Source organism: Chanodichthys erythropterus, chromosome 13 (genome assembly GCF_024489055.1).
Source record: "Chanodichthys erythropterus isolate Z2021 chromosome 13, ASM2448905v1, whole genome shotgun sequence".
NCBI lineage: Eukaryota > Metazoa > Chordata > Actinopteri > Cypriniformes > Xenocyprididae > Chanodichthys > Chanodichthys erythropterus.
The window spans coordinates 38,615,427-38,687,515 of NC_090233.1; the positions used below are offsets into that span (position 1 = coordinate 38,615,427).

The following is a 72,089-nucleotide window of genomic DNA, read 5'->3' on the forward strand; positions in this document are numbered from 1 at the left end:
ACAAATTATATTTTTCCAATAAATCTATCAAAATTCCACTTTTTTTATTTTTTGTTTTTGACAGTTTTTGAGTATTGTCTCAAATAATTCTTAAATACTGTAAAATCTACATTTGTGAATAAAAAAATGTTTTGCTAACAAAAGTAAGGTATTAATCAAAAAAACTTTTTTACCATCTTCTTCATAGTTTCCATATTTAATATCTATAAAGGACAGGTTCAAATCAACCACATTTCCCTCTTTTAACCATAATTGCACTTTTTCTCAGAAGACACTAGAATATTTGCAAGCAAAAATAAATAAATAAATAAATAAATAAATAAATAAATAACCTGCTCTGTATTAGCTGGAGAAGAATTACAAAATGTACATAATATTATTTAAAGGTTAAATCTAACCCTTAGAAACTCTCCAGAGGGATAAATATTATATAAGATTTTAAAGTGAGTTTCTTTAATTTTGGGATGAACTGGAAATTTTAAATAGGAGGTTCTAATATGTTTAAGCATTTGTTTGTCAAAGAAAATATCCAAATAATTCCTTGCAGACCTGTAAGGGAACATGATATTGTTGAATATTTGTCTAATATAAACGTTTGTACATTTCTTATTTTTAAACTCAGTTTGCCCAAGGTATAGTGATGGTAAAATTGGTGTAAATTGACTATATGATAAATAACCCTTCATAATGGCTGAAATTACTGTGAAAAATTGTTTTGGATGGCATGCGAAACAATGTTTAATAGTAAAAGCATTGTAGTCCAGCACCATAAACATTATTAAACTAATCAGTAAGTCTACAGCTCTGGAAAATCGTCATTTTTATGCGCTTTGTTTACGCGAGAGTATGTCATTAAGCCGCGACCACATCTTTGACCAATCAAAAGTCAGGATTGACCTCCGCGTTTGTACTGTGGAATGAAGGATCTGGCTCTGGCGCGTAGCTAGAAAACGATTACTACATTAATGCAGATTAAAAATAGTATTGTCGTGAGGATCCAGTGTGGTTATTTATCGAGCTTTCAACAAACCCCAGGCAGCGAAAGGCTCTGCTGGCAAGAGGAATGTCTGGGCTAGTTTGCTAATGGCAATGCTATAGTAGCTCGTCAGGCTCGTCTTTAGTTTCTCATTTCTGCCTGATTAGAAATACCGGCGCAGCGAGACTCTAAAGGATGAGCGTTTCATTTTATAAAGAATTAAAAGATTACAACAACAACAACAACAACTGATAAATAGGTTTCTTCTTCGTTTGGTTGTACAGCAGGAGAATTCGCAATGAACTCAAAGCGCAACAACGGTGAAAACGGGGCGGGCAGAATCAACCCAGTGTCGGTCCCAACAGCAACAAACAGCTCATCAGCGAGTGCTTCTCACCGTAAACAAACTATAATCAACTCATCCCATAAGGGAGAGAAAGATGAGTGCATGCAAAACACAGTCCGGGACAAAAACCTCTCCATCTCCACACTCAGAACTCGCCTCGGACCGACCATCCGCTCCACTCTGTCCGCGGCAGTGGACACCCTTCTGGGCGAGATCGTGACGGTGCTGTCCGAAACCCAGAGGGAGCTGTTCACCAAAGAGCAAGAGAACGAGAAGCTGAAGGTTCGGCTCGAAGTCTCGGAGAGAGAGCTCAAGACGTTACAGGAGTGTCTGTGTAGCGCTCAGAAATTAATCGACCAACTTCAGGGTCCCTTTGGAAACGCGTCCATGCCGGGACATCACGTCTACGCCACCTCTGGACAATTAAACTCGAGCCGCTTGACACATCGGAGTGCGCCCGAGCCGGATCCGCGCTGCTTTACTGGAGCTGAACCCGAATTGAGTGGCGCTCTGGGGGATGCCATACACGGCTTTGACTCCAGGGAAGAGTTCAAGAGCTGCCACCTCTCCATTCAGGCGGATGGGACGGTGACGAACAGTTTTTATGACCCTATATCCGTCCATTCGTCTAACATTTGTTCAGACATGAACCGACCTGGTAAGACAACAATCACGTTTACACAATCTGGTACTGCTGCTCTTATGAATTGTTGATGTGCCAAAACCGTCAACACAGAATCATACTGGCGTTAGATAGTGTGGCAACAGCACAGTAAAGGGATGCACAATATATTGGTACCATATCTGACTACATTGGATATTTAACATTTTTCTCTGTTTTCGCATTTAAAATACCAAACAGTAATATATTTTCTGAGTCGCCTGTCAATTGTGTCATACCCGCGTTAACCCTTAGTTTCCGGTTTTATTGTGTAGAAACCATGGATACACTAAAGACGATTTAATATTTACATGTTTTAATAGACAAGGGAACATCTGTTTGGATATATTTATAGACAGAAAACTAATTATTGTTATATAGCTCAACACATTTAGTCTTATTGTTTAAATCTAATTTTCTTGATTTTTTTGCGAGTACCATGTTTTACCATGCCTCAGAGAAAAACACTATTTTGTGAAGCAGCTAACATAGCATAATCAGATGCAGCTTTACTTTTAGTAACAGTAATACAGAATTTTCTCCATCACACAATACGTAAAATTAATTGCATGCCATTTATCAACTCAAGCCATCCAGCATTTATTATATTCTACTACCAATCTAGCTTACTGCAGTGTGTAACAAGTGCCTCAGAGCAGAGTTATAACATCATTTTCAACACACGCAAATGTATCTAATATGATAAACAGAGCTGTGTTACCTCATACTCGTGACCGGAAAAGACATAATAAAAGGCATAGATGTAATGTGTCATAATAACAGTTCTGCTGCTCGTGAAGTGCATGTTGCACAGTCGCTCCAGCTCCTCGTTCAGCTCCCACAACACTCGCTCCTGCTCTGCTTCATACTACAGTAACATTAATAATCACATCCATGAACATGATTTCTTCCCGAGCCCTATCCCGCTTCTTTTGCACTGGCTGTGAGGTGAAGACCACATGTCCCACGATTCCGCTCTCAAACTTTGCGTCATCAAGCTACGCCTTTGTTTTGAATAGGCCTCTAGCGACCTCTAGCAGACAGGAAATATTACATATTCCACCTTTAAGTAGAAATATGTGTGAAAATTAGAAGAAAAAAAAAAGTCTATGTATCACACACATCTGCTATTCTTAACTGAACAATTTAGAAATAACATCTTTTGGTTGACTCAGTTTAACAGTTTCATAATTGGTAGTTTATGAATATAAATACCTATAATGAAGGGAAACTGCCTGGTGTTTAGCATTTTAATACTTTTGTCTATGTAATATATAATATTCTTATAAAGCACAGTGAGAAAACTTTGAAATGTTAAAGTTTGACTTCCAATTCTCATATCATAGACCTTTCGTACCGGTGTTTAAATGTGTGATCTGTGTCACAGGTGAGATGGTGGATGACAGCAGAAGACTCTCACACCCCAGACCCCCAAACCCTCCCTCACACACTACCTTCTCTATTAAAGAAGAGCAGGTTCCTGCCTCTGGACAGGTGTGTGTGCGGGGAAGAGAGGCGCCCACAGAAGCCGAGCACTCGGCTCAGAGCGTGTGTGATCTGGCATACGTCCACGTGGTCGAGGAGGAAGGAGGGTCCCGTTCACACCATCTCCCCTCCAAACCTACACCACCGCCCCCCTCCAGGCCTCACAATGGACCCTCCTCCAGTAGTTCACCTACGCAGGGGACCTCTGGACTTAGATCGGCCCAGAGAGATACTCCTGGTTTGGGAATGACTCCCAGGAGGAGCCCAGGGGTGGGCGGCTCATCTCCAGAAGAGCCTATGCGGCGCTCTATCTCGGAGTTGATGGGGGAGGCACCTGGAGAACGACCTCACTTGTGTTTGGAGTGCGGCAAGACCTTCCGTCTGATCTCTAGCCTGAAAAAGCACCTGAGGATCCATACAGGAGAGAAACCGTACCCGTGCACCGTGTGCGGCCGCCGTTTCCGTGAGTCTGGGGCTCTTAAGACTCACCTCCGCATCCACACGGGTGAGAAACCGTATTCCTGCTCTGATTGCGGAACGCAGTTTCGCCATCTCGATGGTCTGCGGAAGCACCGCCGTACACACACCGGTGAAAAACCGTATGTGTGCAGCGTCTGCGGGAAACGCCTCAGTCGCCTGCAGCACCTGAAGCACCACCAGCGCATACATACAGGAGAACGGCCTTGTTGCTGCCCACTCTGCCACAGAGGCTTTAAGGATCCGGCCAGCCTGAGGAAACACCTCCGCGCCCATCAGGGGGAGCCTGGAGCGGATGAAGCAATGGGCATGGCCGGTTTGGGAGAGGGGGATGGAGGATCCATGGATGATGAGGATATGAGATTCGGGATGTGGGGGGAAGAAGAAGGAAATGAAGGCGAGCCTGTGGTGGACTGTGTGTAGTCAAGCAAACGGATAAGCAAAAAAATGAACATTTTGGTGAATTTAACCTCTTACTTTTTTTCTTTTTCTTTTTTTTTAAGAGGACAATTTTTTCCCTAATTTTTTAAGACCGAAATGTGATGTTGACTCTACGATCGAGGTTACATCTTGTCCTGGATTAAAAAAACACTGTCCGTGGCAACATTTTCTTCTTTGATTGACTTTAAAACCTATGTTATGTAACGTTAACATGATGACTCTTCCCAAATATCCACAAGTACATATTATATCCGATGATGTCACAGAGATGTCACATCATCATATAGACCAGGACAAAACCACTGCAGGTCTTGCAGGCTTTTCCTTCTGTGTTTTAGTGTTGGGGCTGTTGACGCTCCAGTGGGACTAACAGGGTATCGTATGATCTGTTACTCGCAGTTATGGGTGTTGTCATTGGTGTAATAATCATTTTAATGCCCTCTTCAGAGAAAGAGCTATTGCGTAGATGTTCTAAGATGAACACATTAAAGCCTTAACTGTGGTTTTATTGCACACGCTCACACTCCCATGCACATCAAAAGGAGTAGTATTGTTTTAAATGAAGGTAACTTTTTTTCCTTTTTATCATTTGGTGTTTGCAGGCTGCAGAAAATGCATTCAGATTACCTTGATGGTTTGTTCGGTTGTTCGAGTGTTTGGAGGATGTTGTGTTCTGGGTGAAGAGTATCTCACAGGGTGCTGATTCAAATCAGAAATGTGACTGCCAGGGTTAATTCAGCTGACTCATCTGTAAAATTTGTATTCTGCAGATCCACAGAAAACACAGAAATCAAGGAAACTTTAAAAGTGGTGCCCTCTAATGGATGTAAGAGGGAAAGACTGTTACTGCCAAATAGTTTTTTGGTTGGTTCTCCTTTAAAGATGGAGACGCTGTTTCTATCATGGCCATGGCACCAATCTGTGTGGTTTTGTGAATGCTTATTTTTTTCACCATTTTTCACTATATAACTATTTTCACCTTATTTTTTTTTATATCTCATAAAATGCCATTTTGTACATTCAACATATATATTCTGTATATAGAACTGAAATAGGTTTAGTCTTAAAAATTTCAAGCCAGAAACTGGAGCTTAAAAAGATCCATGACAAGTGTTTTAATAACTTTGGACTATTTAAACTGCTCACTTTGTTATAATATTGCATTTGTTCCTGTGCCCATATGTGATGTTGAATTTAGAGATGTTGTTGCAGATATTTGAAGATTGTGGTCCGTCTGTAGTTGGTTCAACAAAATGATTGTAGTCAACACCCCAAAAAACATCAGTGTAAAAACACTCAACAGCATCTTACTTAGTAAATATGCAGAACCGAATGTTTGATATCATGTAAAGATTGAACATTCTGATTATTTTTTTTTTTTTAGCTAGTATTAAACCAGCATTTTGGGCTGGTCTGCAACACATTATATGTTAATATTATAATACAAATTGAGGGACAGCAACATTTCAGTTAAGTGGGGGGGGGGTGGGGGATTCAAAGTAGTTGTTCGTAATGTTTAGTTTCATTATGGTACAAGTATGATCAATGTAAACATTCATTCTCCAGCATTACACTTAATTGTAAGATATCTGAATACAGGCCAGTTTTGATAAGAAAACATTAAAATCGCCTGAGAATTCCTTTGCTATAACAAAACACTTGCATATCCTTCAATATGTATTTCTAATCATTATACTCGTTTATAAAAAAAAGGGCAGTCATCTCCTTAATATCTATAACATTCAAGTTCACTCATATTCAGAATGATGTATCAACAGTATTATAATCATTGACAATTAAAACTTTCAAATGTATCTATTACTGAATCTGAATTTAAAATGTTCATGCAAGATTCTTTTGGCTTAGATGGGGACTGAATTTATCAATGAACATATAGTAGCTTGAGAGCCTTCCAAGTGTAATTCAGGCAGCAATGTGTGTGTGTATATATGTATGTATATATGTATGTGTGTGAGAAGAGAACACACAGGGCTCATGAACTTGGTTAAATAAACAGGACAGTGTTATAGGTGGGGCTATTCGTGAGGGAGTTCAGGACTAAGACGAAATTAGACTTTTCCTCTCTCTGTCTGTATTCTTATATAGTCTTTGTTTATAGTTGTGTGAATAGTCTTTCTTTTCTTTGTGTTGACTCTGGTTATGCTGGGGTGAGACAGTCTTGACTCACACGATACAACAACAGGGGAAACTAAATACATGTATTTTGAATTTGAATAATCTGTTGGAAAAATGAAAACATCTAATTCTCAACAGGGCAACATCAATTATAATTTTTTTCGACTAAAGAAGTAAATGGCTACCATCAACTGATTACCAACATTCTTTAAAATATCTTAATCAGAAGAAAGAAACTCGTACAGCTTTGGAACAACTTGAGGATGAGTAAACAATGACAGAATGTTTATTCCTTTAATAGAAAAGTATTTTTGAAGAAAAACAAAAACAAAAAAAAATGTGTTACATTACTTTTGCGGTACTTTTTCTCACCTGAGCTGGGCTTGCTTGTTTGATTTTTTTGATTGTTTTTTTTTTTTAATAACAAAAAAGTTCTATTTTTGGCAAATATAAAGGCCCTTTCACACCAAAAGTGAAATAATTAAACGCAAGGCTAAAGGAAATGCATATTTACGCCTGTACAGTAGAGGGCGCAGCTTAAACAAACCTTTCATGCCATTCTGGATTAAAGATGAATAGGATACAGGAGAAGGAAGTTCAACACTCTTATTTCTAAATCTAATCTAAAGTAATTTTTGAGATTGCATTTCACTGTTTTACTGACTGTTTTTGTGCAAGTGAGATGAGTAAATACATGTTTACATGTAGTCTAGAACTACAATTAGCATCATGTTCACACAGCGCACAAAACACCTCTGCACTTTATTTCTCTCAACGGGGACAGGAGTTCACTTTCAAATAAAATTTTCCTGATAATTTACCATGTCATCCAAGATGTTCATGTCTTTCTTTCTTCAGTCGAAAAGAAAGTAAGGTTTTTGATGAAAACATTTCAGGATTATTCTCCATTATAGTGGACTTCAATTGCCTCCAAACAGTTGAAGGTCAAAATTACAGTTTCAGTGCAGCTTCAAAGGGCTGATACCAGACGAGGAATAAGGGTCTTATCTAGCAAAACGATTGCCCATTTTCGAAAAAAATACAACTGTATATGCTTTATATAAACAAATGATCGCCTTCCATGTGGTTCCACCAAAACCGCACTTTCGTATTCTTCAAAGAGCTTACACTGTATGTCCTACACCTTCCCTATTCTACTTACGGAACAAATGGAACTGACGCTGCGTTTTTCCGTAAGTAGGGAAGGCATAGGACATACAGCGTAAACTTTTTGAAGAATACGAAAGTGCGGTTTTGGCTGAACCACTTGGAAGGCGATCATTTGTAACCCTAAAGACCTTTAACTTGGACATTTTGTTGTAAATTGAAAAAGTAATGTTACTTTACTAGTTACTTGAAAAAGTAATCTAAAAGTAATCCCCCCCCAAGAGTTCCCCATCAATCAATTCAACCCCCAAAGGATTCCATTGTAAAATGCCACTGTGCTCTTTTGTCCCAGACGATGAGACATCGGTCAGCCAAAGTCTGACCCACATTAGTTGATGTTTGGCCAGAGCTCTCCTCCCTTCTTGATTCTGAAGTGACTCATGTATCCACTCAGGCGTGATTATAGTCTCTGTGACGTAAGTCAAGACCACTCTGCTCTTTGAGCCCACACCCTGCCTCCAGACCACATAGTCCCTGCTTTCCATGCTGTGGTAAGCAGGTTTTAATGTCACATTGAGGGTAATGTTTGTTGGCTTGAACACTCATCCCAGTGCTCTGTGTCACCAGACTGCTTATTTTGATGTGCAGAAAAGTTTTTTCATTTACAGAACTGCATGAAGGGTTAGTTCGCCCAAAAAAATGAAATTTCTGTCATTAATTACACACCCTCATGTCGTTCCACATCCGTAAGACCTTTGTTCATCTTCAGAACACAAATTAAGATATTTTTGATGAAATCCAAGAGGTAGGCCTATATGACTCGTCCATAGACAGAGAATACCTTTTGTGTGCTAAAACCCCCCCCCCAAAATGGATTTAAGCGTACGCACACTCTAAGATCAAATCTGTGCGTATGCACGCTTTATAAATGAGGGCCTAATAGTGAATTTTGATGATTTAGAATTAATTTAATATATTGTTAAAAGTGAATTTGTGCATATTGTTTTTTTTTTACTGAATTTTGTTTATATTTTAATCTAAAGGCACATAGCAAATATTTAACCCTGTTAGCTACAGTGAGACTAAAGTGAAGTGAACTGAGTCCTCTTTGAAAGAACCAAATGAGATCTCAGACCTCTTTGTGTTCATACTGTTGCTTTTTAGATCTAATCCAGTTCATTCACTTACATTGTATGTGCCTTATACTGTAACCATATTTATTATTAATTTAAACATCCATAATCTTGTACTATATCACACATCCACCTGTACAAATCACGTTCATTTTGAATTGTTTTCCTTGAATGATCAGCATAGAAATATTCATAATTCTACTTCGCTGAAAAAATACATAAATGTGTTACACAGATCTGCACAATGTCACTGATTGCATAGTACATTTTAAATATTGTAAATGATCATTTCATGTTTTTAAAATGTAAAATTTATGTTATTGTCTATTGATGTAATTTTGCTTTTTTTCAATTTTAAATAGTAGGCTACTGTCAGTGACTGCATTTGGATTATTAAAAAACATCCTGGAGCAATTTGTGTTCATAATGCATGTTTTAGTGAACCGTACTCAGACCATCTCGCAAGACGGTCTCGGTTTGATTTACTTTAAAAGGGTTTGAGATCACCTGGGGCAAAAATCCAGCGAACCATGCTCAGACTCCTGAGAAAGTGTGAAAACACCCTAAGCCTGGACTGAAATTCAATTAAATAGCAGTATAATATTTAGCGACTTTATAAGGAGTGTTGCTTTTGAAATTCATCATGTCTGTCTGTGTGTTCGAAAAACGGAGACTGGCATAGAGCGCAACAGCTGACTTTTTCTGGTCATGCGACAGCTCTCTGTGCACGTGTGTATTTTAGCATAAAAATTCCTGTGTTTAAGCAACTGCGCATGTCTGTTATGGGTTTTGGTGCTGCATGCCTCTGTGTAGCCAAAAATGTAAGATCTGCCTGTGAACTCTCTCCATGTGTATGTGTGTGAGAGAGTGAGGAGCTCTCATGCAGTCATTTCCTCAGTGACTGAAAGCAAACATTCTTACTTTTCTTAGAGGAAGTGACTCAACTCACTTTCTCTAACTTCGCCTCTCCATCATCCTACTCTAACATTTTTTCTTTTCCACCGGCTTATCTTTCTTTAATTCTCCCTCTCTCCCTTCTTGTTTACACATGTCCTCTATAAAATCACAGTTTGCTTGGAAAATTACACCAACCTTCTTCTGTTGAACACAAAAGAAGATATTTTGAAAAATGTCTGTAACCAAACAGTTGATGGACCCCCATTGACTTCCATATTTTCATACTATGGAAGTCAACAGGGACCATCAACTGTTTGGTTACATTCATTCTTCAAGATTTCTTCTTTTGTGTTCAACAGAAGAAAGAAATTCATACAGGTTTGAAACAACTTGGGGGTGAGTAAATGATGACAGAATGTTTGTTTTTGGTGAACTATCCCTTTAAAAGAATACCATGGCACTACTATGGTACTGCTTAAGAGAAAATGGTTTGCTGGTTTAGGCCAGTTTAGCTTGACTGTTTGTTAGGCTGTCCAAGCTAAATGCGCAAAATCCCTCTAAAAAACAGTTAATAGATTTGTCTAGGCAAGTTGGAAGACCAGCTAAGACCAGTAAACCCAGCATGTGATTTTTTAGGACGTAAAAAAAAACATTTCAAGGTTTGGAAGATGTGGTAAATTGCGTTCTTACTCCGCTCAGGTAGTAAACACTGGAAATAAGTCTGGGACATACAAAAGGTTTGACCCAGGGCACCACAGCTGTCCTTGCCACTGTTGTTTTTGTATTTACTGACCGGGACCGCAGCGGAAGATCGAGCCCATGAAGCACCGTCATCGAGCGCTTGAAGAGTGCGAAATAAAGGAAAAAGAAGGTGACGAAGAAAAGCACCGACAACAAAACCACTTTGAGTCCCGCTCTTGTACTGCTCTGGCCCTGCGCCAGCTCGGCTGCCCGTGGATTGGCTCTTGCTTTGCCTCTCCTCCTCCTAAACTTTCCCAAACTGCGATACGCACACACACACGCCATCCACGCAGCGACTGAAAGTAAGGAGGACTAGGCTTTAAGGAATGAGGAGTTTTTCACCTTATTCCACTGCCAGGCTGTCATTTAAAACATGTAAGAATTTTAAAAAAGCTTTTAAAAATGTCCCAAATGGCCTCGATGCGGATAATCTGTATTTTTTATCCACCGAACCGGATGTAATTTTTCAAGTTTCTCACTTTTAACCGGACAGGAAGGCATCAGGAAAACTTTCTGCGCGAGGACTTTCATAGCCAGCGCTGCCTGGGAAAAGAGCGCGTGCGTACATTTTCCAAACTGGGCTCCAGCAAAACGTCTTCTGTGGTCGTGCCCGGAGGGACTGCCTGGTCCGCTCAGGCTTTACGTGGATATTCTGGTGCGTGGTAGCGTGAATGCCCTGTGTTGGCATTGAGGGATGCCAGCATGCCCTCGCTGATTCTCTCCCATCTGCTCCTCATCTGGCTCGCGCTCCAGCGGCTGGCTCTGTGCGCCGAGCGCGCGTCCACTCGCGAGCGCTTCAAAGTGGTCATCGCGCCACTCATCTGCAAACGGACATGCCTGAAGGGCCAGTGTCAGGACACCTGCGAACAAGGCAACAATACTACGCTTATCGGTGAAAACGGACAGTCGGCGGACACACTGACCGGGCCTGGCTTCAGAGTCGGTAAGACAATTCAAACGGTTTTTATTTGGTTCAGTTTGACTGCTCACGAGTTCTTATTGTTTTTCCTCACTTGAATACTTAACTCTCAGATAAAGAAGAAGGGTCTTAAAGGTATAGTTCACCAAAAATGAACATTTCAGCTGGAATTAAATATGTATCCGTCCTCATGCTTCTCCAAACCTGTATGACTTTATTTATTTAGTAAAAACACAAAAGGAGACTTTAGACAGATTTTTTTTTCTTACAGTCTCCATTTACTTTCATTGCTTTTTTTTTTTTGTCTCAATACAATGAAAGTGAATGGTGACTTCTGTTGCTGACTCTCTTCCACTGAAGAAAGTAAGTCATACAGGTTTGGAATGACATAAGTGTTATATTTTTGAGTGAAATATCTCTTTAATATACAAACTTAATGGTCGAATATCTGGCACCGGCACGTGAGTTTGTGAATGGAAATGCAATAATAACCCCCTCTTCTATTTCTCTCTTGCTCTTCTTAATGGTTTCTGCATATTGTCTGGTTGGCAGGGTAGCTCTTGCTCTGAGCTGTATCAGATTGGATGTGGTAAGGCATGGTGCCATAAAGTCTACGCAGCAAGATCTGCACTGCATACACACACAAACATTTTCTCATCTCTTAAACACACACATACTGTACATTTACATTCTCTTTGTCCATGTAAACACACACTTGCAGTCGACACACCACTAAAATAGTTTGTGTGTGTGTTTAGTGAGAGAACCCCCCCCACACACACACCCACACCCACCCATGTCCTCAAGAGCTGGTGTACCAGTTTGTTATTTCAAGTAAAGAATGCCAAAAGCTGATATGCTTAGATAGTGTATCTATTAGTGTGTGTGGGTATGTTAAGCTCGACATGTTTGTCTGGGTTTTGCATTAGTATTGTGATGAAAGTGATTGTTATTTTAGTTCTGCTTCTCAGCAGGTTCATTTAATGTGTGTTGACTTTCTTTCTCTCCCTCTTGCTCTCTGGTGCTCTCCAGTTTTGTCTGCTGGATGTGCTTTTGAACAAGTTGAGTCCAAAAATAAATAAATGGGGTAAAAATAAAGGTGGAAGCTGAGTCACTGCTGAGTGAAAGCTACATTTATGGAGCTCCAAAGAAGTCCATGCACATCAAGGTCAAAGACTTTTACTAAGAGCATCTGTGGTTCGTGGTGTATGAGATCGTATAAGGTTGTGGGATGACTTACTTTCTAAATAGCAAACATCAAATCTGCCACATATTCTCTGACTCATAGGATTTGGTTAGAATCTGGTTCTAAAACAAGCACAGATTTTTAATTAGAGATAGGCAAAACTTTTTGATATTTTTTTTATTATTTATTTATTAGATATTCATATTTTCTATGTAATCAGTTATTTGTTATTTACTATTTGGTCTGCAGTGCAAATAAATTACAGTTGGTCTCGAAAGAAAAACAGGTAGTTTATTTAATGTATTGTTGGGGTTATTTTTCAGTTATTTTAGCTTAACAGTTAGACACCTCAAAACAAAGATGAAAATTATGGTTAATTTTTAAATTTTTGTACACTACCATTCAAAAGTTTGGGGTCAGTAAGATTTTTTCATGCTTTTTAAAAGTCTCTTATGCTCACCAAAGCTAAACTTATCGCATTGAAATCTTTTGTAACATATTTATTACATATAATTAAAAAAAATGTTGCTTTTGGTGAATTTAATGTGTCCTTTTTGAATAAAAGTTTTAATCTCTTTTCCAAAAAAAAAGCCCCAAATGTTTGACTGGTAGTGGAAGCAGTGATTTTATTTGAATCGAGTTAACTGAAAGACATTTGTACAACAGTGAATGATGAATCTTGTCCTTGAACCCTAAACTCTCACAGACACTTTTAGAACTTTTAGATTTCAAAACACTAACCCTAACCCTACACAAATATGATCTTAATATCTAAAATGGTTTAAATCTGTAATGTCTATAATGTGGACACACACTTATTTCGTCGTGCAAGTCCTTTTTTTTTGCATGAAAATCTGAGTATTTGTCTCTCTGAGATTATGAAAACAGAAAAGAAGCTCCCACAATCCCCCCATGTTATCTTCAAAAATGCTACCCAAAAGACAAAAAAAAAATCACCAGAACAGAACTTTTCCAAAATTTCTGCTTCTAAGGGTCCATTAGGGAATAATACTTTCCTCAGAAGCTGCATTTCCACCACAGGAACTTTCCCTAGGAACTTTGGGGTGGTCCATGGTGTGTTTCGACTGCAGGAACTAGGGTCTAAATGAAGTTCCGGGTAAAAATTTCCCCCTCAGAAAGTCCCTGCTCGCAAGATAGTACTTTTTTTTTTAAAGTTCAGGAAATTTTGGGGGTTGGACTTGGTTGAGTTCACGCAGCATTTTGATTGGTTGACTCCACGCAGCATTTTATTTCAACCACCATTTTTAAAAGCCTGCTGCTATTCGAATCAACAATGGAGTTTAAAAAATAAGACTGATGGACTGACAATGAGGTTCAGGCTTTATTAAGCTTACATGTCGCGCACAGTGCTAGGTCACCGGACTAATTTGCCTAATTTTCACAGTACTTTAGACCACAATGGAAACGCAGACAGCAACAGGTCTGGGGCGAAAAAGTTCCTGGGACAAATTGTTCTAGGTAATTTCAGTGGAAATGAGACTACAATGTGTTTCTGTTACATTTATGTTTAGTCCTGTCAGTTCATTGCATTTTAGTTTGGTTTTCCCTGTGCCCTTTTGGCTGACTTCTAGTTCCTTGTTTGTTTCCATGGTTGTTAATTAGTTCTGTTTTCCGTTGATTGCTCCCTTGTGTATTTAAGCCTTTAGTTAAGTCTGTTCCATGTTCCATTGCTATATCTATCTCCTGGTGTTTTCTCTTTCTTTAATAAATAAGTATTTTTGATTCATCTTTGTTCGTGCATGTCTAACACGTAACACTTTCCTTGTCCAGAGTCCAGAGTTCATGCTGATCATTGGAAATAAAGACTGCAGCTACACTTAAACTGTATTAAAGCTATAATCATCATCATTATGATACAACTTTATTCTAATGCCAACAATGAGTTTGCCATGAAGTATTTTACCTTTTATTTAAAGGCTGACTCAGTTGTCAAGATGATAGATATTACATTTTTCTCTGACTTAGTCTCGTGGTTTATAGTCATGGAATGCACCAGACTGCCAGGAAGGAATTATTGGATTGTTGGATTTCAAATCAGTAGGGTTGAGGCATCAAAAGTAACTAACTAGCTGTTTTATGGATGGAACTGTACACTGAAATCTTATTAGTAATTAGTAATACTACTAGTTACTGCAAAAAGTAATATTGTTACTGTAACTAGTTACTAGTAATAACTAATTACCGCCCAACACTGATACCGACCGACAGTTTCATTAGCAGTTTGTTAAGTACCGAGAAAGCAGCTTCTTTCTCTTTTTGTGTCCCTCTCTCTGTTTGTCTGTCAATGCCAGCATCTGGGTTCTGTGGTGAGAGGTCTGTAAACCCCAAACCATCCTCCACTTCTGCAGAGTCCCACAGAGTGCCCAGAATGATGCCAGCATGCAACAGCAGCACTACCCCATGTCTATTTCAGTCCTCATTCACGCACACTCATACTGACTCTGCCTCTCTTTCACATGCAAACGCCACATATTTTCTCGTATTTTGGTGACTTCTGTTCAGTTCTTTATTTAACTGGGTTCTACTTACAGCACAGTCTGTGATCGTTCTTTATTCGACTACTATGGAGTGCGAAGCTCAGTGTATGCTGTGATTTAGAGCGCACACAATAGTAAGAGCCAGATTTATTACATAACTAGATACATGAAGTCTTTGGGGCTAATCAGGTTTTATTCCTCCACTATGCATGGAAAATCCATGCAGCAAGCCACAAAGGAGCAGTTTCAGAGTGGAAAATGTGTCAGAAATCCAGTCGAACATTCCAGAAGCATGCCAATCCTTGCGTGTTTGTGAGCGTGAGTCCGTGGCCATCTACCATTTGTTTTAAGTATGATGTGCAGTAGTTATTAGTTTCTGTCATCAACCTGGTTTCTCAGCAATTTTTGCTTTTGTTTGTGGATAATATTTCCCATTCTTCAGTAAGTTGCAATATTAATTTCTTCCCTATTGTGACGTATATCCGAGTGAAAAGGCTTCTCGAAGAAGAAAAAATGTAGGGCGGGACTTAATTTTGTCCAGCTGGAATTGATTGGATGGTTGTGGTTTGCTATTGCTGTGATCTCATGTGAGTGTCAGGTCGTCCCGTCCTCACACCGATAAACATTAGTGGTACACAAACAGTAAACAAAACATCTGGTTTGGTTCGTACCTCGGTTTCGAAGTTACGTTTAGATTCGGTTTGTTGCGGTTATACAACATAATCCTCTATTCTGTCATTCTCTTACACTGTTTCCGTTCAGCACTTCCAGGTTCTACTTCAGAACGGCATCTCCGTATTGGCCGACGCTGTTCAGCCGGCCGGCAAATACTGAGTTGGCGTTCTGACGTAGAACCTCTGCAGGGGGCAGGGCGCATTCGGTATGCCATGAGAGTATCACGGTCATACTGTGGGTGACGTATCATGTTTTTTTGGTTCAGTTTGTATATTGTTACACCCCTAATAAACACGTCATCAGAGAGGAGAAGAGATGGCGCTGCATGAGGGAGGGGATGTTATTTTGATTAAAAGGCACATTATTTTTTTTTAAATAATGACAAATAATTTATTATAAATACTGCTATATTATATGACATAAGAATATGAATTGTCAATTTTGATTTCATTGTGACTTTTGTGAAAGTTTCCATGCACCATCTACACAGAAGATAGCAGAGGGGAGTTAGATGCATTTGACATAATTGGTCTTGCCAGTCAAAGACTTTGAAACACCAATTAGAGGTTGTGTTGGAAAGTGATAAGAGAACACTGTGTATAAGTGAGTGTCTGTGTTTGAGGGAGAGGTGGCAGCTGTGGGCTTTTTTAAAGGGCAATATTGAAACTCAGGCCCTTAAACAAGCATTCTGGTTTACTCAGAGTAAACTCACTGCTTTTCACTGTGAGAATGAGGCCAGTTATTTAAAGCAGAGCAGAGGAATGTGTGTGTGTGTGTGTGTGTGTATGTGTGTGTGTGTATATATATATATATATATATATATATATATATATATTATGTATGTATGTGTGTGTGTGTGTGTGTGTGTGTGTGTATTTGTTATTGTCTGCTTACCCTTGAGTGAAACATCCAAAGGTTAATGGTAGACAGGTTTTTTGAGTGATATAATTTCATTATTTTACAAGCTTCATTGACAACTTTAGCACAATTTTTATAATACATCCCCCTCCATTGTCCCTTTGTGATGTTCAGTATTTAAAGGCATAGTTCATCCAAAATGAAAATTCTGTCATTTACTCACCCTCCCGAACCTCTTGGACTTTCTTTCTTCTTGGGAACACAAAAAATATACTGTATTTTGAAGAATGTCTCATTTTCAGCCTCATTTTCCTTCCCATCAAAAATTACATTTGACTATACCTTGAGTAAGGTCTATCCCTTTAAGAAAGGCAAAGAGGTTTAAATATTACTGGTTAATAACATGAAGGTTTCACAGACTAATCATAGATCAGCCGGAGGCAGTGATGTCAACCGTTATGTTTGGACCCCTGTTTTTATTAAATCTGCCATTGCAGGGACTCTCTATTCTAGGGCCTGGGACAACACTTCTGGTTTCTCTTTCATTGGTGCCCATGCAAACAGAGACACCAAAACATCAGTATTTTCTCAGTCAGACTAAACCTTACAGCTCCAGTTAAACACTGACAGATAAAGCACCTCGTCAAGACTCTTTTGATCATTCTGGATTCACAGTAGCATGCTCCAAGAAAATATGAGGTGCAAATAGCTTCCAAATAATTTTTTCATCACCTCTCAAAAAAGGAATTTCCAATGAGTCATTTAATCATAGACTTGGTGTATAGTATTAAAAGTTAGTGTTTGGCATGTCTGGCCTATTTCCCCTCTGTAGACGAAAATTTCCGTAATATTCCATCCTTAATGTCCCCTTTCCTAATTCTTCCTCTCCATAAATACACAAATACCTGTCAAGCGCTGATGACATCACAGTCACAGTCTCTTGCCGGCATTCCATCCATCCACGCTGCCTGAATTCTCACATCTGTTTAACTTTCAGAAACTGGAACCTATGCTGTTGCCAAGGTTATGACACGTCCAGGTCCCCTATGCGACGATAGTCAGAGTCTTGTTTAAGAAGCTTGCAAAACACACTGTCATAGCAGGAAAATGTTAACATTGAGATAAAAGAGAGGGATTGCCCCGTGTGTGCTGGTTTGATGTTATATTTGCTATGTTTGTTTGTAAAGATCTGTGGGCAGGGGCGGTTTCTTCATTAGGGTAATAGGGCGACGCACCACCAAAGTGAGAAAGGGACGGATTTTTCAATCACATTCAACCATAGACAGTAAAAGAAATGGACACAGCGACCCCATTGGAACTCAATTGAGACAAGTGAAGCCCATTTTTAGCGATTTTTAGCACTTCCTTTTCTGACGCGCAGACTCAAACTAAGCTTGATGACGTCAGCAACCTGTCTGACAGATGTAAATCTTCTAGTAGCTGTGCGTGCAAACTGCCATCGTTAATCTTGCAGAGATGGCGAGCTTGAGCGGGGAGTTCTTTGGCGTGAGTGAGAAGGAGTAAGTATTCTGATTAATTAGTTTGTATAGTATTTTAAAATGTAACGCCAGTAGGCTTCTCTCTTGACGTCTCCCCGATTGCCTGCGAGCTTCTCTTCTTGTCTGTACGGTAACTTCTCTTCTGTGCGACAGAGAGTCGAGTGGTTATGACGCAATCGTTAGCTTATTTTTACAAAAACTGTTTCTACGGGGCCATAATGTAACATAGAAGGTAATGGAGCCCTTTATACATTGCCGTGTATCTTTCGAAATAAATAATGGACAAATGGAGTCTTTAAACGCCTCAGACGTAAAGTTATTCACTGTCAAAGTGACGCCAAAATGAATGGGAGTCAATGGGGATGCTAAAGTAAGTGAAGTTCTGCTACAAGATGGCGGCACCCGGCCGACTTCAACTTCCGGTCGACTTCCTTGGGCACTGCATTCAACCACAGAGTTACGCTAGCTGTCACTGCTAGGCTGTTTGTTCTGCCTCTGGATATAGTCCAATCAGCGTCGAGTACCGCCTCTTTTTGGGCATTTCAGTCTGGCAGAGATTTGCCCTGACTGCTCCCGTAGACTTCCATTCAAATAACTTTTTTTTTCGAACCGCAGGCACTGCAATGCAATCTCTATGGATTCCGGGAGGGCTCGCACTAACGTGCTTTCATCATCATATGTAACCTTAACTTGTGCAGCAATTGGTGGAAACAAACATAGTTCTATTAATAATTTTTTTTAAGCTGAAGTGACATTTAATAATTTCCTCAATGCATAATTTACATTTCACAGACATATTCTCCATTTGTAAAAGTTAGAAAGTCGAGAAAATATTTCCATTTTGCAGTCAGGCGTGGACGAGCCTTCAGCAAGCACAAACTTCCGTGAACGAGCGACGCCGCGTGCCGAAGAGACGGAGTTCAATCTGAGTAAAATACATTTTGCTCAAAATTTTTGTTGAAAATTTGCTTTTGTTGGTGAACATAATTATGTCAAATGTAGAATTTCGAACCTACAACTAAGTGTATTTGTACGATAGCAGTAACTGTGTAAAGTGACTATTGTAGGGTAATCAAAATAATAATAATTATTAGTCTGTTCTTTTGTTTTTATTTATTTTCATTTTTAGTCTAGTGTATTTAATTTCTGCTTCAAAAAACATTTTGTTTTTAGATTGTAAAGGTACAATTTTAGAATTTAGCCTAGGCCTAATGTGATTTGACCCCTTTTTTGCATATAATTTATAGCATATACTACACGTTTACATTCATGTTTGTTTTTATAGCCTTCAGTATGAACATTGTTTCTATGACAATATTGGGCAGGATCTTAAATTTTTTTTTTTTTTAAATAAATACAGATATTTTTTTTAGATCTCAGCCCTATGGCATGCTTTAAATACTGAATTCTCCATGTTTTAGATAGATACATTATTATATCACTTGTTAAATGGTTATTTAACTTTTTTTATATTTTTTGCACCAGCCGCCACTTAAAGTTATTTTAAGTCAGACTCTTGACAAAAGTGGAGTTTTTTTGAAGGAAGTTTGCTGTTCTGGAGAGCTGTTATTTCTGCATTTTTGAACACTAACAACATTTCAGCAACTTTTAATGCTACACTTTCTCCCTAGATCTTATGGAAACCAAAATGTTTGAGAGAAAATGCCTCTGTATTCTCAAGAGAGAGAGGCATCTATACATGCTAGAATGTTAATATTTGTGTTTGTGTGGTATTTGTACATGTATGGGTGTGTTAATGCATGTTGAAATACATGCACATGTCCATTCAGTGAACACCCTCTCTTCTCTTTTCTAGATTTTCTCTAGAGGTGAGCGTTTTGTAAAATCTCTCTGATGTTTTTATGACTATCATGTTTAACACACAGCTGACAGTGATTATATATATAGTGAGTATATTTTTGGGATCAGTGTTATAATGGGTGTGTGCTTGTTGTTTTGTTATTTTGCTGCCCACAGAAATAAACACAGTCCCACTAGAGGCTTTTGTCAAGAAACTGAATAAGGTTGAATATTCTTCTGCCCCACCTTCTGTTTTGACGCTAATGGCCACTTCTGTATTTTCGTTTGTTTGTGTTTAGAAGAGTAAATTATAGTTCCTAACTTATAATTTATTGGGAGGGTTTGTTGGTGTGTTTGTTAGTAACTTTGTTAGCAGATAAGTTAGTTGGTGTGGATGTGTTAGCGGGTATGTTAAGAGGTATGTGTGTGGATGTTAGATCTTAGTTAATTGAAGAAATGTTACAGTGGGCATTGATTTATATATGAATATATTGAATATTATTATTAAATATTATAATCAATATAATCTTTTCAGAGTAAAACCTTTACTCTTACGTACCTACAGCTCTTATATATGCACATTACCATTCAAAAGTTTGGGTCAGTAAGATTTTCCTTTTGACAGAAATTAAGTTTAATTCAATAAATACACATTAAATTAAAAGTAGTGGTTTAATTATGGTTTTTGGATCAGCCTAATGACCATAATCATATTGTTTGGAGCACCAACTACAAATTACATGTCTGAGCATTTCTTCTTAAGTGAGCTTTGACTTTATATGTTCATGACCCTTTCCCTTAATTTCTCAATCCAGGGGTGAAGGAATGATCTGAAAAGTGTTGGCTCATCAATATTAATTAGATGATGTAACATAACATCAGTCATCCAGTTGCGGATCAGTGGTTGCCCAGCCATATTAGGATTACTGCTTACTGCTTCTGTGTTTATTCAATCCAGTGCCAAAGTAACCAGTTAGCAGAGGTGTATACCTGGACTTAAATTTGTTGTTTTGCATGGTTGGTTAAATTTTTTCTTTCTTTTATATTTTAAAAGTTTTAAAAGTGACATTACATTGTAAGAATTTAGCAAAATTAAACATCTGATCAATCCCTTTCCCTTGTTATGTTTTAATGGGTCTCTCATTAACCACACTCGCATAGGTGTTGAAGCTTATCTGAACTGAATAACCCTGCGGCTGAAGCATTCGTGACTAATGTTGACTGGTGCTAAAGTGATTCATCTGTGTGAGGAGGTGGATGGGTGTGAAAAGCACTGCTGCTTTATTAATGAAAGAGCTCCTCTCTCTCTCTCTCTCTCTCTCTCTCTCTCTCTGTATATATAGACTGGATGTAATAAAATAAATATAATTAATAAAAACATCAGTGGTTCATGGTTATGTCATGTGTCTTTCTGCCACAGAGAGCCTGTGCTTTTGTGTGTATGTGTCTGAGCTTGCTGGCCTTTAAGCCAGGGTATCTGAGGAATGTGAATATTTCTTTGCTTCTACACCACTGTACCAACTACCAATGGTACTGTACCTCTGCACTCTTGATTCTCTCTCTCTCTCGCACACGCACACACACACACACACACACACACACACACACACACACACACACACACACACACACACACACATACTTAATGGTCTAGTTCTTGCTCAGCCACTAGGAAAACGGCTCACTCTTGGCACCTGAAACACATGTGTGAATGTTTTAAACAGTCACAGTTTTTCCTTTTCCACTATCTGTCATTTACTTTTTTTTTTCTCTTTTCATTCTTTCCTTCCTTCCAAACCTCTGAAATGATTATACCTAGTTGTTTCCTTTGTTTTGGATAATAGTTTATGGTCAATAATTTTCTGTATAATTTTCTGTATAATAGTTTTCTAAGAAAGTATTAACCGTGTGTTTTTCTGGGAGTGAAGTGTGAGTGTGTGTGCATGTGTGAGTGTTCTTGTATGATTTATGAGGACATTATGTATGGTGTATAATGACATGGGTATTATGGGTATTACTGTGTCCTCATAAACCAAATGGCTTAAAAATCATACTAAACAGTGCCAAAAGTTTTCTGTGATGGGTAGGTTCAGTGTAGGGGGATAGAATATACAGTTTGTACAGTATAAAAACTATTACGCCAATGGAGAGTCCAGTAAACCACATATACAAGTAAGTGTGGGTGTGTATATATGTGGTTTCAAAGAGAAGTCAGAGCACATAAATTTCTTCATACCTCTACTTGCCAAAGGTACATTTTTTTGGTTAAAGACATTTATTGAGCTCAAGATGAGATAAACAGTAACAGACAGAATGAGAGTCTACATTGTGGATCAGAGCTGACTGACAACAACATTGTACTAACAGTTTTAGACTTTGTTGGATGCTTGTCTCTAATTTTATTAGGAAACTTTATTAACAAAGACCTGGAAATCAGAAAAATGCTTCTTCGTCTTTGTAACACGGTTAGTAGTTGTGGGAAGAAGGAGGCGGGAACCGGCGAACGTTCAATAAAACTTTAATTCAAAATAAACAAAGAACAAAACGAAAGTAATGCCCTCACGGACGTCTGCCGGCCACACAAACATAATAAAACATAAAATAAAGTCCAGGCCTGGTCCTCTCTCGTCCTTCACTGTAGTCGCTCCTCCTTTTATGCTCCCGGAGCTCCTCCGTGAGGGACTCAAGGCCGGTGCGCCTCCCAGGTGATGCTCATTAACACTCGCGCCGTTCCCTCACGGCTCTCGCCCGCCCTGCTCGCCACAGTCTTACAAAAAGTCAGTGTCTAACATCACGGGATGTGACTGTAAAAACTTTTACATTGTTACAAAAAATATATTTCAAATAAATGCTGTTCTTTTTAAATAAAATGAGTTTCGTTGCAAAACGAGATAAATCCATTTTTTTAATTTTTTGTTTGTTTTGATTTAAACCTTCATAACTTAAAAAATACAGCTAAGTAGCACATTAAAACAAAATAATAACATGATAACATAATAATAAACATGTTTTGACAAAAATGTTAAAAACGGATTTATCTCGTTTTGCAACGAAACTCTTCTGTTTTCAACATTGATAGTATAAAGAAATGTTTCTTGAGCAGCAAATCGTCATATTAGAATAATTTCTGAAGATCATGTGACACTGAAGACTGGAGTAATGATGCTGAAAATTCAGCTTTGCATCGCAGGAATCATTTACATTTTAAAATATGTAAAAATAGAAAACAGTTTAAATCGTAATAATGTTTGAGGAATATTACTGTTTGTACTGCATTTTTAATTAATTAAATGCAGCATTTATGAGCATAAGAAAGTTGTTTCCTCTAAAATAAAAATAAACACAGACAAGTACAGTAAGAGTAAGGGACAAAACAAGTAATGTGTATTGCATAACTCTGATAAGAAATGTTTGAGTTCATAATAAAACCTATGAATTTTGATTGCAGACTGGGTAAATCTGAGCACAGTTTGAGACATTGTTGAGATGGTTAGATACTTTTTTGTTTTACCTAGATGACAAATTGAAAGCAAAAGTCTTAGTTTGCTCTCTAATTGTATTGCTGTCTAGGAGAATTTACAGATCAAAGACATCTCATATGTAATTTTGATTTGGCACAGGATGCTTTTTTTAAATGAGCTTTTACCTGGCATTTGACTGAAGCTGAAGGAACACATGAAGTAAATGTGACACTAGTGTTGTATATAGAGTAGTTTGACCTACACCCGCAATAAATGATCTTACATCAAAGCAAGAGTTTACTAGTAGTGTGATGACCAGAACAGATATTAAAATGTCTAACTGATGTTCAAGGACTTTTAAAGAATCAATTAATTTAAGGTTATTTTCCCTGCATGTCTCGTATTGAAACACTTTAGGGACCCAGTGTGTGAAGCTGATTCATCCCACTGCTGTGGCAGGATTATGGATTCAACTGCCTGCTCTTTTTACTGAGTTGTGAGAAAGCTGGTGTGAAGCTTTCAGCTTCTAACTGTAAATACATAGTGATTCTCAGACAGGCACAGCAGACACACCCCTCAACGAAAATCATCACACATTATATACGCCCCACCCATCTACACACACACACACACACACACACACATATATGCACTCATATTGGGTCTGTTAAATCCATTACCATTCTCTTAGGCGCAGGCAAGGAGTAAGAAAGTATTTGACATTCCTCAGAAATCATAAGCACACAATATGTTGTAAGATTTCTAGATATTTTTGTCAGTGTTCTGGCCTTTCTGGGATTAAAGTCAATATTTTATAAGGAAATTGTAAATTTTCACAACTGTAAGCTAGTCAAAGAAAATTTAGGCAAAAATTTGGGGTATAAGAGGATAAGATATACTACAAAAGCATCACATGCCCTGAGAGCTAAACGCTGCTGGGAAAAGTCACATGTATGTGATTGAGTTAGTGGTGTTGTGAAGTCTAAAGCTGTATTTTTGAAACCTCTGTCTGTCTGGAGTACTGCAATTAACTCAGCAAGCACAGACACACTGAAACATTCCCACACACATAGACAGGTTCACACAAATGCAAGCCTACACAAATTTATGAATACATATGCACATCATAGGCAAAACACAAGCTTCTACACAGAAAATCACCATATATATACACAGCCTGCACACTCACATAGGCATTAAAGCTTCACAGTATACATGCAGACACAGACAGAATGGCACTTTGCATTCAATATATGTCTCCGCTATGATTACTGGCTATTAGAAATATAAAAAGTATTGAATGAAGGATGAAAAGAGTAAAGAAATAACTTTTTTTTTTTTAACTTTATTTTCATATGATACATATGGTCATTTTTGTTAGAAATTGGTTGTTTGTTGATGTCTGTAATATAAGTGTATCTTCTGGCTTTTCTTCAAGTGTTTGTTTCTTTAACTCTCTCTCTCTCTTTTAAAGTCATTCTATTTTTACGTAGAGTAAGAATGGCGGTGCTGTGGGAGCTTGAATCAGTGTGAGCGTTTGTGGGTGGTAGTCATACGCACGCAGACAGACTCCGGCCAGCTGTAATTGTTTCCGTGTGTTGTCCTCATCAAGCTACAGGAGAAGGCGAGCCACAGTCTGCTACTGCCAGCCTGATCATATGCCTTTGTGCTCTTCAGACACAGAGTGTCCCCTGATTGTCTGGAATCAAGAATCTCTGCTTTTAAGATCTTTGCAGTCTGACTTCATGTTTGTTGGCTCTATCATACCTTGTTTTTCTTGACATAAAATGCTTTTTTCTTTATTTTTCATTGTCCATAAATCACATTCCTGACAACATTTTCATCCACATTCTTATTTTAGCAGGGGCTAAATACGAAATAAGTCTCAAACTAGGAGTTTGATGTTTCAATAAATATATTCAAAAATAAATTATTTTATGGGCTAGAAGTCTAAATCTGCATTTGTGATTTAGGAGTTTATATTTAAAGAATATTTATTGTTATTATATATTTTTTACACATTTTTTGTTGATTTATTTACTTGCTATTTAACCTGTTAACTGTTACCTTCCTATTTTGAGCATAGATCTTGTAATTCATGATTAATGCTTTGGAATATGGAACTAAGGTTGGTCTTAAAGAAGACACTCAGAAATTAAAGCACTCAAAGTCCCCCTGTGGTGAAAATCAAGTTTTAATGTTGTTTCTAATGTTAATGTTGTTGGCTTTAGCATATATCTGGGGTTTCTGTTGATATGAAAAATCGTGTATATATTTAGCAATATAGTGGGTGTGTGATGTATATCACAATGCTATGATGAACTATATGACTTTCTCCACTGACGTTCTGAGTTGTTCAAAGAGTTTGTAAGGATGCTGATTGTTTGTGTAACATTAGCAACACATTATTAGCTATTTGATAATGTAGTCAAGCAAAAGGCTAATCTTATTAGTTATTGTTATATATGTCCGACGTTGTAAGAAGTGATGCCATTGTGCAGCGTTTACCTCGGTAAGTTGACTGAGCGGATCTCTGAGCTTGTGCAAGTGAGTGGAGGCGGGGGTAATTTGCATATTCACAGATCCGCGTATATTAAATGAAGCAAGGGTGCAAGGCATGAAGACATTTTTTCACAAGAAAAAAAAAAAGTTTAAAAATGTCATTTTGGTGATCAAAGATTAATTTTAAGGGATAACATTATTGACTACAGGGTGACTTCAGAAATCAGAAATAAAAAAAATGAATGTAAAAAACTAATAGAAGTTTAAGTTTACTGTAAAGCATATATATTGAACTAAAATAAAAGATGATTTTATACAAAATATATATTTTGCAGACCAATTTGATGTTAATATGATGATTACAATATGGGGAAAGGCAATAAAAAAACTGCACCATGTGTCCCGCTACCTAGACTGTGACAGTCAACAGGTTTAAATCATTACTAGTATTTATGTAGTAACCTACTACACTCAGGTACAGCTTATATTTTCATTTTACAAAATAAAAAGTGTTTTTTTAAACATATCATATGGTTAATTTTTTTCCAAATTGTAAATTTTCCCAAATATAAAATTCATAACTCGGGGACCTGTTACACTCTGCATGAAATATCAGTTCTTTCCAGGCTTGCTATCATTATTGTCTCTTATTTTAAAGCATAAGCAATGATTTTATAGTGGAATGTTATATGTCATCCTCTACCTTTGACCTGTCACCAAATATACTGTTGATTAATTGAAAGTAATTCTTCATAGAACAGAATGGAATAAGAAACAGACACTGGATTTTCCCCTCTGAAACCACCATGAGCTGGTAATAAATAATGATGTTACTTGTGCCAGTGTTCCAGAATAATCTGGTTAAGCCTGGCTTGATATTTCAGCCCACATAAGAGCTCTGTAACCAAACCACAGTCTGACACACCAAAATATAAAGCAGATAGTCTGAATCCATGTTTAAATCTGGTTTTATGCTTTTCTGAAAGTAAAAAATAATGAAATTGCAGTTTGCAAAAGCTTTTGCCCTCATAAATAATTAGTCTGTGCTCATTTTTTGTAGTTTTTTTTCCCCCCAGCATTTTACACTCTTTTAATCTCAGTGGATGATACTTCTCATATGCTATGTGTAAAGGTTTGATTTACATTATATAGTTAATTTATACATCAGCTATATGTGTCACATAGCTGTGGCTGAAGTGAAGGAAAAGGTACCCAACAAATAGTCTTTTAATAAATCCAACAAAGAAAACAGGAGATTGTTGGTAAATAATCAAAACAACCACTTAACATTGCTATAACTTAGAGCCCGTCCACATAGAAAAGCGTTTAGCTGTATACGCAAAAATGATGTATTGTATAGGCGTTTCGTCCGGCATTTTGGGAGCCTGAAACCGCTATTTCCCAGAGTGGATAAATCTGTAAATGACTCCCTTGCATTTTCGTTTGTACAGCCAATCCATATATTTTGTGAAATAATGAAGTCATCACCCCAATTCCCGACCCTAGTCAGACACCACTACGTCACGTAACAGCAACAATAGCGCACTACATGCTTGTGTTTGTGCTGCAGAAGCTACCGAGCCTATTAGCTTTACTAAAATGAAGCTTTATTTCTAAGCTTTACTAAAGTTTGTATACAGCGCACAAGGTTTATGCTCATGCTCCAAGTCTTCTCAGTTTTTAGTGTATCTCTGTGGCAGAATTACAGCGCCACATACTGATCTGGCATGTACAACTACATCGTTTTGAGTCGGTTTCAGTGGTTTCGTGTGTACTCAGATATTTCTTGAGATGAGGGGAAAAAGATCGGATAGGGAAAGCTCTGACTTTGTGTGGATATGGCCAGAGACAATACCTGAGAAGGAACAGAATGAAACACAGGGTTTAAATGTAAGGAGCAAACAAAGGGAACTAATCAAGACCAGCTGAACAGAATTAATAATGAATGAGTAACCTCCTAGGTAACATACTGGGAAATCAGCCAGGCAAATGGGAACATAACCAACAGAAACACAACAAAACAGAACATGATCATGACAATGTGATAAACAGTACAAAACTATATGATATTTCATAATAATACTATACAAATATTATAATTATATTATAATATAAATATATCAAACCCTATGTGGCATGTCTAATGTGTAGTCTGTGTGTTTGCAGTGGTGTGTCCTCTCACCTGTATGAATGGAGGAGTTTGCAGTACCCGCACACACTGTCTCTGTCCACCAGGCTTCACCGGACGCCTCTGCCAATTCCCACTTCGGACTCAAGCTTCTCGAGGCAACAAGCAGCCTGTCTACACCCTGCAGGTGCCCATCTCTTTCACACCACTTGCTTCACTAACTTATCTATAAATGCACCCTGAGAAAAATCAAATACTGTTTTTTCCAGTTGCCATCTTGATTCCACACTGACAAACTGATGGGCCAGAACCAGTTGTGATAGAAAGAATATTCTAAATGCATCTCATGTCCTTTGAGGGTTTTGTTAGATCCTGATGTTTTTAGAATAATAATTGACTAAGAATAAATGAATCTCCCAGAGTCTGTCAGAGCCAGGCGGCACAGGTGGGCGGCAACAGATGACACAAACACACTCTGTGTTCACTCTGCAAGGCACTGGACATCACTCTTCTGAAGGTAATTGGTGCACAGGACATTTTCACTTTTCATTTGACTGAACTGTGGTATCATTCGCATGCATTCATACACATGAATTTGTATGTAGAACGATGTGAGAAAAATTTCATGCAGAAATAATGATTGACTTAAAGAGTTAGTTCACCCAAAAATGAAAATGATGTCATTAATGACTCACCCTCATGTCGTTCCAAACCTGTAAGACCTCCTTTCATCTTTAGAACACAGTTTAAGATATTTTAAATTTAGTCCGAGAGCTTTCTGTCCCTCCATTGAAAGTGTATGTACGGTAGACTGTCCATGTCCAGAAAGGTAATAAAACATCATCAAAGTAGTCCATGTGACATCAGTGGGTTAGTTAGAAGTTTTTGAAGCATTGAAAATACATTTTGGTCCAAAAATAACAAAAACTACGACTTTATTCAGCATTGTCTTCTCTTCCGGAATCCTTTCCATTGAATTGATTCCATTGAATCCTTTCATCTGTCGGCGTTGGTAATGCACTTTTACGTCGTTGTTTTTGGCGATTAGGACATCCGCGACATGTACACTTATGCACCGTTTTAAAAAATATAGCAATACCAAAATGCAAACAATGTAGAATAGCTTGAATACAGCGTTCGTCTCCCTCAGACTGTAAACGAAGCTCGGGCGCACCGGATAACACATCAGCAGCGTCTTACGTCAACAGCATCACTGCGGAGTCATGAACCCGGATTGACAACAGACCCGGAAGAGAAAACAATGCTGAATAAAGGCGTAGTTTTTGTTATTTTTGGACCAAAATGTATTTTCGATGCTTCAAAAACTTCTAACTAACCCACTAATGTCACATGGACTACTTTTGATGATGTTTTTATTACCTTTCTGGACATGGACAGTATACCGTACATACATTTTCAATGGAGGGACAGAAAGCTCTCGGACTAAATCTAAAATATCTTAAACTGTGTTCCAAAGATGAACGGAGGTCTTACGGGTTTGGAACGACATGAGGGTGAGTCATTAATGACATCATTTTCATTTTTGGGTGAACTAACCCTTTAAGATTGACTAAAGCTCATTCTATAACATTTTTAACATTCTGTGCATCTATAGCTCAATTTAAGGACGGTTAGTCTGGCTTATGCACTGCAAAACATGATCACATTTCATCTAGGTTTGTTTAGTCTAGATATTTAATGTGTTTTTTGCAGTGTTTGTTATTGTTAACTAAAAATAAAACTATTAATAAAAGTTTTTGTTAATTAAATAAATCTAATGTTAAAAAATATAAATATTAGATGAAAGCAAACCAAAAAAACAAATAAAAACTTTAACTTAAAAAAACTTTGCTTTGGCAAATAACTAGGAAAATAAGTGAAGTTGAAGTAACAAAATTACTAAAACTAAATTAAAAATAAAGCTCAATAGAAGTATTTTTTAAAAAAAACGAATAAAATGACTAAAACTGAGCTTAAAAAAAGCTTAATTTCAAAATATTCATAAAGAATATAATAGTGTATAAATAATACTAAAATAACAATTTTTTTATTAGAGTTTGTGATTTCAAATGATATATTTATACTTAATGCTTTCTACACTTCATTATTAGGAAGTTAATTGAAAGTAACTGGATATCTCCTTATTGCTTTCTTTTTATTCATCTTTCCAGTGCAGGTCAATGTCCGTGTTGTTCACACACCAGACACTTCAGTTGTCATTCATCCTCTTGACCAATCAGACAACAAGCCTCATGGTGCTAAGACTTTGACCCGCCTCCCTCCACAGACACATAAGCCCAAGGGGAGGTGCTTCCAGGAAACCACACCCAAACAGGCTGTGAGTGACAGAAGTAGATGAGATTAAAAAGAAAATCTGATTTGCCCATGAATTGTTTTGTTTTTTTAATAATAAAAATAACCACTTTAATTCTCAATCTTTCTCTTTTTGTAGTGTAGTAGTAACCCTCTCCCTGGTCTGACCAATCAGGAAGACTGCTGTGGAAGTGTGGGTAATTCCTGGGGCCAAAATAAATGTTACAAATGCCCTTTACTACCTTGTAAGTTCAATTATTTTCTATTATATAACATGGCTTTTCTTTGGGAGTTGCATTTTACTGTCTCTGCCTAAGATCAAAGTGTGTTACAAGCCAAAAACAACCCTTTCCCATTACCCGTTCTTTAAAAAAAAGTTCATCTCACCGTCCCACTACTTTAGTTTTTTCCTTTTTAAATTCACCCTGGGAATGTGTCATTGCAGTCTTGGAGTTACGTTTCAAAATGGGCCAGAAGGAATATCCTCCCCGCCCCCCACTCCTATTTTGTCTTCCTAACCCATTTGATGTCTCAGAGCTCAGTCAGATGGTGATCCTGGCCTGGTGAACGCGTCTGTGTGTGAACGGATGTGTGTTAGTGTTTGCGTTCGAGTGTGTGTGAATGTCTGCAAGTGTCTTCGTGCCTCAGCAACATCACCATATTTTCCTATGACACACCCTTTGCAGTAAAAGGAGACAAAAGTGAAGGATGGAAAAAAGAATGAAAAAATGTTGGCTTTGGCAAAAGGCTTTCTGGAAAGCCACTCTGTCTCTGTTCTCACATGTTCTTATACAGAAGAGAAAATATCAGCTTCAGAGAAATGTTCCCCACTGCGGCTCTTTTCTCTCTTTCTCACACAAACAGAAATGAACCACATCACACATAGCATGCCATGCTACCAGTTTGTTCTCAAACTTAAATCTTCTCACAGACACTTCTTTCATCAATTCTCTCAACATTTTTACCACTTTCAGTTTTATTTAGCTTTTCTTTAAATTCCCCTCATTGGTTTGATATGTTATTGTTATGTTCTGGCTTGATCAGACAAACAAAGCAGCTAGTACAGATGCTGTAGTAGTAGAAATGATAGGTAATTCTCTGGATTTCTTTCATTCAGATGCTGGGAAACACCAAACTATAGTAGAGGACTTTGGCTCCACATGCCCTCAGGGATACAAGAGACTCAACAGCACTCACTGCCAAGGTAATGTCTGTGTACATGCTGAATTGTGTGTATTGTATAGGTTTTACAAATTGTAAGGTATGTTGGTTGTCAAAAAAAATGATACATATCCATAAGCATTACATGAACTCAAACAAGACAGCTGCCAAATAGTCAGCCACGTGCAGAAAAATAGTTTATACTTCTGTTTGCTGGATTGCCAGACAAATGGTTTTTATTTTGTGTATTTGATAGTTAATTTAAAGTCCAACTGGTTTAAGGGCAAATGACATTGGAGTTTTATTTTTATGTTAGACGTAAGATTTAAAATAAAATGATCAGATTAAACTTGAAGCTCATAAATACATTCTTGGCATGGAATAATTCTTGCCATCCACAATGAAAATCGCTGAAATATCCAACAGTTTAAATGTGAAAAAATTACTGAGGATGAAACTTATTTGAAGTAAGCGGAGTTTGCAATAACTATAATTGGGTCCAATTAGAAACCTCAAAATCAATTCCAAATCATACTAGATAAAACTTTCAAGCTATTTAGTCGCATTATCTAATTATTATCTCAATATATAAAACAAAAAAATATTAATAATAATTGTTATAATATTAATAATTTCAGATCATGTATTTGAAGCCACATCTATGCAAGAGACATCATAAGAGAGAAGCTCCTAAGTACCTACAGTAGCATCTGCAAAATTAGTCTGTTACAGAAATTGAAGTTGTTGTGCTAAAAAGGATTTTATCCTAGAAATGCGAGTGATGGTAGGGAAGTGCTAATATCTATTCCAGAACAGGAGAGAAATACAGAAGTCAAGGACTTTCTGCCAGTTAGGAGACAGTTTGGATTACCATAGTATATAGACATGCACAGTTTCACATTCAGAATAATAGCACAGGGAGCATAAAATATCAGATAATTCAGTGATAATCTCCATTTATGATCCCATTGGTTGGGATGAGGCAAGCAAATAAATTGTACACTAGCAATATGACTAACAACATCTGTCAGGTTTTAGTGCAAGCAGATGCTTCAGATCTTTGATATATTGTACGTGCCCTTCTCAATGAAAACATTTCTCAGATTCAACCAAGAATGTCTATAGCAGTAGTTCTAAACTGGTTTGGCCATGGAAGACACATTTTCACTTTACTTAACATACACTTAAATTATAAGAATATCACTAACACTGATGAATAAACAGTACTAGTTTTTGTTAATACAATAAAGTAAGTAAGCTGATTTGAGCCACCACATTCATCAAAAATATTGAAAATAACACAAACTGAAAACAAAGTGGTATTTTGGGTTAAGGTTACAAAAATATAAATATACAATACTAACAACATATGGAAACTGCTCCTGATGAATAGAATGACCATCATACCTGCATGCAAATCCTTCCCAATTCAGCACACGACTTACCAGTTACGTGACTTGCTGCATGCTCGTTATTTCATTTACTCTGTATAAATGAAGTGATATACAGTGAAGAGTGTGTGCCGAGAGCACAGTGTAACCTCTGAAAGAACAGGAAGGTTTGTTTTTCTGAGGTAAGATACTTTTTATTTCGTAACAAGTTACAAAAATAACGTTAGAATACTGACACTGACATATTGCTCGACAACATCTCATCTGACAACTGATACTAAATAGGCATACCGTGTTTTTTCTCAGGCACTCTTAAGACAGCTTTCACAAAGATCTTTCAAAATTAAAGTTATGCATCAGAAAAGCATTTAGAATTACGTTTTCTGTTGTCGTTTCTTTGACCACACACACCGTGACCCACTCAAAACAGTTTTAAGAAACACTGGTCTATAGAAAAGCCTCCTTTCTTCAGTTAATCAGCACAGATATTGTGGCAAATAAAACGCCTTTTATCTGAAAAGCTACTTTGCCATCATAGTTGAGGTGTGTCAATAGATCTGTGAGCAGAAATTCAGAAACTGAATTGAGTCCCACTATTTATCACAAGAAATGAAAGGTGAACAATGTGATCAGAGCAAACTGAACAATATAGAATTTAAGATTAAGTTGAACAGTAGTTAAATTGCCCCACTTCTGCAGATGATGATCCTCTGGATGAACAAACAGCATACTGTTTTAGCTATTATCCGCTAAAACAAGCATTCGCTTGCATGTTACAGATTAGTATGGAAATTCCTGTTGATATTATTCAGCTTCAGTGTAATCCAGATAAACAGAGAGCTACACAATTTCGCTGCCAGACTGAATGCATGAGAACACTGGTCTGGTTTCATAGATTAAGCCAGGATTAGGTCTTAGTTCATTATGAATATTTAAGTAACTTTTATGAACATGCCTTAAAAAAATACTGGTGTGCATCTTGAGACAAAACAATGGCACTGACATATTTTAAGACATGTTAATGCAAGTTGCTTTCGGTTAAAACAGCTCAAGCATGTATTTTAGTTTGGGACTAGGCTTAAGCATTGTATGTGAAACCACCAGGGGTATAGGTAAAGTTCTGGTCCAAAGAAAAATCAAATAGATTTTTGACATCATTGGCAGTATCAATTATTTTATAGAAACGTCAGTGTATAGCACTACATGATTTACATAAAAAAGGAGACTTGAGAGCTTTCTCTTTTACATGAAATGTCTCAGTATGTTTACCTGAATTGAATTTGAATTCTTTAAAAGATGACCATTGTAGGCAAAAAAATTGTTTCATATTTTTATGAACTTTTTACAAATACTAATGATTTGTTTGTTTGCTGCTGTTGGTCCCTTCTTTTCTCTGTCTTAGACATAAATGAATGTATGATGCAGGGGCTGTGTCAGAATGGAGAATGTTTAAACACACAGGGAAGTTTCCGCTGCACCTGCAAACCTGGTTATGTACTGACAGAAAGGACACGCTGTATAGGTAAGACATAAATACATGTGCAAACTCACATAAAACACATATACAGTATGGCCAACAAGCACTATATAGCCAGCAAACCATCATTAAGATCTTTTTTCTCTTACCATCAACAGCAACAGTTGAGCAGGGGCTGTGTTATCGTATGGTTACGGAAGCAGGGAAATGTGAGCATGCTCTTCCAACACGCCTTTCCCAAGAGATATGCTGCTGCACTGTGGGTAAAGCATGGGGAAGCAACTGTGAGAGGTGCCCACAGGATGGGACAGGTGAGTGTGCCTCATGAGAGTGCGTGTGTGCCATTCAGAATTTAATAATATATAAAAAAAATAAATAAAAAATCATAATCTTTGGTCTTTCTCTCTCTAGCTTCCTTTAATAAGATCTGTCCAGCAGGGAAGGGGATGTCTTTCCTGACCTATCATGGCACTCTGTCCATTCAGCCCTTCCTGACCAGTATTGAACACATTAATCCTGACACTGGTACAGAATCAGTTTGAATCAGTTCTGAGATAAAGATTCTATAACATTGATTGCTGTGATTTTATTAACAGATTCATTCCTTGTATCTTTGTTTGTGTTCCAGAAGTCAAGTCTCCGGTAAGATTCTGGTTTTCTGACAAAAGTACTGAAATAAAAAGTCATCTGACTTTTCTATATTTCTATCAAAGATCAACTATAGACACTTTACTTAATTGATTTTGCACTCGTGTCAACAGGAAGTCCCCATTCAGACGACCACGCCCATGCAGCTCTCACCAATCAGCACGCATGGCCCTCGCCACCCAGGTACACTTTAGAAAGCACAGTGCTTCACCATGTAGAGCATAACAAATGGCAACATAAAATGTATAGTTTCTTTTACTCACAATTTTTTTTTGAGTGTTTATCTTCTAAATGTGTCTTTTTTCTCTGCCTACCTCTCTATTTCTGCTTCCATCTCCTCAGTCATTGTGGCCAAGCCGACAACTCCTCCCATAGTCCTGGTGCCTCGAGAGAGTGACTCACTAGAGGTGGCCCATACACAGGTCTCACGTGAGTTCCATGACAACTTGTCAGTTAACTTTGCAATATTGGTTTATGCAAAATTAGTTTTGGTAATTTAATGGGAAAAGTATTTTTTTCCCCTCTCACAATTATGGGTGTGTGTTTTGTGTTTGGGTATCACAGCAATGGATGAGTGCAAGCTGAACAGGAATATATGTGGTCATGGAGAGTGTATGAACACACAGAATGGTTTCATGTGTCACTGTTACCCTGGATACCAACCACATGCACAGAGAAAGAGTTGTGTTGGTGAGTACATACATGTAACTATACACAAATTCTGTACAACCAATGAAATCACAGATGGATGTACTCTGAATCTAATACCTGCATTTGTAGTGCATAAAATATTATACACTACCGTTCAAAAGTTTAGAGTTGGTAAGATTTTTTATGTTTCTGAAAGAAATGCATTTATTTGAGAAAAAAAAACAGTAAAAACAGTAATATTGTGAAATATTATTACAATTTAAAATAACAGTTTTCTATTTTAATATATTTTAAAAGTAATTTATTTCTGTGATGGCAAAGCTGAATTTTCAGCATCATTACTCCAGTCTTCAGTGTCAGCTGATCCTCCCGAAAACATTCTAATATGATGATTTGGTGCTCAAGAAACATTTCTTATTATTCTCAATGTTGAAAACAGTGCTGCTTAATATTTTTGTGGAAACCGTGCAACATTTTTACAGGATTGGCTGATAAATAGAAAGTTCGAAAGAATAACATTTATTTGAAACTGAAATATTTTGAATGGTGTATAATATATGAAATATTATATAAAACAGTAATGCACAAAAAAAATATTTAAAAATGATATAAAAATATATACAGTGGTCTTACTCTCTCTGTAGATGAAAATGAATGTGAAACGAAGCCATGTGGTAGAGGCACCTGCATTAACACAGTGGGTTCCTACAGATGCAACTGTCAGCATGGCTATGAACTTATGATGCATAATGGGAAACGCAAATGTATTGGTGAGTGACCAGCATCGGATATTCAAAGACAGTGGACGGCTACTATACAAAAGACAATATCAATACAGATGATTGCCAAAACTTTTTGCATGTATGTTTTCAGATATAAATGAGTGCTCTGAGCCTGATATCTGTGGAGTTGGAGGGCATTGCACTAATTTGCTAGGTTCCTATAAGTGTGAGTGTCTGCAGGGCTTCAGGAGCAAATCCCGCAGACAGCCTCTTTGTGAAGGTGAAGACACCCACCCTTACTGTGCATAGACACAAAACACTTAAAGATGCCCTAGAATGTTTTTGTTTTTTACAAAATGTAATACAAGTCTAAGGTGTCCCCTGAATGTGTCTGTGAAGTTTCAGCTCAAAATACCCAAAAATGCTCAAAATTGTTTTTAATTAATTTTTTTATCTGCCTATTTTGGGTCATCATTAGAAATGCGGCGATTCAGGCAGCTCTCGACTCTCTCATTGCATAAACAAAGTTCACACAGCTAATATAACGTACAAAATGGATCTTTACAAAGTGTTTGTCATGCATGCTGCATGCTGATCATGTGAGTATAGTATTTATTTGAATGTTTACATTTGATTCTGAATGAGTTTGAGGCTGTGCTCCGTGGTTAACGGGCTAAAGCTAACATTACAGACTGTTGGAGAGATTTATAAAGAATGAAGTTGTGTTTATGCATTATACAGACTGCAAGTGTTTAAAAATGAAAATAGCGACAGCTCTCTTGTCTCCGTGAATAAAGTAAGAAACTATGGTAACTTTAACCACATTTAACAGTACATTAGCAACATGCTAACGAAACATTTAGAAAGACAATTTGCAAATATCACTAAAAATATCATGTTATCATGGATCATGTCAGTTATTATTGCTCCATCTGCCATTTTTCGCTGTTGTCTTTGCTTGCTTACCTAGTCTGATGATTCAGCTGTGCACATCCAGACGTTAATACTGGCTTGTCTAATGCCTTGAACATGGGCTGGCATATGCAAATATTGGGGGCGTACATATTAATGATCCCAACTGTTACGTAAAAGTCAGTGTTATGTTGAGATTCGCCTGTTCTTCGGTGGTCTTTTAATCAAATGAGATTTACATAAGAAGGAGGAAACAATGGTGTTTGAGACTCACTGTATGTCATTTCCATGTACTGAACTCTTGTTATTCAACTATGCCAAGGTAAATTTTAAATTCTAGGGCACCTTTAATGTTAATTGTAGATGCATGTTCATCCAATACGGTTTATTCTGTTTTTATTAACAGTGTGTCTTTAAATGGCTGGGAATGTTTGTAACTTATTTTCTTTTCTGTTCCTGTCTCTCTTATGCAGACATTAATGAATGTGCGGACCCGAATATCTGTTCTAATGAACAGTGTGAGAATACTGTTGGATCTTATGAGTGTATACCCTGCCAACCTGGATACCAAGCACAGGGAGGAGTGTGTTACGGTCAGAATACATACACGAATATACACACATGCAACCATGCACACACAGTTTAGCTCACATTCACAGAAACACATTATATGGCTAAGACTATTCCGACTACCATCAGCTCCTCACACAGGCTCCAGGCATTTCACAACTAAACCAAAACAACTCATTGTGCACTACACCCTGTGTGTTTCCTCAATAGACCAAAAAATGATTTGTCAATGGATTATAAACATTTTGTTCATGCCATTTGCTGTCATTAACTTGTATTATTTTTATTAGAATTATTTCTGCTATTGGCCACGCTTCTCTCTAGATATTGGCCATTAAAAAACCATGTACACTACCGTTCAGTAAGATTTTTTTGTTATACAACAAGGACACATTAATTCAAACAAAAATTGACAGTAACAGCATTTATAAAGTTACAAAAGATTTGTATTTTCAACAAATGCTGTTCTTTGAAAAGTTCTATTCATCAGAGAATGAATGTGTCATGGTTTTCACAAAATAAGCAGCAAAAGTATTTTCAACATTTTTAATAACAATAAATGTTTTTTTTTTAAACAAATCAGCATATTAGAATAATTTCTGACGGATCATGTGACACTGAAGACTGGAGTAATGATGCTGAAAATTCAGCTTTGCATCACAGGAATAAATTACATCTTAAAATATATTGAAAATAGAAAAAAGTAATTTTAAATTGTAAAAATATTTCACAATATTACTGTTTTTACTGTATTTTTAAGCAAATAAATGCAGCCTTGGTCAGCACAATCTTCAGTAACTTTTGAACGGTAGTGTAAGCCATCCAACACATGGTTATGTACCTGATGCAAGTAGGAAAGGTTATAAATGTGGGCTGTTTTTGACAAATAAATTTGACAATAGCGTAATCTTACAAGAGATGTCTGTCTCTCTCTCTCTCTATCAGATGTCGATGAGTGTCAGAATCGTGGTGTGTGTCTGAACGGTCATTGTGAGAACTTGGCAGGATCGTATCGATGTCTGTGTAATGAGGGGTTCCTGCCTGAGGCTGACAGCAAAGGTTGCAGAGGTCAGTGGCACACAGCCAACAAAACTAAACAACATGCTGTTAAATGGAAACTTAATCTTGCCATTCTAAATGATTTTAAATTATATTTTGTTACTTCATCCACAAGTTTATTCTAAAGAGAATAAATATATGCAAAACATAACTTTTCAACATTTACACAAAGAGAGATTTAAGTGCGTGTGCATGTGTATTTGGAGGTTATGTGTCTGTTTGTCTCTCCACAGACATCAATGAGTGTCAGGACAACCGTCTGTGTGCTAACGGTCACTGCATTAACACTGAGGGATCATTCCGCTGCCAGTGCTACCCTGGTTACCAGCCTACACAAGAGGGAAGCCACTGCGAAGGTCAGCTTGTAATGACTAATCCAGCACTGCAAGATGCATTAACTTAATACTGCACATGCAATATCTGTACACTTAAACAGAAAAGTACAGATTGCGTTAAGGCTGAAATACACTACATGACTTTTGCCCTGATTTTTTGCCTTGGTTTGCATTCTAGATGTTTTGATGCTAGATGTAGACCCTAGATGTTTTGACAGATTTCACAGAAAACTGTGCAAATTGGCACAGGCTCCAAAATGATTCCTTCCAGTCAGAGGATATGAAACATGTTTGATATTTTGAGCCGACTGTAGAACACACATCGTTTGTTGTCGTTTAGTGTATATCGATGATGTCCAGTTATTCTCAGTAACAATTTACAAAGTTGGCATTTGTATGTTGCCTAGAGTCACATAGCGAGGACCAGATCTCTTTTTTATAACATAAACGTGCAATAGTTCAGTAATTATGTTTAATAATTATGTGGTCTAAAATGTTCAATAAAGCTAATAGTCCTCTAATGTAAAACTTTTGGGGTGGTCAGATTTGTTTTTTGAAAGAAGTCTCATGATCACCAAAGGCTGCATTTATTTGATTAAAAATACAGTAAAAACAGTAAAACTGTGAAATATCATTACAATTTAAAATAACTGTTTTCTATTTTAATATTTTTAAGATTTAATTTATTCCTGTGATGGCAAAGCTGATTTTTCAGCTTTTAGCATTACTCTACTCTTCAGTGTCACATGATCCACCAGAAATCATTCTAATATGATGCTCAATAAACAATTATATATTATCACTTTTAAAAACAGTTGTGCTACTTAATATTTTTGGGGAAACCATGATACATTTTTTCAGTATTCTTTGATCAATAGAAAGTTCAGAAGAACAGCATTTAAAGGTGCTAAAGAGGATGTTTTGTTTTATACATTTTTGCAATGTACTTGAAACTGTCTTTACTAACTGATAAAAGACTATTTATTAGGTGCACTGAAATGAATAATATTAATATACATCATCTGTGCACGAGGTAGGGCCTTAAAAACATCAGCCAATCGTTTACGCGATCATCGCATAAACGATTGGCCCTCTGGCTTGTCAATCACTGCCGTGACGTTCCTTGTGAGAGACGTGCGCGGCTGCACGCTCCAGTAACTTTCCACACTCCACAGGCGCCGCATGCAATGTTTTTGTCAGGAGACAGGAGTAACAACTGCAGATTATGAGTTACCTGCAGTGAGTCCGACATAATGAATCCACTAACACGACACAGCGAATGCCGGTGGTAAACACTCGTGTTCCAATACTCGTGCACAAGTTTTGGGAGGCGTTCCCTCAAAAGGAGGGGGGTTGTTCTTATGCATGCGCTCATTTCAAAAACTCAGTAACAGTCTTTGGTTTCTCAGTTGACGAAAAGATCCTCTTTAGCACCTTTAAATAGAAATCTTTCGTAACATTGTAAATGTCTGTACTGTCATTTTTGATCAGTTTAAGCCGGGGACACACTTAATGATTGTAAGGCAGATTATGAATGTAATTTGATACTTACGACTGATCATGCCCAAACGCGCAGAGTCAGAGCTAGTTGCGTTCAGTCGGTGTTAGTTTAAATTCCGTGTGTGAGTATTTAAATCAGCTTCAGTCGAAAGAAACAGTCTTTTTGTGTTGAGCTCAGTCTTAGAATGTTTTAGCTAGTCTTTAAGTGTGTCCCCGGCTTTAATGCAGCCTTGCTAAATAATCAAATTAATTTTGTTTTAAAAAACATACTGAACTTTTGAATGATAGTGTGCATCTTGTAAACCTTCTAATAAGGCTGAAACAATTCACCAGTGCTCACGATATGTGAATCAGTAACATTATTTTTGATCTATTTAGATATTAATGAGTGTGAGCGAGCCTCCAATTGTCAACGAGGACGTTGTATCAATTCGATGGGCTCTTACCGTTGTGAGTGCCAGAAAGGATACATGCTTGTCAGTGGACGAAGGTGCCAGGGTATGGTATTTCACACTTTTTACATCGCCCAATTCTCCGTCCCAGGCCCAGGCTTGGTCCTCTTGTTCACCCTTTGACTCTTTCTGTCTCAGACATAGATGAGTGTGCTGTGGAAAGGAGTCTGTGTCAGCCTCACGGCGTATGTGAAAACAGACAGGGTGGATATGTGTGCGTGTGCAACGATGGTTTCATACTGTCTGAAGATAAACACAGCTGTGAGAGTAAGAGTCGGTCTGGTTAATAAGTGCGTTTGGTGATCACATTAAATTGCTTTTCTCTTTTTTTTTTACGTTTGTTTTTTCCCCACATAGAGGTTGAGATGGATGATAAGAAGGAGTGCTACCTAAATCTGGATGACACCGTGTTCTGTGACAGTGTCCTGGCAACCAACGTTACTAAGCAGGAGTGCTGCTGCTCTATCGGTGTGGGATGGGGAGATCACTGTGAGATCTACCCCTGTCCCGTCTACCACTCAGGTTAGATAACAGACAAATACATGGATATATTGATGGATAAAAGAGGTATTGGTCCATCAATGGATGTATAGGTGATTGATTGATGTTGTCTGTTGTTTTCAGCGGAGTATCACTCTCTATGTCCAGTCGGCAGAGGATTTTACCATGAGGAAGGAAAGATAGAATATGGATTACCCGGGCACAGAGGTAAATGCGCACAAATATGTGTATTCATGCACATAAACACACACACACTTCAAATAATAACTGAATTTCTCTCTTTCTCGCTCTCTTTGTAGATATTGATGAGTGTGTATTGTTCTCTAATGAGATCTGTAAGGAGGGACGCTGCATGAACACACAGCCTGGCTTTGAATGCTACTGCCAACAGGGATTTTACTATGACAGCAATCTACTGGAATGTATCGGTAAAATCACATTACACACACTTGACTGTCTAAATACACCCTTAAGTGGGTTAAATACATTTTTTTTAATGAAAATATTCAGCAAAGATTGACAGTGCAGACATTTACATTGCTACCCCCCCCCAAAAAATGAACAAGGTTAAAATTTACAAATCAGAAACATGCTGATGTTTTTAAATTATTTAATGTATCATGATAAAAAAAAATGTATCATGATTTCCTCAAAAGTATTAAGCATCACAACACTGTGAGTTTGAGTCGCTTATAAATGTATATTTGAAAAAGCAACACTTGTCAAACATCTTTCCAGATATGAGAAGCATTTATTAACATCTTGTCTGACAAAAGACAACATTTAATAATTGTTTTTACTCCAAACTCACTTCATGACAGTTGAGCATCCTTCTGTGACATGATGTGGCTTCTTACACAGAATAAGGTAGTCGTGTGTTTATTAGTCATGTTTAATCAATCTTCTGTTTACTCTGCTACAGCGACATGACACGTGTTATCTTATTCTGCGGCAGGGCATATTTGGAGTTTCTGTGCAAGAGCGCCCTCTGGCTTTCAGATGGAGTAGCACTAAGATAACTACCGATCACAGAGCTGTACAGCTCTGAAAAACTGTGCATAATATACTTGCAGTCTTTGGCAAATAAATCATGCAGCCCTAGTTTTGATTATCATCTCTATCACGGCCATGCTCACGTGACACTGCAATTCTTCATCATCATGAAAGTTTATTATTTACATGCGTTTTAAAGCCATATCAATTCAAAATTCTGATATGGTTTTCTGAGCGCACACATCCGAAGCATGGGCACAGGAAGCTGGCTGTCAGACTGTGTGTCCTGAGTATTATTCTCATTTCCCTTTCACGTCTTAATGCGCTTAAACTGTCAAATACACAAGTTATGTCTAAAACACACAAAGTTCACATAAACACAATCTGTTATGTCTGTGAATGTAAACAGCTGCGTAATATACAGTATCTACTGCTGTATATGCTGTTAATATGAATCAAACAAAAAAAAAAAAACTGTAAATCACTCATTGCTCTTGATTAAATAACTTTATTAGCTTTAATAAGAATACATTTCTTACTTGAATGCTGCTGTTAAGGAGGAGGAGCTAAGCTAATAGGGAATATTACATAGCCAGTCATGAGCGGGGCCTGTTCCAATGTGACATCACATTGGAGTGCATTCCTGAACAACTCATTTGAGACACTTTCAGTTTTATGGGGAAATTAACAGAGTGGATGGATTTTTTTACCACAATAGGGTGGTTGTGTACACATACTGTAAACAAATAAATATGTTCAAAAACAATATAAAAGTGAATTTTGCATAATAGGTCCCTTTTAAAATATATTCAAATTAAAAAACAATTACTTTCATTTGTAACAATATTTCACAATATTACTGTTTCTACTGTATTTTTGATCAAATAAACTTTTGAACAGTAGTCTATAAAGGCACAATACAATGCTATGATTTGTTTACAAATACAATAAAATAATTATTTGATGAATTATTAAATCATTTTATATCTTTTTCTACTTATTTTTTCATGCATTGTAATATATATTTTTTGAAATTTACAGTGGTTTGCTTTCCCCCGAGATGCTTTGCGTTCCCTTGCATAGATGTTTGCGTTCCCTCGCAAAGTTATAATCATTCCCTTGCTGTGAGCTCGGACAAACATTACATCTTTAATGTCCCGCTGGCTGGCAGTAGTGTTTCAGTTAGTAACATACGTTAATAATGCACACAAATAATGCGCAGCTCTTAGAATTTGGACTTGTACTCAAATATAACGAAATGCAGTCAGTGCTTATGTCAAGCAGTTCAGTAAAGTTGGCAATATATTCACAGATTCGAGCTTCCCAGATTAATAACTCCTAACTAAACGTTGTTAAAACACAAATGCAGCCATTTCCAATCATAGTAACCTAGAAAACAAGCTACAACAACCCAATTTTCCTCAAATATGCTTTATAATAAATTGGTCTCTATGAGCAGGCAGTAGAGATACACGTCTGAAGGGACCGTCTGAAAAGTGCAAAACCCAAAACCCTTTTGCTCATTTTATATTATAAAAAATACTCAACTTCACTGTAACACACTGTACTGTCACCAGATTTAGTTCATACATCACTGCTCTCCTGCTGGTTAGGTACTACAACACTTAGTTTGGCAAGTAGCACATAAACTTTAGCACCTTCTTTACACAAATGATGTTGGTACACAGCTTACATACATACAACAGCTTTTGCATGACAATTGCTTACGGGATTTGATGGCCTTTCAATTTATTTAATATTTTTACTAATAACAGTGAAGTTATTAATTTTATTTAATAATCATAAAAGTTATGCATTTTTTTTTTTTTTTATCAAACTAAGTGTTGTAGTACCTAACCAGCAGGAGAGCAGTGATGATTAAAATTTCCTTCCTAATTTTTTTTCCACCACCACGTCCCTTTAGGGGCTCCATAAATAGTGGATGTTTTATTCGATTATTTTAGAAAACAAAAAATAAGAATAAAAGTAATTTTCATAAAACCAGTGTGATATTTTTGTTGAAAGCCAACTTTTTTCTGTGCTGCTGTACTGCCTGCTAGTGGTAGAAAGAAGGATTTTTTTTGTGTCTGCCACTAGAGAGCAGTAGAATGGCACAGGTACAGCACTTCTGACGCACAAAACAAACCAATAACCCCTAAATCTCTTATACTTGTCGAACTCAAACACACTGTAAAATTCCTTAAAAATATTATTTTTCTCTCTTTCCCTTTGTAGATGTGGATGAATGTCATGACGAGTCCCTGTGTACCAATGGTCATTGTGTGAACACTCGAGGCTCATTCTACTGCACCTGCAACCCACCTTGGGTTCCTGATGCCATCAACAAGAAGTGTGTCTTTCCAACAATTACAGGTATGTCTTTCTAATTTAGTGTGACACACTTAGTATTTAAAGCTACCTTTTCAAAAAGCTTCTGCCCCGTGTGAGGCTCGAACTCACGACCTTCAGATTATGAGACTGACGCGCTGCCTACTGCGCCAACGAGGCTGTGACTCACACTTGCACAGAAAGCTTTATATAGTGTCATAGCCACATGATGTGAAAACAAGCAGCAACCTCTCCCAGTCTCTCGTGAAGCCAATACGGAAGTGACTTAAAACTGCGATTCATCGACTGGCCGCTAGGGACAGGCTCCAAAAGAGAGCAGAATCTCATTGAGTCCCATGTTAAATTGTTAAGTTTATAGCAGAAAAAAACATGTTTACAAGTTGGTTCAAATTGTGGTTTTGATCTATACTGCTAATTTTGCCCTTCATGACAACTGTGAGGGGGGTGAATTTTTTTATAACTCATTCTTTTAAATTATATTAAGCCTTAAAAGTTCTGCATAATTAAGGGCGTGGTCACTTGAGTGACAGGTAGATGCCGCTGCTGTCTGTGAGCCGTCACTTTACCTCAGTTAATTCCAGCCGCTGAATTTGGCATCTCAGCCGTATTTGTGCACGATTATTTTATACAATTATAAAATATGGCTTGCTGCATAATATTCGAGACTGATGTGTGTCTGTGTAGATGTGCATGCATGCAGAAGAAACAGAACACACGTTGTTGGATCGTGGCATTGGCTGAAATTTTTGTTTGTGAGATTTACTACAATGACAATACCAGGAGGATATACAACTCTGACAGCACTGATTGGATATTATAACTAAAACTGCTGCACTATTTTGAAAAAATATACTTTGGACACAGGCTCATTTGTTTGTTAGATACGATCGTATACAGTTTTACAACATAAACGCTGCTCAGATTGCATTATTTCTTGAAGAACAATGACAGAGAGCAGATCATTCAGAAGAAATGTTATGCAAACAATCGATAAAATATCAATATTTCATGGACAAAAAGTACTGTTTTTTGTTTTGCAATGGACATTTATATTTTACTCAAGTGCCACAGATTGGATTCATCTCGCGATCTCTATTATAAAAGGTATGAAGTCCCATTTTAATTTTCCATGTTATTTGCACACCCAACACAAATTACTGGTGTTGGAGGATCTATATCTTAAAAAAACACAGTAGATTGACAGTAAACCTTTAGAACTTTCTGATGATAAAACTTATCTTCATTAATAATTTAGATAGTATCTAGATAGATAGCTCCTTCGCTTGCTAACATGGTGACGTCGAGCTAGGCTGGCGTGGTTTCAGCAACCAATCACATCAGCTCCAACCACGTCCCGCCTCTTTACCCATTTTCAGTTATCCGGGAGTGACGTGCGGTGAATTCATTTAAATTCATTAAAAGTGACAGTAAGGACATTTATGAGGTTTCCAAAATTTCAATATCAAATAATTAATCACAAACACATTTACACACATTTGACTATCCATATACACACACATGTAGACTATTGTTCAAAAGTTTGGGTTAGGTTTTTTTTTTTTCATAAAATTAAGGATTCATCAAGGATTGACAGTTCAGACATTTGTACAGAACAACTGTTTTCAACATTGATAATAATTAGAAATGTTTCTTGAGCAGCAAATCAGCATATTAGAATGATTTCTGAAGGATCATGTGACACTGAAGACTGGAGTAATGATACTGAAAATTCAGCTTTGACATCACAGGAATAAATTACATTTTAAAATATATTCACATAGGAAACATAGAAAGTTATTTTCAGTTGTAATAATATTTCACAGTTTTATACTTGGTGAGCATAACTAGACTTTCAAAAACATAAAAAAAATACTAACCCCAAACCTCTGAACAGTCATGTATTTTTGCTTTAATTATAAATTAAATTGAAAAAGTAAATGATTGTGATTATTTAATTATTTTAGACTGGTGGCGAATGTTTACATTGTAATGTTTTAATTTCACCGTTTCTGACATTTTTTGCTGTAGGTGTGGATGAATGTCAGGACCCTGCTAATTGCAAAAATGGCCACTGTGTAAACACCCAAGATTCCTATTATTGCATCTGCACTCCTCCCTGGATTCTGGCAACTGACCGTAACAGCTGTGTAACACCTGAGGAACATGCGGGTGAGTATAGATTTATGAGATCATCAGCGTCATAATAACAGATGCCATGACTTCTTACAATATAACATAAAAGGTAAAGAATAGTTCTAATGTGGCAGAGGATTTGACTGTTCTTCCTTGAAAAGTAAAGATGGAATAACTCCAAACATTTATTGAAGTTCCCACCCAAGACTGTGTGCTTCTGATATCTCTCTCCTTGTCTTCCTCCCTCCTCCTTTTTTCTCTCTATCTGTCCTTCTCTCTGTATATCTCTTTAGTAATGGGTGTGTCTGTGGTGCACCTTTCAGATGTGAATGAGTGTGAGGATCCCTCCTACTGTAGGAACGGGAGATGTGTCAACACTCCCGGCTCCTTCCACTGCATTTGCGAGCAGCCACTCACCTTCAGTGCAGCCCTCAAGCAATGCGTCTATGATGGTGGGTATCACAAGTAGTCAGCATGCAGACTTGTGATTGGTGGAAAAAGTTTTTGATTGATTAGCCTTCATGCGGCTTGGCAGTCCATAAGCTTTTGCTCGGTTGCGTCGGTTGACCACATGACTGCTGAGCATGAACCATTAAAGATGTTTTAGCTGTGTTAGCCTTTGAGTTGGCTTTTTTTCCACCTACTTTTCCATTTCTTTCTTCTTCTGTGACCCTTGTGTATTTTGTTTATATTTTTACGTCCTCCATCATCTCCTTATCTCCGTCTTTCTCAGACCGCACCGCAGCACATAAGGACATATGTTTCCACGAGGTCGATGAGGATCTTATGTGCACTTTGCCACAGAATGAGCAAACGGTGACGTACTCCGAGTGCTGCTGTCATTTCGGTCGAGGCTGGGGTCCAGAGTGTCGGACCTGTCCTAATAGAAATTCAGGTATTGAAAAGAAGTCTCTTCTGCTCACCAAGGCTAATTTTTTATTTGATCAAAGTTTCTAAAAATTAGATTCTAAAAGTATTTACTGACACTTTTGATCAATTTTATGCATCCTTGCTGAAAAAAAGGTATTAATTTTTTTTCAAAAAAAAAAAACAAAAAAAAAAAAACAAACCTAACTGACCCCAAACTTTTGAATGGTAATGTAAATATCTTTAAAAACATTTAGCAATGTTGACTTTTTTTCTGTTTTAAATTTACATGCAGGGCCTGAAACTAACATTTTGCCACACCTGCCAATGGCCAGTGACTTAAGAAAATTTATTTGCCAAAACTATTTTTTACCAGCCATGAAACAAAAACAGGCAGTTATGACACCAATATTTTAGATACTAGTGAAAATTCACAATCCTCTATTCCAATTTTGATACCACAGATAAAACTACTAGCTTAATATAATTTTAATAGCCTACATTTTTAAAGACAAGTAAACGGTCAGTAATAAAATACAAAAAAAAAATCATCCCATAAGCAATAGCACAAATAAATATAATACAACAAAGTTAGAAATTAAATACCAGTGCTTTTCAGGCAGGACTAACAGTAGTTTTTTTAGGTACAGAAATTTATTTAATAAAGTAGTCTAATCAATAAATAACACTGCATAGTCCTTTTTAAAGTTCAAGAGCAGCGAGTGATTTTTTTTCCATTGTTGTTTAGTTAACATTAAAAATGTAGACCGCACAGCAGCAGGATTATTAGGATGCTGTCACTTTAAGAGTGAATGCACACATAGATCGTGATTTTTCTTTCTCAACTGACTATAGAGACAGAGCGACGCGACATAATCTGAAAACCACCTCCAAACCAGGTTGAAATCCATTGATTTTGTATTGCGTGAAGCTGCCTGTTTGTCATTTCTGACTTATAACAAAAAACAGAACAATGTCTAAACGCTGCTATGTGACAGGGTGTACAGCAAACAAGCTAAAAAACCCAGAACCAAAAACAAAGACGTTTTTATAATATTTATATATATTTTATATCTATTTATTTTCTAAATGCGCTCTGTCTCTATGTTTACTTGGCTTTTTTTTTTTTTCGACATAATTTTGTGTGAAGTATAGGAAGGCATGAAACAGAGCTCAACTTAGTGTTTGCACGCTGTTTGAGATGCTTTCAGGGTGCGCGCTTAGGATGTTTTTTGTGTTTTTTACTTGCATTTGGTGCTCGATGAGTGTTCATTTTAGGCCGTTTACATCTATTCATGTGTAATAATTCCATTTTACATTCTGCATTTGTGTTTGGTAAAGGTTGAGAAGGCTGAAATTTCTATGTGTTAAGGTTGAATTAAGACTTTGGTGCAAAGAAAAGAGCTAGACCACGGTAGAACGCAAAAATGCAGTTGCATTGAGCGCCATTTTAAATGAATATAAAAAATATATTTTATGTTATATTCAAAATAAATCAAATATCAAAATGTTCCTTCATTTAGTTTTATTGTGTGTGTGCAGTGCTTTTTAACAGGTTATGTGAGATGCATTTGGAGACTGAGTCTGATGGAGAGGGGGACTTCCTGGCAGCTTTCTCCTACAACCCAGGTGACCTTGACAGTGTTATTCACCTTGAGCTAAACAGAAAGACTCAAAAACATTGCAGTGTTTCATGATCGGTTCTGTCACTCTCATGTGTTCAGAGGGAGACAGTTCAGAAGAAGACTCAGACGAGTGTAGCTGTGCTAATGGACGATGTGTGCGGTCCTATCTGGGTACGATGTGCGAGTGCAATACTGGATTTGTACTGGACCACTCGCGAACACGCTGTACAGGTGTGTTAATGCAGATAGTCAAGCACAAAATCTCTTGCTTATTTTTTTCTGAAACTGGGGTCATGCTCCTGAAATCAACACATTTAATCACTTGTAAATGTATGGACAGACATCATTTAAGGCTCCATCTCTCTCTCTCTCTCTCTTCCTCTAGATATCGATGAGTGTGCGGGCCGAGGGACAAGGTCGAGCCCCTGCAAGAATGCACGCTGTATCAACACCAATGGTTCATTCAGATGTCACTGTAAACAGGGATTTGTTGCACGCCAACCTAACGTGTGTATACGCGCTAGGGCTCAACACTTCCGCAGCACACACACTTTCTCTCATGTACATACATGAATATGATATTCCACCACTAGTACACGTCATCAAATCTAGTATAACTGCAGTTATGAACATTTACCCCCAAATACAACAAAGCATTTCGTGTTTCACCTCCTCATGTCCTGTTAATCATTTTCTTGTTTTGGAAATTAATCATCATTAACTTCTTAAATATTAATATGTTATGTTGCTTTTATTGTATACTTTTATTCATATCCCTCCTAATCTATTTGCACCCATTTGAAAATGTGTTTGTTGTGTTGGATGAGGGATTGTCAATGGATGAAATGTCTTTTAACTTAAGTGGACTCTTTTTTTAATTATCTTGCTGCTCGGCACGTTTTGGCTAACTTTATTATCGCTCACCATTTTGTTAAATATTGTGCCTTTTCTGTTTCTCTTCATTTTTCTTTTTTTAAGGCTTCACTTTGTAAGACTTTTTTCTTTTCTTTTTTTTCTTATTGCTTTCAGCCCTCTTTCAAATAGTTTGATATCAACGATCATTTGATTTGTGATATTCCTTTGTTTGTATTAATGTCTGTCTGTTGTTCACCATTGATAGTGTTTTGTTCTAATAATTTGTATTGTACATTGTTTGTACATTGTTTTCTTTATTTGATAATGCACCCATTGTCATCTTTCTTTGGCGCCACTGAGCTCATTACGTGTTTATATGAAGTTAGTCATTGACAGATGGCAATGATGATTTTGGTTTTCTGAACCATTTAAATTGTGCAGAAATGTTCTACTGAAACGGAATGAAAAAAGTGTAAGCTCTCAGTTTCTTAAATACTTTTTGCTTTCTTTGAGACAGAACTGTGAGAAGTTATTTTTCACAAAAAAAAACAAAAAACAACAACAACCCAGACTTGATAAATATAACTACAGAAGCGCAATATTATAGCAGTAAGAAAGATGATATCTACCAAAGAAATGAAGATAAATTAATACCCCCTTTTTAGTTCAATAATTATGTTTGAGATCCAGCAGGGTGCTTTGGTGAATTCATAAACAATGAGGCTGAGAAAACGGGGATAATTGTTGCACTATGAAAATACACGGGGAGAGAAGCCATGCTTGTCAGCTTGGTTATTTTCTATAGACATTATTCCCAAGTGAATACAACATATTAGTCCTACTCTTAATCATATCAACCACTTGATTCCAAAAACTGGTCTAATTTTCCTTTGAGTAATGACAGCTGCTTTGAAAACTGAAATCATTCATTTGCAAACTACCAGCTGTAGTATCATCTGCACAGACAAAGTGGGGATTGTCAAATCCGAAATGCATCAGTGTGCAGTGTTTTATAATGTTTCTATTGTGATTAGCCATGTGAATAAAGGCTTTTTAACTTTTTTGGACCGGAAGAAGTGAATTGGATTCTTTTATAAAGTATAGGCCTATGTTTGAAACCCAACCAAAGAGCACCTTCTGGGATTACTGGGGTCCTTACAGCAAGTAGCGTTTCAAGATGCTTTATTTGATCTACCATCAATATAGTTGCTACAGCACAAAGTGCTACGAACAACAAAATGGTCGGCACTTAGATTTGTTACATGATGTGCCTGGTTTGCAGACTGTTTGCAGACCCGTGTACAAAGAAAGACAGAATAGGCTTTTCATAAACAACGTGCCAAACTGAAATCTAAATTTAGTGGAACTTAAAAAAAAAAACATTCAAAGCGCCTTATGTGAGGCCAGTTTACAATTAAAAATGACTTCTTCAGCGAGTCGATGTTAGTAATACTACTAACATTGACTAACATCTAAATCAGTACCAACATCTACTAACTTTGTATAATCATACTAATAATTGTGAAAGTCTGCCTCCACCTAGTGGCCAAAACGAAAACGATCACAAACAAAAACAATAGGGGGCAGTAGAACGGCACCATTGTGTGCACCCATTCATAAACTTCAAACCTATGCTTCAAACGCTCACATTTTAAACGTTTTTTTTCACATCATATAAATCATATAAAGCTTTATACTGCATTTCCAGTTGCTCTTTTTCTGCCTGTGGATGTAGATAAAGTGTATAGTACATTCGGACTGAGTATTGTGTGAGTTTACTGCATTTGCAATCTACCCTATTTATCTGACGCAGCAAAAAAATGTGCTCCTTAACCACTGGTTCCTGTGCGTGACTGTACACTCGCAGAAATGAAAAGATTTTGCCCCGTGTGAGGCTCGAACTCACGACCTTCAGATTATGAGACTGACGCGCTGCCTACTGCGCCAACGAGGCCATGTGAACATAGTCTTCCGGGGCACGTGATCTACTCACGTCTGTGACTCTTGTGGTTAAAATCTCGCAACATCTTTACTTTTCAAATAATAATGCCACAAGTGAATCGTCAAAATTGCTTGGGTCAAGAACCAAATATAGTCCAGCAACTAAAACTCTACCATTTAATACAAGTGACCAATACGTTACAAGGCATTCCGCCAATCAGTGGACTTCCCGGGGGCGGATAATTTTTGCAGTTAGATTTTAAGCATCAACACAACAGGTAGCCAAGTTACTAGCTAGTTTTCTTAATTATTGCTTCGAGTCAGTAAGTGGCCTCAAACACACTTTCCCTCTTAATGTTACATTACTTGTAATAGCAAGGTATATAAGATCTTGTATCGTGTTGTATTCAGATGAGCAGAGGGGAAAGCATATGAGGGAACAGAACTTCACTTTGTATCTTTGTATTCTTCTGCTTAAAGGTGCAATGTGTGAAATTTGGGAGGATCTATTGACAGAAATGCAATATAATATACATAATTATGTTTTCAGTGGTGTATAAAGATCTAATGAACCGTTATGTTTTCATGTCTTACCTTAGAATGAGCCATTTATATCTACATAGACCGTGGGTCCCCCTCCATATCAAGTCCGTCGTCATTATGCGCCGACATGTTTCTACAGCAGCCCTAAACGGACAAACACGTTTCGTCACTACGTTGTTCTTGATCTGCATCGTCACTCCGTTGAATACGCAGTTCTACGCAGTTAGAAGTAGTGATGGGACGATTGATACCGGGGCTCCGATGCTCCGACGCAGTTTTCAACGCACTATTGTATCACACACTTGCTGCGTCCGAAAACTGGAAAATGCTGCCTTCTGAGGACACATTTCAAGGTAGTAAGGCATCAAGACACGTCCGAATCCAATGTTAGCTTCACTTCCTGTCTCATGAGATAGGCTACCTTCCTCAGATCGATTTTTGAAGGAAGCATAGATGTATCCTTAGCTGCCTTTGATATCCCATACAAGTCATTCTCTTATAAGATAGCGAGGCAGCAAGACAGCTACCTAGATTTTCGGACGCAGCCACTGTACCGATGTTGTAATGACAATACCACGTGATATCACTGGTTTGAAAATAATTGGCAGCTGATGCATAAAGGAAAATGCATTTAATCATGTTTTATTGCCGGGGTCTCAGAGACCCTGAACAGAACATAACGGTTAAACAGCTCACCCAAAATATTTTATTTAAAGGGATAGTTCACCCAAAAATGAAAATTTGATGTTTATCTGCTTACCCCCAGCGCATCCAAGATGTAGGTGACTTTGTTTCTTCAGTAGAACACAAATGATGATTTTTAACTCCAACCGTTGCAGTCTGTCAGTCAAATAATGCTAGTGGATGGGAACTTTTACTATAAGAGTAAATAAAACTTGCATAGACAAGTCCAAATTAAACCCTGCGGCTCGTGACGACACATTGATGTCCTAAGACACGAAATGATCGGTTTGTGTGATAAATCGAACAGTATTTATATAATTTTTTTTACCTCTAATACACCGCTATGTCCAACGGCATTCATCACTCGATTCGTGAGGTCTGATCGCGATCTGACAGCGGCAGTGATGATGTCTCACTCTCATTGAAGTATATGCGCGAGACAATGCTTCAGAATGCCTCGGTTTCACATCACTAGTTAGAAGTGAGAAAAAAACTCATTGCTTGACTGGCTAACGTACTCTCTGCTGTCTCAGACGGTGACATCTTTGACTTGTGTTGGCCAGACGGCCACCATAGCTTCTCTATTTTGCTTCGAAAGGGAGTGGTGACAAAGCCGCTGGAATGCAAGCCTGCAACCTTTAGCCAAAATAGTGTAACGGCTAATGCTAACGCTCCGCCCCCCGCGGTACGCTGGGAATGAGACCAGAGGCTGTTTTTTGAATGGAAGTCAAAGGATGAGAGGCTTCACTATGCTGATTAAACAGCTTTTGTGGGGAAATAGCTAATCATTTAATTAATGGACAGTCTGCACCTTTCACAAAAGAGTAATTGTGGATAGTAGATGGATGATTAGATCACTTTAGTGGGGTTGTATTTTTCTCTTTTGAGCTGTTTATTGACTCTGGTCATGTTTAGACATAACATTTTTTAGAAAATATGCAAATTACAAATACATTGTTAAAAACAATCACAAATGGATACTTAACCTTTATGTTGTTCCAAACTTGTATGACTTTCTTTTTTTCTGCAAATCTCACTGCAGAACACACAAGATCTAGAGACAAGTATAGGTTTAGGGATATGTAAAGTGGGAGGAATTGGATCTAGATCCAACCCTGGATCTCGTGTTCTGCAGTGAGGACCATCTCATTGACTTATTATTGTAACCAGTTCTTCAAAATATCTTCTTTTGTGTCCCATAGGAAAGGAAAAAAGAAAAAAAGAAAAAACAGGTTTGAAATGACATGAGGGTGAGTAAATAATGACAGAATTTTCATTTTTTGGATGTACTGCCCTTAAGACCTTATGCTGGGAAAAAAAAAGTCAACAATCATATTTTGAATCCATTTTAGTGAATTAGTTATTTATTCAATCAGTTTATTTACATTCCAAAACAAATGATTTTTATTCATGATTAACCAACATTTGTATATGCTAAGTATCTTAGCACCCGATAAAATCCTTTATAAACACAATAAGTGCTAGCAGGGCACATATCACTAGGATGCAACCCATAGTGATGGCAGAATACAAAGTTTTATCATGGGGCAGGGGTCTCTTCTCCTGGCCATGTCTGCCTTTTTTTGTAATGCCTCTACCTGCTGTACTTAATCGTTTTCCCACTGTTTTTCCTTTGTTTCCAGGGGCAGTTATAAACTTTATACCAGTAGCCCGATTTATTTTTGTTGGAACATTTGAAGTTTTTATAGCTTGAGATTCTTGTGGTCTGACTGTGGTTGTTTCACTTGTTTCAGCTTTAGATGGCTCTGTTCCTGCTGTTTTTAGCATTTTTATGAATGTGCTTGGTGCCGGTTTTCCTTCAGTTAAATCTACTTTTGTTTCAGTTATAAAAGCTGCTGTTTTGAATGTAGCAGCTGGTCTAGTTTCTGTTGTTGCTTTATTTTCAGATGTAATTTCTGAAGATTTCAATTGACTGGTAATGAAATGTGTTGCTCCGTCTGTCTTTGGTTCTGGTATTGGAGATGCACTCTTGGTATTAGCTGTAGTTGTAGTATGAGCAAAACTGGTTGTCCCTGATTCTTGTTTTGGTACTGTGATGCCTACTTCTGTTGGTTTCCCAAATATTTCCACATCTGTTTCACTTTTATGTGTTTGTTTAAAATCACTAACACTTAAACTCTCAGGTTTGGGTGTGTTTTGAGCTGTATTTGTTGATGATTCCACATGGGTACTTTCTTTTATTTGTGTATGTGCGGTGACTGTTTCACCTAGAGTTGATTTAGATGTTTCTAGAGTTGTTACAGGTAAAACGGATGGCGTAACTTTCTCTATAGTCTCAGACAAGGTGACTGTTCTCCCAGCTGTAGTTTCCACTGACCCAGCTGCACTCACTGCTGCTGTCTCAGCTGTTGTTTGCAGAGAGAGTTCAGCTAAAGCAACGGCAGATGATGCTCTTGATGTTCCAGACATCTTTTTCATTGGGGCAGTTCCTAGAAAGTCTGTGATTACTTGTGCCTTCGGCGTGTTGGACACACCTTCAGTCACAGCTAATGCATTCGCTAATGTAGTCGTCTCTGTTTGAGCTGCAACTGTGCTGAATTTGAATGGATTTATGGAAGACTTTTTTTTAATCTCAGTTCGTTCAAACCTAGAAAAGAACAGAAAACCTGTAATTATGAAGAATGCTTACTAGACTGTCACGTATTTTTAAAGGACTATAAAAATTCACACCCCATCATCCAAGATGCCAGCAGTCCAGTTACACTGATCACCCCTACATAAAGAACGTAAGTACTGAAGAGCTTAGTAAGAAGGAAAATGGATTAATTTTAATGATTTTGTTGTGTTTATGAATTTACTGTCATGTGAAGCCACCAACCTGTGAAGATGATCAGTGCACAGACATATCTGGGAGCCATCTTGTCTTTCTCTCTTTGTGTCGCCTGTGTGGAGCATGAAAATAACTTGTATATTTACGCTTTACAGCATCGAAAACACAAACTGTGTTTGTTCATGTGGAATTTAGTTCTCAAGAATGATGATTTTTCTCTTCTGTTTTATCTACTAGTGACAGAGGTGTAAAGAGTACATAAAAACCTTAATTGAGTAAAAGTACCGATACCTTGCATCGAAAATGACTACACTACAAGTTACAAGTAACCAATTCCAATACGACTTGAGTAAAAGTCTTAAGTACTGTTGAAATCAGATACCCTAAGTATTTTACTCATGCTGAATGTAGGCTCAGAGATGCACTAGTTATTGAGACTGCCAGTGAAAATAAGAAACTATTGATTTGTAAGATGAGAAATCAAGTTTATTTTCTAAAATCATAATAAAACTGAATACCTCAGTGTTGCAATAAATCAAGGTCAACACAACAACCTTTTAAATGTCTACAAACTCTCAAGTTCAAGTGGCCATAAGTAAACCAATATCCTTCAAAATGGTCTTGTCAATGTAGTAGATAAATAAAACAATGTTAAGTAAAATTAAATGTCAATTCCCCATCGATTAAATCAGACATCTGCGATCAGCAACTACCTGCTAATGCACTCACTTTCACGTAAAGTATCCTTGTTGACAAGTTTTGGGAGAGTAAAGTCAAAATGCACAAGATATAGTACCTTCGGTGCCCTTAGATGGTGATATCGCTTCTTTATATAAGAAACAAACTGCTGCAGAAGAAGTAAACTACCATGAAAAATGTAATTTGTAATTGCATTACTCATCACAAATGTAGTTTACTACGAAAATGTAGTCAAGTAAAGAGTAAAAGCTGCCAATATCTTTGATACTCAGTACAACTACAAAGTAGCCAAAAAAATACTTAAGTACAGTAACTAATTACATTTACTCAAGTACTTTACACCTCTGACTATTGAGTTACCAAACTATATTTTGACATTGATGAGTGATAGAAAAAAATGTTTTGCTATTTAGGACTTTCTGTAAATTAAGCTTGAACTTTTTCATTAAAATTTTTAGCTCACATATCCGGTTCTGTTGTCAGTCCGCGTTCACGACTCCGCAGTGACACTGTTGACGTAAGACACTGCTGACGTGTTATCTGGTGCGCCCGTGCTTCGTTTACAGTCTGAGGGAGACGCACGCTGTATTCAAGCTATTCTACATTGTTTGTATTTTGGTATTGCTATATTTTTATATATACCAGATAACACGTCAGCAGCATCTTACGTCAGCAGCGTCACTGCGGAGTCGTGAATGCGGATTGACAACAGACCCGGAAGAGAAGACAATGAGAACGAAATGAGGGTGAGTCATTAATGACATAATTTTCCTTTTTGGGTGAACTAACCCTTTAAGGCAAGCGCCAGCTCAGGGAGTGGGGAGCACGAGAATTTAAAGGGGCCGCGCTCTGAATCGGCGCATATTTAATGATGCCCCAAAATAGGCAGTTAAAAAAATAAATTAAAAAAAAAAAAACTATGGGGTATTTTGAGCTGACACTTCACAGACACATTCAGGAGACACCTTAGACTTATATTACATCTTTTAAAATGACATTCTACGGCACCTTTAAAGGTGCCCTCGAATGAAAAATTGAATTTATCTTTGCATAGTTAAATAACAAGAGTTCAGTACATGGAAATAACATACAGTGAGTCTCAAACACCATTGTTTCCTCCTTGTATAAATCTCATTTGTTTAAAAGACCTCCGAAGAACAGGCGAATCTCAACATAACACTGACTGTTAAGTAACAGTCGGGGTGTACGCCCCCAATATTTGCATATGCCAGCCCATGTTCAAGCATTAGACAAGGGCAGGACGTCTGGATCTGCACAGCTGAATCATCAGAGTAGGTAAGCAAGCAAGAACAATAGCGAAAAATGGCAGATGGAGCAATAATAACTGACATGATCAACGATATCATGATATTTTTAGTGATATTTGTCTTTCTAAATGTTTCGTTAGCATGTTGTTAATGTACTGTTAAATGTGGTTAAAGTTACCATCATTTCTTACTGTATTCACGGAGATGAGAGCCGTCGCTATTTTCATTTTTAAACACTTGCAATCTGTATAATTCATAAACGCAACTTCATTCTTTATAAATCTCTCCAACAGTGTAGCATTAGCCGTTAGCCACGGAGCATAGCCTCAAATTCATTCAGAATCAAATGTAAACAATATAACAGTATACAATACTCACATAATCCGACGCATGCATGCCGCATGCATGACAAACACTTTGTAAAGATCCATTTGAGGGTTATATTAGCTGTGTAAACTTTATTTAAGCACTGTTCAAGGCAAGCGCGAGCTCCGTGGGCGTGGAGCAGGAGAATTAAAGTAGCCCTGAATCGGCTCATTTTATAATGATGCCCCAAAATAGGCAGTTAAAAAATGAATTAAAAAAAATCTATGGGGTATTTTGAGCTGAAACTTCACAGACACATTCAGGGGACACCTTAGACTTATATTACATCTTTTTAAAAAAGGTTCTAGAGCACCTTTAAAGATATGTTTAGTGTTTCCTCAAAGATTTGGATAAAAATGATAGCATCTTTAGGCTGATGTTGCAAATAGATGGATGCAGATGTGAATCCAGATATGACATAATATCTGTATCTGCAAACTTGGACTTCGTTCCATTTAGTCATATATTGAATAGAGCTCACTAAAATGACAGTCCACTCGTGTCTCGAGCATTTGTTTTGGCATTTTGTTCTGGATAAATTCATTCATACTGATTAGAGTGAAACAACTTAATAAGCCTTAAAATTCTTAAATGTTTTTTTAAGTACACATCATATAAAAAAAGCACATATATTATCACTATCATAATATATTACATGTAATGAAGTAAATATCATGTTTCTGTAGATATATTCTTATATCCTGTAATCGTTCTGTACCATATGTTAAAATCTACTCTATCACCAAACAGCCTTCAAACATTTTTAATACCACTCATGTCACAAACCACAGATTTTGTTTTAAAATCGCAGGTACAGTGCTATGTCCGAAATGTAATAATTAATAAACATATTTACCTGTTGGACTATATACAAGGAAGACCGATGGCACTGTCTCCAATGGTCCTGTGACACTGAATGTTAGGACACGTGCATGTCATTCGATTTGCATGTTAAATACAAGTATCAAGGTATCTAAGAACTAGGAATATGCATGTGTCAGTTAGATCGCTGCTCTTAGTCTATCCATTCCTCATATTTATTTAGATGTCAAATTGTATCCAGATGATCTAAATGTAAAGTGACTCACAAACACAAATTGCAGAGATGGTTTTGTGGAAACACCTGGAGTTTGGTGCTTTACTCAAGGACACAGTATGACAAAGCAGGATTCTGATCTCTATATTTCATCAATTCATGATGTGGGAAAGGATATAAAATGCCATGGATGTTACGGTGTTACAGTCACAGCCAAGTATTTTTGACTCCGAGGCTGGGTTCAGTACACAAGGTCATTATGGTAATCAGTTGCTCTAAATCAGTTTAGCCGCTCGGGGGAGCAATCGCCATGGCACATGGTGAACTCAACTGAGTGCTGCACTGGGATGCTATTGTTAAAGAAAAAGAAATAGGTGAAACTGAGATGATATTAGTAACAGTTTTACTGAAACAACATATTCAAATTTAAGTTAATAGTATCCTTTCTTATTTATTCTTCCATTCATCAGCCTCCGCATCCCACTTGTCACCTGTACTTTCTCTTTCTGTCTTCCCTAAGTATAGCATGTGATTAGGTCTATTGTTGTGAGTCATTCTCCAGCTCAGAAATACTTTCTCTGTCTCGCAGTGCAGTATGACTCATGGTTCTTAATCGGGTATAGAGGAAAGCCTCAGTTTGACAATCTGTTTAACTGTAGCTGTATCTCATGTAGTTGGTAATAGGCATTTACTGTCATTCAGTGGGACTGCTGTCATTAGTTTCTGAATTGTCCTGTGTCTGCGTCAGATTATTTTACTGGTTGCTGTCAGGATCCAGACATTCAAACACAATTTCTGTGAATGTGTTTGAATGAATCATAGGGTTGATGATTTAATGATTTGATGATTTAATGACTCACTACATGCAGTCACTTTGTGACCATTGAACATGTTCTATAGACAAAGTATGCATGTGTGTAGTATGAATGCACTCTGGACGTACTACATATGTTGGCATTGTCATGTGACCACTTCACTTCCACTTCCTCTCTTGTGTGTACTCATGGGTTGATGTCTGTATATGAAATTGCATATTGCTATTGAGTAGGTATTTGTTTTAAATAATTAATTACTTTGCGATAAAAAAATATGTGCTATGTAGTATTCAATGTATCATGAATGTAATCCAGATATACTACCATATATCTGCCATGTCGTCATTATCATGTGACTTACTGTACCAGTGTCAGTTGCGTGGCTTTACTTTCATTCACAAATCCTCTCCTGTGACCTCATGGGATAATAAATTTGTGTCCATTGTATGCACACTTCAGAATCTCGCCGGAAATAGTAGGTCGTCTGGGTATTTTTTTGCCTACTCTTTTAGGAGTACTGTGAATTCGGATGTATTTCTTTTGTCACATACTGTTTTTCGCCTACTATATAGTAGGGAAATATGCTATTTCGGATGCAGCCTATAAGTTGTTATCCTGTAAATGCAGCCATTAGTAGGAAAATCCATATACTTTGTGCAACACATCAGTTATTGAACATCTATTTTTTTTTTTTTTTTGCTCTTTTACCCTCTCTTCAGATTGACTTTAAAATGGTCATGACAGAAAATTAAAAATAAAAGCTGAAATGTAGAACCTTTTATATATATATATTTACAAAACCCAAAGTTTTCTGAAAAAAAGACTAATCTTTTATATCAGCAAAATTTTACATTCACAAGAAAAGAAAAACTAAAGAAATCTGTATGAAATATTATAATATTAACTGATATTAAAATGTACTTTGATACCCTCTCAATCATGAAAATAAACAACTTTTAACTTTTATTTAATTTTTTATATATATATTTATATATCGTTTATAAAATCACATTTTCTGAAACGTTAAAGATTGCTCTGTAGTTTTTCATATATCTAAGTTGGAGCTAAATCTGCAGCACAGTGGCTCTCCAGGACCAAGTTTGGACACCTCTAATAATATAACTATTTTATATATAAATAAATAAATATCTATCTATCTATCTATCTATCTATCTATCTATATATATATATATATATATATATATGTATATATATATATATATATACAGTGGGTACGGAAAGTATTCAGACCCCCTTAAATTTTTCACTCTTTGTTATATTGCAGCCTTTTGCTAAAATCATTTAAGTTCATTTTTTTCCTCATTAATGTACACACAGCACCCCATATTGACAGAAAAACACAGAATTGTTGACATTTTTGCAGATTAAAAGAGAAAAACTGAAATATCACATGGTCTTAAGTATTTAGACTCTTTGCTGTGACACTCATATATTTAACTCAGGTGCTGTCAATTTCTTCTGATCATCCTTGAGATGGTTCTACACCTTCATTTGAGTCCAGCTGTGTTTGATTATACTGATTGGACTTGATTAGGAAGGCCACACACCTGTCTATATAAGACCTTACAGCTCACAGTGCATGTCAGAGCAAATGAGAATCATGAGGTCAAAGGAACTGCCTGAAGATCACTGTGGCTGAGCTCCAGAGATGCAGTCGGGAGATGGGAGAAAGCTGTAGAAAGTCAACCATCACTGCAGCCCTCCACCAGTCGGGACTTTATGGCAGAGTGGCCCGACGGAAGCCTCTCCTCAGTGCAAGACACATGAAAGCCCGCATGGAGTTTGCTAAAAAACACCTGAAGGACTCCAAGATGGTGAGAAATAAGATTCTCTGATCTGATTAGACCAAGATAGAACTTTTTGGCCTTAATTCTAAGCGGTATGTGTGGAGAAAACCAGGCACTGCTCATCACCTGTCCAATACAGTCCCAACAGTGAAGCATGGTGGTGGCAGCATTATGCTGTGGGGGTGTTTTTCAGCTGCAGGGACAGGACGACTGGTTGCAATCGAGGGAAAGATGAATGCAGCCAAGTACAGGGATATCCTGGACAAAAACCTTCTCCAGAGTGCTCAGGACCTCAGACTGGGCCGAAGGTTTACCTTCCAACAAGACAATGACCCTAAGCACACAGCTAAAATAACGAAGGAGTGGCTTCACAACAACTCCGTGACTGTTCTTGAATGGCCCAGCCAGAGCCCTGACTTAAACCCAATTGAGCATCTCTGGAGAGACCTAAAAATGGCTGTCCACCAACGTTTCCCATCCAACCTGACAGAACTGGAGAGGATCTGCAAGGAGGAATGGCAGAGGATCCCCAAATCCATGTGTGAAAAACTTGTTGCATCTTTCCCAAAAAGACTCATGGCTGTATTAGATCAAAAGGGTGCTTCTACTAAATACTGAGCAAAGGGTCTGGATACTTAGGACCATGTGATATTTCAGTTTTTCTTTTTTAATCTGCAAAAATGTCAACAATTCTGTGTTTTTCTGTCAATATGGGGTGTTTTGTGTACATTAATGAGAAAAAAAAATGAACTTAAATGATTTTAGCAAATGGCTGCAATATAACAAAGAGTGAAAATTTTAAGGGGGTCTGAATACTTTCCGTACCCACTATATATATATATATATATATATATATATATATATATATATATATATATATATATATATATATATATATATATATATATATATATATATATATATATATATATATATATATATATATATATATATATATATGTATATATATATATATATATGTGTATATATATATATATATATGTATATATATATATATATATATATATATATATATATATATATGTATATATATATATATATATATGTATATGTATATATATATATATGTATATGTATATATATATATATGTATATGTATATATATATATATGTATATGTATATATATATATATGTATATGTATATATATATATATGTATATGTATATATATATATATGTATATGTATATATATATATATGTATATGTATATATATATATATGTATATGTATATATATATATATGTATATGTATATATATATATATATGTATATGTATATATATATATATGTATATGTATATATATATATATGTATATGTATATATATATATATGTATATATATATATATATATAATGTATATATATATGGTTTTGGAATGCAGTTAGTCACTTGTTTCGTTCCATAAGTAATAAGTGAGTTTGAACGAATAGTTTGAGTGGATGATTCAATATCTCAAGTCACTACAACAGTGCAACCCGTAGAAAGATTCACTGAGAAATTCTCTCCATTAATGCACAGACTGACAGTCTGCCTGGAAGGCACAAACACACTGTATCAAATTTGAGGACCGGAAGTATCTGTTGTATAATTTTCCTTATATATAGTCTCAATTTTAGAATATAAATCAACATAAAAACTATATGTATTGAAATAAGAATACTTGCTCTTTGTGCTCACTTTCTGAATTCATATTGATCATTATAAACAGCAACTTTCACAAATCTTAATTTTATGCAGTTTTTATTCTTCTCTAATTACAGCATTTGCAACATCTTTCAGAAAGCTGCAGCACTGAATGACAGTCCTTTTAGAGTCTATCTCGCATTTATTTAGGGATCTCACTTGCATTACCTCATTGTGTAAATGATGCAGATGGATCTGTGTTTGAATGGCTATGTAGTGCCATACACAGCACAGAATAACCCACCATCCCATATGCCGGTTGCATAGCAACAAGAAACATCTCATGTTCTGATAGCCTGTTCTTATTCCAGTTGCAGAGAGAGAAGAGAGAGAGGTGGGGCAAGTGATATTTCAACATACAAAAGACACAACTTGGTTATATAAGCTGCACACTCTGTTGCGTGGTGTTATATGTGTTCAAATGTATATATATATGTGTTATTAATATTACATTTGTATTATTGACTGTGTGTACAGTTTATCCTCATGAGATAATGCTTGGCTTTGCATGCCTCAGCCCTGTTATGTCTTAATTAGCATAGTTAGAAAGGCGCTCATGAATAGGTCAGCAAGTCCTTGGTACCAAACCCAGAGGTGCCTAAAATATAGGACACATGCTCTTAGTGAATTAAACACACATGCTGACACACAAGCATAGATTTGAATGAACTGACATGATTTTCATTCGTTTGAAATATATGAAATGAAGTTTTGGGAAATTAAGTGATGTTTGGTCACTAGGAGATCCCAGTTGTGCTTCACGCTGCAGAAAGACGGAGCCGAACAAACCTCACGACCCATCTTGCTAAATCTCAGTTGACCTGATTCATCTACAGCACAGCCTCAAACTCTATCTGTTTCTCTTTCTCTCTCTCCATGTTGTTTAATTCTCTTTCTCTTTATCCCTCTGCCACTCTATCTTTCTAATGAGGTCAGAGATTGAGTTTGTATCAAAGTCACAGCTATCCAGTGAGTGAATCATGCAGCGCATGTCTCCAGGCATATAGTATTAATGAAAACAGCATCAATGTCACTACCTGTATACAGAATTCAGAATGCTCTAATGAACTTGTGTATAGAGAGAGGAGAGGGATTGTATCTGTGCGTCCTGGTTTCAGATGGCTATTTTAGGTCGGTGATTGATTAAAATAGTTCTTAGCTAAAGTTTGAGGGCAGAACTTTTTTTGGGATATCTGGGTTATTTCATGCAACTTTGTCTAAACTGACTGTGCTTAGGGAATAACGCCACCCAGTACACACAACGGAATGTATGTCCTTTTTCCTCATCACTTCCTCCTCTCATCTGTGCAACAGTTTTAATTCTTTGTGTAGTTTTATCCACTGTCAGCTATCTGTGCTAGAGCTAGATTAGTGTTCTGGTGAGTGATAGCACAATCTAAAGATTATGTAATGTAGCCTACAAACCTTTTTTTTTTTTTTATATTACAATGTGGACTATTGTTTTTGTACTGAATTAATGATATATCTCATAATCCTAGACCTCACAGAAAACTTTCTGCATTTTTTATATTTTCACTAAAACATTATTTAGTATGTTAATAGTAGAGCTGTTTTCCGTGTGGGGGAGCATTGGCTGTATTGTGCTCCCCATAATGTAGGTGATTTCAGGGTTTACTATCCTCGTGGCGACATTTGGTTTTCACAACGTAGGTAAAACTTGCCCCCCGCACACTTGCGCAGCCATCTGTAGCATCTTGTAAGGGCTATATCATTTGACACTGTCTACACAATGCATTCTGGGAAGGAGCCTGAGATAGAGAAATAACCTATTTGTCATCCTCTCGCTCTTCCCATTCTTTCTCCTTCTATTTTCCTTTCAGTTCTTTTGCCAGTTTTGTCACATCCTTCTTGTTCCTTCTTTATTTAGTCAATCCACTCTCCTATCCTTTGGATTCCTAGCCATCATAACATAGATACTTGCATTATCCACTAAGACACTTAATAATAGCTGTAACACCTTCACAACAAACTATACATTGCACAAAGACAAAGATCAAAATGTGTGAATAAACAGATATATCATAGGCAGAATCACCCTGCTGCAGTTGTTTATGTTTGTATATTTCTGAGGAACTACTGCTAGCTGTTTTTAGCGTTGAGGGTAGCCTGGATTCTTTAGTAATATAAGTCAATCTACTTCAAAAGTCATCACCTAAATTACTGTGCAGTCTCTTTGGTTTTTTCCTTATCCCGTTTTCGTTCCCTCTTCCTCTATATCTCCTATCTATTCTATGTCCTATTTTTATGCCAACAATTCTTGTGGTCTAAACTGGATCAGCTAGGTGACCTTCAAAAGCTTGTTTCTGGAGGATAGGTAGAACTTGGTGGTGTGAGAACGAGAAAGAGAGAGAGAACAGAAATAGTTTGCTTGTCCCAGTGAGATGACTTGAGGAGGTTGTGAGAGGAATATAAATATCTTTTAGTAGGTCGGAGAGAGAGAGAGAGAGAGAGAGTGGAAGAGAGAAAGATACAGGGGATAAGAAAGAGAGAAAGGGAAAAGGAGAGATATGATAGTTTATTTGCATTTAATCATAGATGAGATTCTCTTGGGTGCAATTGTGAGTTTAGCATCAGGGTACATCATCAGTCAATGGTATCAAGAAGCAAGAGCGCATAAACTACACAGTCATCTACTTGATCGACGCAGCATCAGTGCTGTGTGTGTCGACCACAGCCACAGACTTGAAAGTCATCTATCTTTGCACAGTCTCTCTGGTGGTCAGCCAAAAGATTTGGAGATCCAAAACTAGACACATGCAATGAGCCTGAGGAAAAATAATGTCTTCTGCACATGAAACACAAACAAATACACACAGACTGAGCTTTGCAACAATATAAATTAATATAGTTTTTAATATACTATATACTGTATATTATATTATATATATATCAGGGGATTCCTCCGAGTAGGCAAGGGAGGCAGTGCCTCCTCAAAAAAATAGGATGAGAAAATAATCCATATTATTATAAAACAATGCAAATATTACAAATTATGATATTAAAATTGTAATAGAGTGCCCCAAGGATGATTCATTTTTGTAGGCCAACCCGTAAGTTAGCGTTGCACGGGTTCCCTCGACTGAAAGCCTATTCATTTTTCCCATAGACTTTTGGAAAATCGCAGAAAATAAGCTCTGTGTTTAACAAACGGTCATGACACTTAAACGTTTTGTCTATCAAGATAATCTTTACAAATTAAGACAACATTTATAGATTTTGAAGCCTAAATAAAGTCGTCAGATATAAAAGGCTAACAGTAGGCTATAAACGGACTACAGCACACCATGGTCGCGGATCAACGTCGTCACCACCAAGCGTACTCAAACTTTATTTGGAAAACAACTCTATTTAAAAACATGCTCACTGATTATGATCTGTGCTGTTATGAATACTTATCCACTTTATTTATGAGAAATGCTGTCCAAATGTCCTGTTTGTCAAATGTTGATGTCTACAGTCCCCGTCAAAGGAAGTAGTCCCTTTTAGCAATTTGTTAGCAACCGCCGATTTTAAGACACAGTAAAAGTTTAAAAAATCACAAGCGGGTTATAACTGGTGTGTTTTATGTCATAGATCAAAACGTGAAATGTATTTAGAGGCTTTGTTAACCACATACCTTATTTCAGGCGATTTAGCAAAAACCCATTCAAAAAACCCATAGACTTTACGGCATTGGAACCGGAAGTCCTAAAATGCTAACTCGCTTCCGGGTTTTGCCTACAAAAACGCGTCATCCCTGGGGCACTCTATAGAGTGTGTCAAGTCTATGGTTTTTTTGAATGGGTTTTTGCTAAATGTTGTGTTAACTTGTAAAGATTATCTTGATAGACAAAACGTGTAAGTGTCATAACCCTTTGTTAAACACAGAGCTTATTTTCTGCGATTTTCCAAAAGTCTATGGGAAAAATACATAGGCTTTCGATCGAGGGAACCCCTTGCGCCGCTAACTTCCGGGTTGGCCTACAAAAACGCGTCATCCCTGGGGCACTCTATTGAGAATGAATGGGGGAAAGTCATGTGAGAGGAGGCAATGTCTCGCTATGATTGGATGTAATTGACCTTTCGCCGGGAGTTTGATTGACAAGCGATCTAACCAATCAGAACGCTGCATCCGCCATTTTGTCCGACAAAGCAGTCAGTAGTTAAAAGATTAACCTCGGTGGAGTTAAACTTGAAAAATGGTGTGTATTGACGTCTTTCCGCGTTTGAAACAACATTCATTCTCATGTTCATGGACTAATAGGAAGAGATGATCGTTTTTTACGAACGGTTGAGCTGAGGATCTACAGCAATCTGTCACGACCATGGTCACGACACATTAAAGAGCAACAAAACGGTTTTTATTGTTTGAATTTCTTTAATAACTACACGGTTTGAAAGCTGGGACTTTGTTTAATATCATAACCTGCTCTGTCTTGTCTGTCGATGTGTGGTCAGTATCCTCTTTGTTCCGCGAGGTATTTTTCACTGCGTGTGGAGTGACAGCGCCACGGCTTGTCGGACAAAGCAACAGTAACTAAGGGGGCCGGGGCTCGGCGAAAGGCTAATTGGTTATGATTGGATATGATTGGTTTGTGCGATAAATCCCGCCTCTTGTTGACGTGCGCGTTCCGCGCGTCAGTTTGAATGAACAAATGATGGTGTCAGTCGGAAGACTAATAGAGTGCCCCAGGGATGACGCGTTTTTGTAGGCCAACCCGGAAGTTAGCAGCGCACGGGTTCCCTCGACTGAAAGCCTATTCATTTTTCCCCATAGACTTTTGGAAAATCGCAGAAAATAATCTCTGTGTTTAACAAAGGGTTATGACACTTACACGTTTTGTCTATCAAGATAATCTTTACAAGTTAACACAACATTTATAGATTTTGAAGCCTAAATAAAGTCATCAGATATAAAAGGCTAACAGTAGGCTATAAACGGACTACAGCACACCATGGTCGCGGATCAACGTCGTCACCACCAAACGTCCTCAAACTTTATTTAGAAAACAACTCTATTTTAAAACATGCTCACTGATTATATATGCGCTGTGTATGAATACTTATCCACTTTTTCGTGAGAAATGCTGTCCAAATGTCCTGTTTGTCATGATGACGTCTAAAGTCCCCGCCAAAGGAAGTAGTCCCTTTTAGCAATTTGTTAGCAACCGCCGAATTTAAGACACGGTAAAAGTTTAAAAAATCACAAGTGGGTTATAACCGGTGTGTTTTATGTCATAGATCAAAACGTGAAAGTATTTAGAGGCTTTGTTAACCACAGACCTTATTTCAGGTGATTTAGTAAAAACCCATTAAAAAAACCCATAGTCTTTATGGCGTTGGAACCGGAAGTCCTAAAATGCTAACTCGCTTTCGGGTTTTGCCTACAAAAACGCGTAATCCCTGGGGCACTCTATCCGCTTGTTAAGTCGTAGTGTAAAGAACGCCGTTTCCGGTTCCAAGCCTCGACGCGTTTCACTTGAGAATGCCATCGACGGCCGTTTATGAGCGCTATTTATTCATATTAAATATCAATCATTTAAAACAGTTAAACATTTTAAATACTTCATATTAATATTTTAATGATTTATAAAAGATGAATCATTGTCTGGTCATCTGGAATTTTGATATGGAGATAAAGGTTGTAATTATATATTTTTTGTAGTATTACACCACATCGTGTATGTATATTAGCACCATTTGTTGTTTTCGTGTGGTATGAGATAGGACCCGGAAGCGCTGCCGCGTGACGTCAGACTTAACAACCGGATAGAGGGTATGCACGTGAAGTCACCGTCGACCGTTAGGACTGTGGTCACGCACGCTGAGTGGCAAAAGACTGAGCAGCAGCATTGGTTTTCAGCGTGAATGTCGCGAAAAACACACAAAACACATTCAAAACGGGAAAGAGCTTTGCGGCTGACTGTACTGACACAAACCCTGAGGTATATATTTAGAAACAAGAGAAAGCAACAGAAAAAGAAGCAAATGGATCACTGCAATTCACAGAAACAGCTGGACTCCAGCAGAGAAACATTTGAAGTTATCATTTTGTGTCGAATTATTGGATTTTGAGGTAAAATCATACCGTATATATTGTATTGTTATATATTATGTTGACGACTCATCAATTAAATATTTTCCATCTTATATTATGCATAATTGGGTGTTTTTAAATAAACAACACTGTCAAAAACTATACTATAAAACTATATATGTTTTAGGGCTGGACAATATGACGATATAACATTGATATAAGTGATTTAGCAGATTTAAACCTACCGATATTGTATAATATACACAGACAGATTTGCTTTATGTATTTCCCCTGCGTCAAATCAGGCACATATAAATGTCAGGAAACACGACTCCTGGCTGCATGTCAATATCCATGTATTAAGTTTATTTGACAAGTTGTAAGAAACACTTTCGAGTCCAACCTTTAGGGTAATTCGTTAGTTTAATCGCGTTTTCGCCAGTCACGCAGCAGGTTCTTTTGCCACTCAGTCAAGCTGAGGGAGCGCGTTTTCGGCGGGAAAGTGACGTCGATGCATACCCTCTATTGAAAGGTAAGTAAACAGATCACCCAGTTAGATATCACCGCTTTATGTCACGTCAAAATCAAACTTGAAGTGGACTGAAAGCATGATGACTGTGGGGGGTTTTAGTGCAATTAACTTGGTGAGATTAAAAAAAAAAATACAATTCGTGTGTGTGACAGACGGTGTTTACGGAGCATGACTGATGATCCAAAATATCTTAGGTTGACAATTAAAAAAGAAAAACATCAATACACAAATAAAATATTTTGATTAAATTGTTATTGCCTTTAGTTATTATTTTAGAATGAATGTAGATATGCTTAAAACACTAAAAAACTTGATGAGACTGACTTGATTTTGATAAATAGAACATTTATTACAATACTGTAAAAAAAAAAAAAATAGAATTGTATTTGGTTTCTTTTTTCTTTTTTGATGTACTATAAAGTAATGTTCATTTAACAAGATGTCAACGTTAAGAGTAATGCATGCATTTACATTGATTCATAAATAAATAAAAAATGTGCCTCTTCATTTCAGAACACCACTGCACGCCACTGATTTTATATATATATATATATATATATATATATATATATATATATATATATATATATATATACTTATTTCACACTACCATTTTAAGAAAGTCTTTTCTGCTCACCAAGGCATTTATTTGATCCAAAATATAGCAAAAACAGTAATATTGTAAAAATATTTCACAATATTACTATTTAAAATAACTGTTTTCTATTTGAATATATTTTAAAATGCAGTTTATTCCTGTGACCAAAGCTGAATTTTCAGCATCATTATTCCAGTCTTCAGTCAGTGTCACATGATCCTTGAGAAATCATTCTAATATGCTGATTTCCCACTCAAGACACATTTATTATTATCAAGTAAATGTTTTGTACATATTTTTCAGGATTTTTTGATGAATTGAAAGTTCAAAAGAACAGCATTTATCAGAATGCTTTTGTAACATTTTGTAACATTGACTTTAGTGTCAGCTACTGTTTACTTTCGATCAATTTAATACATCCTTGCTAAATAAAAGTATTAATTTCTTTAAAATAAATAAATAAATAAATAAAATAAAATCTTACAGACTCCAAACTTTTAAACATTAGTGTATAATGTTAAATAAAAGCATGTGACACTGAAGACTGGAGTAATGATGCTGAAAATTCAGCTTTGCCATCAAAGAAATAATTGCATTTTAAAATATATTCAAACTGAATACAGTTATTTTAAATTGTAAAAATATTTCACAATATAACTTGTATTTTGGATCAAATAAATGCAGCCTTGGTGAGCAGAAGAAACTTCTTTTAAAAACATTAAAAAATCTTACAGATCCTACACACTTTGACAACCTCACAACCTGTCCCTGTACCTTAACCTCTCCACACCCACAGTACCATGTGTTTGAGGAAGAAGTGGAGAG

The 72,089-nt window shown here is 37.0% G+C and overlaps 2 protein-coding genes across 4 annotated transcripts; both read left to right on the forward strand.

Annotated features, from left to right (window-relative positions):
• The first annotated feature begins 491 nt into the window (after positions 1-491).
• On the forward strand, positions 492-7,296 carry si:ch1073-224n8.1 (uncharacterized). Its single transcript, XM_067406555.1, has 2 exons — positions 492-1,980; positions 3,371-7,296. Exons 1-2 carry the CDS (start codon positions 1,275-1,277, stop codon positions 4,366-4,368), a joined length of 1,704 nt encoding a protein of 567 aa, XP_067262656.1. The 5' UTR covers positions 492-1,274; the 3' UTR covers positions 4,369-7,296.
• A 3,354-nt stretch (positions 7,297-10,650) lies between these two features.
• Positions 10,651-51,026, forward strand: ltbp3 (latent transforming growth factor beta binding protein 3). Of its 3 annotated transcripts, none has more exons than XM_067405755.1 (30): positions 10,652-11,343; positions 27,965-28,113; positions 28,347-28,443; positions 30,098-30,264; positions 30,379-30,484; positions 31,357-31,443; positions 34,194-34,313; positions 34,427-34,579; positions 34,680-34,793; positions 34,897-34,910; positions 35,030-35,099; positions 35,259-35,345; positions 35,481-35,606; positions 36,212-36,337; positions 36,441-36,569; positions 37,675-37,794; positions 38,717-38,839; positions 39,064-39,186; positions 41,044-41,163; positions 41,256-41,384; positions 41,475-41,639; positions 41,742-41,825; positions 41,918-42,046; positions 44,847-44,984; positions 46,989-47,129; positions 47,417-47,545; positions 47,827-47,988; positions 49,503-49,589; positions 49,685-49,816; positions 49,971-51,026. In XM_067405755.1, exons 1-30 carry the CDS (start codon positions 11,103-11,105, stop codon positions 50,156-50,158), a joined length of 3,756 nt encoding a protein of 1,251 aa, XP_067261856.1. In that variant the 5' UTR covers positions 10,652-11,102; the 3' UTR covers positions 50,159-51,026. The 3 variants fall into 3 exon arrangements, with proteins under 3 accessions (XP_067261857.1, XP_067261856.1, XP_067261855.1); XM_067405754.1 differs by having other exon boundaries at positions 10,653-11,343; positions 47,387-47,545; XM_067405756.1 differs by lacking the exon at positions 47,417-47,545 and having other exon boundaries at positions 10,651-11,343.
• The last annotated feature ends 21,063 nt before the right edge of the window (positions 51,027-72,089 follow it).

Excerpts from the sequence above, each read along its gene's own strand:
- si:ch1073-224n8.1 (XM_067406555.1), top strand. The coding sequence starts at position 1,275 with ATGAACTCAAAGCGCAACAACGGTGAAAACGGGGCGGGCAGAATCAAC. Across the intron at positions 1,981-3,370 it reads TTCAGACATGAACCGACCTG|GTGAGATGGTGGATGACAGC; the intron begins GTAAGACAACAA and ends TCTGTGTCACAG.
- ltbp3 (XM_067405754.1), top strand. The coding sequence starts at position 11,103 with ATGCCCTCGCTGATTCTCTCCCATCTGCTCCTCATCTGGCTCGCGCTC. Across the intron at positions 28,114-28,346 it reads AGCCTGTCTACACCCTGCAG|AGTCTGTCAGAGCCAGGCGG; the intron begins GTGCCCATCTCT and ends TGAATCTCCCAG. Across the intron at positions 35,346-35,480 it reads GGCCCATACACAGGTCTCAC|CAATGGATGAGTGCAAGCTG; the intron begins GTGAGTTCCATG and ends TGGGTATCACAG.